We start from the raw sequence: 72089 nt of genomic DNA, 5'->3' as shown, positions 1-72089 counted from the left end.
TAGTTGGCGCCGTCTGTGGGAAAGACTTTGCTCCGCGCGCCAGTTGTGCTCATTGTCGCCGGAGACCCTATCCCAACAACCTTTTCCTCCTACCCATCAAAGTGTATGGTCACGACTAGATCCATGGCTTCTCACAATAATGTTGCCGGCCATCAGGCCGACCCCCCCAATCCAAACAACCGACCGTAGTATTTTATCGAGCTTACCAATAGCATTAACTGCATGGCTGAGCAAAACCAGGCCCTGATAAATGCTTTACTCCAAAGAAACCTTCCGATGCCTCCTCCACCACCTCCAGATATTCCACCCAACCAAGAAAGAGCCCCGAGCCATACTGTTCCGCAACCCTATTCACCCAACTTGAAAGGTTTGCAACCTCCTCCCCCACATATAAATCTACCACCTCCACCCCCACACCCGTCAGTCGTGGCACCAGCCCTTGAAGGGGAAGCCAGCAGCGTCCAACCCCCTTTGACTGACCGTGGTGACAACATTCCCCTTTGGGACGCTGAACTCCGAGCAATGAAGCTCTAACTCCAAGGGGTCATGCAGAACATTCAGCATAAACCCTCTACCACGACAAACTCACAATTTGTTACCTCCATCCGGGACAAACCTCTACCCGCCAAGTTTAAGATGCCCACCATTGATTCTTTTGACGGTACAACGGATCCAGTCGACTATTTGGAGACCTACCGTACCCTCATGATCCTCCATGGCAGCCTTACTCTCCAAAGCCCAGAAATACATGAATGCTGAAGATTCACTAGCCGCCCGGCAGGATCCAATAGCTAAAAACTCGACCCCCAGAGAAAAAAGAAAAGACTCAGAACCCAGAAACACCCAGTATAATAGCCAAACACCCCACTATATAGACCGACCCCCCCGCGCTGACCGGTCGGCACCAGCCCGACTGCCCGGTCGGTTCAAGCGGTACACCCCCCTTAATTCTCCCATGGAACAAGTCCTCAACTAGATCCAACGGGACTACCCCCCCCAAATGGCCCCTACCTTCACGGACCCCTTCCAATCGGAAAAACCAGTCCAAATATTGTCGTTTCCACCAGGACCATGGCCACAACACTGATGACTGCATCAACCTCAAGGATCAAGTCGAGACCCTAATACGTCAAGGGCGTCTCGGCCGATTCACAGACACCCGTCCACAACAGAGGCAAAAAACTGAGCCCCTCAGAAACAACCACCGGCGCACCCCACCCCAGCGACCAGCCCAACCTAACCAAGGCCATGATCGCCCCTACAACAGCCTCGGCCGCCAGGTAATCCGCCTCCGCCAGTTGGTGAAATCCGAGTCATTTCAGGTGGTCTTGCTTGTGGGGGACCATCCCGCTCGGCTTAGAGGGCAGAACTCAGAAAGATAAGGCAAGGCTCAGACAAAGCAGTTGCCACAATAGACCGACCCTCCAAACAGCCCAAGCAGTGGACAGAGCCCATCACCTTTACGGACGCCGACTGTATAGGCATCCGTTATCCTCATGATGACCCTCTCGTCATTTCTGCCCTCCTCTCTAACTATAAGGTCAGACGGGTTCTCATCGACAACAGCAGTTCTTTAGACATCATATTCCTCAACTGCTTCCACCAGCTCAAGATTGGGGAGAAAAGTCTGTCTTCCCTCCAAACCCCTTTGGTCGGCTTCACTGGCGACCGGGTGACCTCTATCGGCTCCATCGATCTCCCCCTCACCATTGGAGAATACCCACGGCAGACTACCAAGTTGCTCACTTTCCTTGTGGTCGACTGTCCCTCTGCCTACAACATCATCCTTGGTCGCACCGCCCTCAACGCTTTCCAAGCTATCACTTCAACCTACCACCTCGCCATAAAGTTCCCTACTGACCTGGGCGGTGGGACAGTAAGGGGAGAGCAGACCGTAGCCAGGTAATGTTATGTCGCCTCACTCAAGGAAGTCAAGCTGAAGGAGGCCATGATCATTGAAGGACTTGACGTTCGAGATGAGGACGAGCTGGTCAAAGGAGAACCGGTGGAGTAGCTCGTTGAGATTCCCATCGATCCCACCAACCCGATGAAAATAGCCAAGATCGGCAGCCAACTATCCCCCCAAGCTAAGGCCGACCTTACTGCCTTTCTGATCGAGCACAATGATGTATTTGCCTGGACCCATTCAAACATGTCGGGCATTGACCCCTCTTTCATAACTCACCGCCTTAACATCGAACTCCATTTCCGACCTTATCGCCAGAAGCAGCGCATCTTTCATCTAGAGCGCAATACTCTTATAGCCGCAGAGGTTGACAAGCTCCTTGAGGCCTAATTCATCAAAAACGTGGATTACCCTAAATGGTTGTTGTAGACGTCCCCGAACGCCCCGGGAGGGTGAGTCCCGTTCTGTTCGTATTGGGCTCACTACAGTTCGGACTCTCAAATTGTCACGGTTTTTAATCTAAAACCAAAGAGTCCAAATCTGGCAAATCGTTTTGAGAAAAATAGATTTTTAGAAAAGAAGTGCCAAACATGGACTGCTTTGCCAGATACAGAGTCGCCACCTAAATATTTTATTTTGGAAAATTTAAGAAACCTGACTAGGTGCCAAAGGCCACGTGTCCGTCATCACCAAAGTTGCCTCGGCTCAGGAACTTGGGTATGATTGGGGAAGGTCAGCTATGAGCGCCCCCGCTCGCCCGATCAAAGATCGGCCTCTACTAACTATGATATCCAATTTTGAAAACGTTATGTGTTCTTATTCCAGTTAATTAGCTAGAATTACTATGTGATGTGCACAACACAAAAATATAGACTAGATCGCCTAATTTGGAACGAAGCATTGCATATCCGTTTGTTTGAAAAACAGTTTGGAATTTACTACTCGCAAGTAGGCTAAAGCACGGATTTCAACGAGTTGTTCTAACTCAAACGATCCAACCTTCACCCACAGGCATTTAAGCAGTTTATATCACACAAGCATCTAGCCACATGGTAAACATGCTGTCATATTGGCATTCACACTCATGCGAGATGCTAAAGCATAAAAATAATTACAATGTACTCCGAGCCAAGACAAGAACATGTTAGCAATCAATGCATGATCCAAGTCCATGTTAAGTGGCTAATGCAATGCATACAGAATGCAATCTAGAATAGGCTCGGCTAGTCTAAGGATGACATGTGAAAATGCACAGATAGCATGTATTCAAGTTAGATTTGAAATACTTTATGCAGTTGGCATGATGCGCCGAGCCTGGTGCATGTAAGACTAATGAATGATGCACGCATGCATAGCGTAAGGTATGCTAAAGTAAACATGTCCTAATACTAACCATCAAAAGCAGGTAAGTCAAAGGGAGAAAGAAGTGGGGGTTGGAAGACATGCACACACGCACCCACACTTATTACAAATTTGCCCTCGCTCAGAGAGACCGAAAGAATAATACAAATTAATTAACCTACAAGCTAATTAAATATTATAGACCAATTAATTAATTAAACAAATTAACTAAGCTATGGAAAGCAGTAAAAGGGCCTCGGGAAGAGGGGTGCATGCATGCTCGGATTGGCTTCGCCCGGAAATCCCTTGCCATGACACATGTTTGCCTCTGTTTTCCCTGCTCTGCTCCTCTGAAAATCGCACAAGTCCCAGGGAGCACTCTACGGACACTGTGGAATACCACCGGCTAAGACAGAACACCACCGGCCATGTTCGGATGGTCATCGACCATTTGTTGAGCTCTCGGCCATCAATAATTGGTCGGTCGGAACTCCATGTAGTCGACCGGCCAAGTCTTCCTGCAAAACCTGTTTTGACAGCAGCAGAGGGAAAAACAAGGCATGGCAATGTATTTCAAGCAAATGTGTGCACCAACACATCCCTTATCATGTTTGTGACTCAAAGGGGTATGTTCCTTGATTCTCGGACCACCAATCGCGCATTTCAATGCGTGATGGCCCAAAGAACCAAGTCGTGCATTTTGATTTCAAATGAAATGCAATGCATAGAAACATACCAAGGGGCTTTCAACCTCTATCATACTTAACTCCAGAGGTGAAGCATGCATGCCAATGCAATGCATCCTAGGTATGGAGGCTAGTATGCAACATGGCAATGCAATGTGTAATGTAGGTTAGGCACACAACCTAAGTAAAGAAGCATGTGAGGCATGAAGCAATGCAACCTACAAGTATGCAAGACACAATATGGATGTTCAAACATGCAAGCAAGCATGTGACTTCATTCAATCATGCAACAACACACTGGTATGCAACAACACACAAGGTGAGCATGCAACAACATGCAAAGGGGTGGACTTAAGCTAATTTTGGCAGCCCCCAAACAAGCCTAAAACAGTGGCCATTACTATGGAAATGAGGGCCTACACACACACACATGTACATGTTGATGGGCCAACACTTAAGCATCAAACAAACAATCTTTAAGCACACTTAAAAGAGTCTAAACATGGACAATTAGCATGCAATGTAAACTCTAGAAATCATGTTAATAATGGTGCCAAACCAATTTAAACAAGATAAACATGGCATGCAATTGGTCCAAGTATTTGAGGCAAGTCAAGGAGACTTAAACCATGGCTAAGTCAACCTAGCCTCTCAAGGCCAAGAGGACTTAAAACAGGTTCAGGTCAGACCTAGACAATGCTAAGGGAACACCTAGATGGCATCTAAGTAGCTTAAACATGCCAGCATACAAAGGAGCACATTCATGGAGCAAGAGGCAACAACCTTTTAAAGCAACAAAGGAGTATCAAATGCAAGTATGCAAACATATTATAAGGACTGAAATAACATGGTAAGTGGTTCCAAACCACTGAAATAGTGCAAGTAATGCATGCTTCACAATCACACACCTAAGGCTAACAAGCCAAAATGCAAGGTGACTATACTAAGCATGCTATGGTCGACCAAAACAACCAAGAACAGAACTTAAGCATGCTAAAACAAACACAAAAGTTTCACAAAGCTCGGCCAAAATCATGCTAGAACAAGGATCAAGACCTAAAACATGTTAAGGCCAAAACATGGCATTATAAGGCATGTATGCTAAACAAGCATGGTGTACCTAAACCAACTTAACACAATGCTATATCATGGAAATATAAGCACAAAAATCAGTTAAGGCATGATCAACATGAACCTAAACTAGATGCTCCCTCAAGAGGCAAAAATGGCCCTTTTCAAGGACAATAAGGAGAGGGGGTGGCCCTCTCTTTCTTAGGACCTCAAGGCACCATCCTCACCACTAAAATCCCTCAAGATTTCAGTGGTAAGGAGGCCTAAACACAATGGTCCCGGAGCTCACCAAAGTAGCACAAAACAAAGGCCAAACAAGCCTTAAGAGGGGTCAAATAACCTCAAAGCTCAAAACACTCTTAAACAACTATTTAGAGTAGACAAAAACAAGACTTTTATATATTATATGCAAAGCCTAAAAATAGTTGCAAGATAGGTAAAAAAGCTATGGAAAAATGGGGTATTTAAAGGTAAAGTCCTTACCCTTGAAGACCTCTTTCAAGAACAGCACTCCAGCTGCTTCTTTGGCTCCAAACCAGTCTAAAAACTTCAAGAAAAGCCTCTTAGTATCTCAGTAGCTAAAGGAAGGTGTAATGGTGGGTGTTTGTGCACAAAAATAAGACAAAACACACACAAATGCAAGAGAGAGAGAGAGATATAGATATAGGATAGATACACAACTCAAACCCTAAAACCAGAGCTCTCTATCTTAATCTTGTCCAACCTAAAAGAGGGAGAAGAGGCCTTCTCTTATAGAAGGTTCAATCTTGTAAGCTTACAAGACAAGCTAGCCAAGAGGGAGATCCCTCTATACACGTGTATGGAGGGGAACAAAGTGTATGCCAGCTAGCATAAAATATCTGCAAAAGCAGATGCACAGTTGTCGGCTGGCCAAAAATACAATTTGGCCAAAAAAGATGGCCGGTCGACCATCTATAGTGCCGGCCGGCCAAGCATTTGGCTAGTGGCAACAAAACACAGTCGGTGGCCTCAAGCCATGGTCGGTGATGTGTGGGGATGGCCCACAAGCCATTCCCTGCCCTCCACAGCAAAAACACAAGTGTTTGGTGCAAAACCAAACACAAAACAGTCGAGTCGAGAGGTCCTGAGGCAAGGCGCGTAGCCGAGACCTCCGGGAACTCAAGACAAACACAAACAAGGATGATCACCGGGTGTTCAAGTGGTGACGTCCAAGTCTTGAGGACAGTCAAAAATGGGGTGTCTACAGTTGTCAAACATGGTCCTAGTCCGCAAGAACAATAGCAAATGGAGACTTTGTGTCGATTACTCTGACCTAAACCGAACTTGCCCCAAAGACAGTTATCCTCTTCCCCGCATAGATCTGCTGGTCGACGCCACGGCCGGTCATCAAATGCTCAACTTCATGGATGCTTTCTCTGGGTACAACCAAATCCTGATGCACCCGTCCGATCGGGAACATACATCCTTCATTACCGACTAAGGTACCTACCACTACCGCGTGATGCCATTCGGACTGAAGAATGCTGGGGTCACCTACCAACGGTTGGTCAATGCCGTTTTTCATCATCAGATAGGTCGGAATATGAAAGTATATGTCAACGACATGCTAGTTAAGAGCAAACTCTCTATTGATCATCTGACCGACCTGCGAGAGACCTTCGCCACCTTACGCAAGTACCAAATGAAGCTCAACCCAGAGAAGTGCGCCTTCGGCGTAGGATATGGGAAGTTTCTGGATTTTATGGTTAGACAGCGGGCCATTGAAGCTAACCCTAAAAAGATCAAGGCCTTGATTGAGATGCAGTCACCCAGAACGGTTAAGGAGGTTCAAAGGCTCGCTGGCCGAGTTGCGGCCCTCTGCCGCTTCATTTCTCGCGCAACAGATAAGTGCCTACCATTCTTCAAAGTTTTTCGGCAAACTTTTGAATGGACAACTGAATCTGAAGAGGCTTTTCAGCAGTTGAAGCAGTGCATGGCCAATTTCTTGCTCCTTTCACAAGCAATTACGGGCGAGCCCCTCTTCCTCTATTTAGCCGTCTCAAGCACCGCAGTCAGTGCAGCTCTTATTAGGGAAGACGACTCTGTCCAACGGCCGGTCTATTGCATCAGTCGGGCTCTCAGGGGAGCAGAGCAGAATTACCCGCTGTTAGAAAAATTGTCCTTGGCCTTAGTCACCGCCTCCAGACGGCTCCGTCCTTACTTCCAGGCCCATTCCATAGTGGTGCTCACCGACCAACCCTTGAAAAAGGTCATGCAACAACCAGAACTTTCCGGCAGACTCATGTAGTGGTCAATGGAACTCAGTCAGTTTGACATCTCCTACCGACCTCGAACAGCAATTAAGGGACAAGCTGTCGCGGATTTCATCCTAGAATTCACTAATCCTACCCCAACCGCTGCCCCTCCACCCTCGCCAACCCCTACCGAGCCAGAAGACCCGCATTCTTGGACTCTCAATGTCGACGGATCATCCCGCAGGGAAGGTAGTGGGGCTGGCCTCATTCTCACAGCCCCTAAGGGTGGCTATTTCAAATGTTGTCTCCGTTTCTTGTTTAATGCCAGTAACAATGAGGCCGAATATGAGGCATTGATAGTAGGACTCCGCCTCGCCAAAGACATTGGAGTCAGCCACATCCGGGTGTTCAGCAACTCCCAGCTTATTATCGGCCAGATTACGGGGGAATTCGATGCCAAGGAGGACACAATGCGGGCTTACAGGGATATGGCACTCCCCCTTGTTCGCCTCTTCAATACCTTCCACATCAAGCACATACATCGGGTGAAAAACTCCAAGGCAGATGAGATGGCTCAGTTGGCCTCTGCAGACCAGTCCGACCTCAGCCACGGTGTCCGCCTCGAATACCTAGCCCACCCGGCCATCTCACCCGACCTACAAGAAGTGCAGTTCCTCTAAAACGGACCCATCTCTTGGGCGTCCGACATCTTCCTATTTTTGACAACAGGGGAACTCTCAGATGACCAACAGCAGGCCGCCAAAGTTAGGGCCCGGTCGTCCAATTACATTCTGGTCAGTGGCGTCTTGTACAAACGTGGTTTTTCACGACCATACCTGCGATGCCTCAATTCGGCTCAAGCAACCTATGTAATGCGGGAAATCCATGAGGGAATTTGTGGTAATCATTCGGGCGACAGGTCTCTAGCCCACAAAATACTCTGTACTGGTTATTTCTGGCCAACTCTCAATCAAGATGCGACTGATTTCGTGCTCAAATGTGATAAGTGTCAACGTTTTGCTAACATCCCCCATGCTTCTCCTACAGAGTTGATCACACTTTGCAGCCCTTATCCGTTCGCCAAATGGGGGATCGACTTGGTCGGTCCACTTCCCACCGGCCGAGGCCTGACCAAGTTCGCGATTGTCGCCATTGATTACTTCACCAAGTGGGTAGAGGCAGAACCCCTTGCCACCATTACCGAGCGGAACACAACCAAGTTTATCTGGCAGTCGATCGTTTGCAGGTTTGGCATCCCTCGGGCCATCGTCTCTGACAACGGCAAACAATTTGACAACGCCAAGTACAGGAAGTTCTGCGCCGACCTCCAGATTCAACTATGTTTCTCTTCCCCCGGTCATCCCCAGGCCAACGGCCAACTTGAGGTCACCAACCGTTCTCTCCTGAAGATCATCAAAACTAAGCTAGAAGCTGCTAAGGGACTTTGGGCTGAGGAACTACCGAATGTACTCTAGGCTTACCGAACTACAACTTGAACTCCCACTGGGGAAATCCCTTTCCGCTTAACATACGGCGCTGAGGCGGTTATTCCAGTAGAAGTCGGTCTGCCTACTCCCAGGGTTTTACATCCGGATCCAGCGCTGATCGAAGAGCTCCGTCGGGCAGACCTGGACCTAATTGAAGAACTCCGCTGTCAGACTGGTCTCATACCAACAGAAAATGAGAACACACTACAACCGCAAAGTCCGACCAAGGGAGTTCGCTGTAGGGGACCTTGTCTTAAGAGAAGCAACTCTTGCCACCAAAAATCCGGCAGAGGGTAAACTGGCAGCCAAATGAGAGGGACCTTACGTTGTGAAAGCCCGACCACGTCCGGGCACCTACCGACTTCAGGACATGGAAGGTCGAGACCTTCCCCACCCCTGGAACGCTGAACACTTGAAGCGCTACTTTCAATAAATTCCTATTGTTGTATTGCTTAGTTGTTGTATTTCCTTTTTGATGCATAATGTAAACTTTGATCGACTGGACTACACTGTCCATGACAACAATTTTATATCTCAGCTATCTGTGTGTTGTCTCAATAACATTTCATTTGCAGCATTTATTAACAACCTCAGCCAGACTGAGCACTAAAAGCCTCAGACAGACTGAGCACTAAAAGCCTCAGCCAGACTGAGCACAACAAGCCTCAGCCAGACTGAGCACAACAAGCCTCAACCAGACTGAGCACAACAAGCCTCAGCCAGACTGAGCACAACAAGCCTCAGCCAGACGGAGCACCAAAAAGCCTCAGCCTGTCTGAGCACCACAAGCCTCAGCCAGATTGAGCACCAACAGCCTCGTCCAGACGAGCGCCAAAAAGTCTCAGCCCGACTGAGCATGAAGCACTCGGCCAGACCAAACCCCAGCCAACCTAAGCATAACAAGTCTCCGCCAAGACCGAACGCCACAATTTCAGGTTCAGACTGAGTTACTTACAACGTTAGTGAATCGTAGTTTAGCCCCAACTGGGCACGCATGCAGGGCTCAGTCAAGGCCACCCATGCAAACTTCATGCTTATGGAATTAGTAGACACACTTAGTCACAATTCCAGTTCCAAGTCTTTACACCACTCTTTGCTCAGCCAAATTCCAAAGACGTTCTTACACATTTTCTTTACAAGTCAGGTTATTTTCTTCTCAATCAAACTCTTACAAGTCAGCCTCTTTCCTTCTCACTCCATAAACCACTAACCTACTTGAGCAGCGTGGCAAACACCAATTTATAATTTTATTATATTTTAAATTTCACTCTGCATTGAGGAGTTCCTAACTTTACTTTGCATTGAGCTTTTATTACAAGTTCAATTTCACTCTACATTGAGGAGTTCCTATCTTTACTCTGCATTGAGTTTTTATTACAACTTCAATCCCACACTGTCTTGAGGGATTCCTAAATTCAGTTTTTATTACAAGTCTAACTCCACTCTACACTTCACAATGATTCATGCACAAGCTCCACACACAAGCAAAAGCAATCAAATGCAAAGCACAACTGAAATTTTATTTATTCACAACTTTGTACATAAGTTCATTACAGCAATTCCAAAAAAAAAAAAAAAAAAAAACAAACAAACAAAACAAAACAAAACAAAACAAAAACAACCACACAATGTTTGTGCAAGGTCTTCTTCTTCTTCTTCAATTACTCCTCTTCGCTGGACACAAGGTCTTCTTCTTCAATACCCTCATCCAGGGGGGTCTGGGCCACATTGTCGTCGTCGATTTTCACACTACTTACGTCCAAGTCTGGGAACAGCTCCTCAGCTTTACGCTTGAACATCTTCCAACCACTGTCCCAGAACTCAGCCATTTCGTGTTTATAAAAGTTTGACCGCTGGAAGCTCTCAATCACTTCCGACTCAGTCCTGCCCCCAGTGGTCGTCCTCGATGGGCCCGCCCCCCAAGACTCCTCCCTCGCCAAGCTGCTGGTGACCGCGGCATCAACTGCCATCTGAAATTCAGTAGACCCCTTGAACTGATCCACTGCTGCAACGCACAGATCGGGGTATGCCGCCCTTTCAGAGGCTGCCTTGGCCCTCTCTTTGTCCAGATCCTTCTGCAGGGTCGCCTTTTCAGAGGCCGCCTTAGCCCTCTCTTCCTCCAACTGCTTCTGCAGGGTCGTCCTTTCAGAGGCTGCCTTGGCCCTCTCTTCAGCCAACTCCCTCTGCACGCTCACCCTCTCAGTAGATGCCTTGGCCCTCTCCTCCTCCAACTCCTTTTGCAGGCCATCCCTCTCCTCCCTTGCCTTCGCGCGCTCTCCCTCCAGCTCCCTCTGCAGACTGTCAATCTTCATGTCTGCCTCATCCTTCTGTTTAACCAGCTCGTCATTACTGGTCATCGCCTCTTCATGCCGTTCAAGCGCGACCGCGCAGGCTTTTTGGGCCTCCTCCAGCTTCCTCTGCTCGCCAGCCAGCTGGAATCGAGCGACACAACCTGGCAGCGTTCTTTCTCCAGCTCCAACTTGACCACTCGTAGCTCAGCATGGGCACTCTCCCAGTTTACACTCTCCTTCTTCAACTTTACAAGTTGAGCCTTAGCCTCATCTACCTTGAGTTTTGCAGCCCCCGCCTTTCTCAGCAGAGCCCCTGCTAAGGTGGCTACCTTCATTTGAGTGGAACATAACCCCCTCAGTAGATTAGCCTCATTGAATCTGGCTGCTGAACGCAAGGCTGCCTCTTCCACAATCCCCACAAGGCGGTCTGCCCCTGCCCTGGCTGGGCCTTCTTCTCTCTCCAACCGTCCAGCCACTGCACGAGCGTGGTAGATCGCAGTAGTCAGACTGACACCCCCTCCTTGGGGTGCAGGCCCCCCCTGGGGCTATTCTCCCCTCCTTGGCTCAGGGCCAGTTGCCCCACCTTCTACTTGCACTTCGGGGGCGGCCCTCACTACCTCTGTCGCGATCCCTACCACTACTGGGACGACCTCCATCCCCTCCGACGCGATGTCCACCACTTCTGGGATGACCACTCTTCTTGGGGTCTCCTCCACTCCCCCCTCCCTCTCTGCCTCATTGGCCACACTGGTCTCTTCTGCCCTCACTTCCCTCCTTCTCTTCAAGGCAGGCTCTTTTTCACTTCTCCTCACTCTCCTCTTCTTCTTCACTACGCCCTCCACCTCCATCTCCTTCAAAGCCCTCTCCTTCAAGGGATCTGTTGGGAGCGGTCGTGGCACAAATTCACTTAAGTCTTTTTTCCCCAAGGGTTTGGGGCGAGGTTGAATCATCTCCTTCGCAATCGGCTTTGGCGGTCGGTCTGCTTGCGACTCTTTGAATTTGTGGGCTTTAGCCAAGATGGTCTGGTCCTCCGCCTCTTGAGCCTTCCTCCTTACTTCCAACTCCGTTCGGTCGAGGTCCCCACCACTCGGCTGTGGACCCAACCCTGCCTCAAACAAAGCCGACGGTTGAACGAGCTCGTCCCATCTGGTCCCTTCCTTCTCCCTCCATTCCTTTACCCTCTTCACCATCTCCTCTGCTGCTGCTCCCAGCTTTGGCTCCACAAACTTGGTGGGCACTTTCCAAATGATGCGCACTCCAATCCCTCCACTGGTAGACACGTAGAACCACCGTGGTCTCCACCCCTTGATCGACGATGGCAGCCCCGCCACCAGCCCTTTCCCTGCTGCTGCCTGCAGAGTGACCCAAGTCTCTTACTGCCCTGAGGCCCTGTAACATGCGAAGAATTCGTCTACTGTCATTGCCGCCCCTTCGTTCGCCTTCGGCCACGCACTTGCATAGGCCAGTAAGATCTTCCACGCATTGGGCATTAGTTGGCCTGGCGCTACCTCCAACCGATTCAGGACATCTATCACTACTTGCGGCAAGGGTAGCCTCAGTCCTCCCTTCAATGCTTCCTCATAAAGGGCAAACTCCCCTAGCCTAGCGTCGGATGGCCTCTTCGTCGACATCGGCAACAATAACTCTATTTCAGCAGGCACCTGGTATTTTTCGCGAATAGCCTCCAAATCCGCTGCAATAACCGTTGATCTATCTGCCTTTGTATGCTAGTGATCTAGTTGTGCCTGCCTGATTGGCTTTGGAGCTGCTATCATGGTGGAACCATGGGATCGTACCACCGACTCCCCCACCCTCTCCATCCTATATTGCTGTGCTAACTCCACTGCATCATCATCACCAAGTGGATCCACCCTGACATTCGCAGCTTTTTCTTGGGCCATTTCTATGGTATGTCTGCGAATCGCTTTAGATGCAGGTGCAAGGAAATTGAAAAAGTGTTGCAGAGGTGTATCGTGAGCAACAAAGGAATTCACACTTGGAATATTTTGATTTTTCGTAAACAAGTAGGTGAATCAAATAATGCCAAAAGCTCACGGTTTGCCGTATTCCAAGGATCCCAATTAATTTTCGCCAGTTTGAAAACTTTTCAAATCATTCGCCAAAACTGTCTTTTCAACACCCATAATGACCTATCGTTTTATTTCTGATCTAACGCCTAATCTCCCCTCCCCCCGCGGGATGTTGCCACATGTACGACCACGATCCACTATCTCCTCCCCTTACCCTGTCTTTTCCACTTCAAATCACCACATGACACGCCGCCTCTCGAGCCCCACGCCCCTCCACCTCTCCCTTCGCGGTCGACCCTCCTCGTGGTCGACCTTCCCACTTGGTCATCCTTCGCGGTCGGCCCTCGTGGTGGTCAACCCTTCCACTCGGCCAACCTCCGCGGTCAGCCCCCCTCGCGGTAGGCCCTCCTCGTGGTCGACTCTCCCACTCGGCCAACCTTTGCGGTCGGCCCTCCCCGTGGTCGGCCCTTCTACTCGGTCACCCTGCACGATCGGACCACCTCCCGGTCGGTTCACCCTCTCGGTCACCCCTGCCGGTCGACCTCCATCTTGCCAATCCCTAACACCCTCATCTTCTTCATTAGTATTCCCTTCGTTGGACTAAAGCTGCACTCCGGAATGGGGGACTATTGACGTATATAAGCCCATAAAGGCCATGAATCACTATGAACAACACAAGCCCATCACTTGGAGTCCAATACATAACCTAGCTGGTGAGGTCCAGGACAGCTGGAGTCCAACATGGCATAAAGAGCTAATGACATTCAGACACATGGCAGGTGAAGGACGAGCCACATCAGCAGGCAAAGATCTGCAAAGTTATTGCCACTGCACATCACCATTAATGCAGCCCATCACAGCATTTATTACGACAACACCTATCCGTCGGAACAGGACCCCCTTACCCTAAACAAGGTAAGCTACAGCATAGACTTTCGGCGAGGAGGGCAGGTCGGAAGGGACAGCAAAATGATTACCAAAGGATATAAGCAAACGTTGAAGACAAGAAAAAGGTTAAGCTTTTCTATCTCTAATCTCTCCCTCTGCACTCTACTTCTCTTCCTAACTTGCTCGTCGGATGGTTCACTGGGGGACTACCCAGTTCCCCGGGGGACTACCCAGTTCCCCATTGAACTTGTTTGCAGGTTATCCGGTGGGCTTGATCATTTGGACGTGGGCTTGAGGAGCTTGGACCAGTCCGATCCATTCACTGGAACAAACTATATCATCAAGACCAATTAGTTCTATTGATTTTAGAAATGTAGATTTAATATATTATTTATAAATTGGATTTACTGTTACAACTTTATTTCTATTTAATTTTTTTTTTCCTTTTGTGCTAGAAAGATAAGATACACAATCTATAGGAATCAAATTTGGGATGCATTTTTATATGGAATTTTTTTTATTTGAAATGACTTGAAATGTGAGATTTTTCAAACATTTTACTCCAATATAATACTCTAAACTTTTCCCAAGCTTAACACTCCAATATAACATTAAAAAATAAATAAAAATCCTTAGCATGACACTCTAATGTAACACACAAAAAAATTCCTTAGTGTACTTTTTAAAAATGTTGCGCTCCAATCTAACACTCCAAAAAGAAGATATCAAATTCTTCAAATCATTCTAAAACGATGTGAGATTTTTCAAATCATTCCAAAAGGCGTACAAATTTTTTTTAGCAAGTTTTGAGTAAATGTATAATTTCAAACTATGAGTGTTACGTTTGGAAAAAATACATTAAGAAATTTTTTGGTGTTTATGTGTGTTATATTGGAGTGTGTTACATTGGAGTGTAACGTTTGAAATTACATTAATTGGAGTGTTACGTTTAGAAAAAGTATACTAAAGAGTTTTTTTATGTGTTACATTGGAGTATTATGTTTGGGAAAAATACACTAAGAAGTTTTTTTTATTTTTATATTGGAGTATGTTACATTGGAGTGTTATGTTTGGGAAAAATACATAAAGAGTTTTTTTTGTGTTTTATATTGGAGTGTTATGTTATTAGAATGTTATATTGGAATGTTACGTTCTTATTCATAATGTGTGATTTGTTTCAGAATGAGGAAAAATTCAAAACATTTATAATGTGGATTGCCCAAATGTTTAATTTCATATTTGGATAAATCCACTTTTATCACTAAAAAACTAAATCCAAACATGTAAGTGACTACCCTTTTGTATAATTTCCACTTTATATGATCTTTGGGTTCAGAAAAAATAAATAAATAAATAAATAGTTTACAAGATCACATTTTGAGATTTATTGGTGCTTCATCCAAAGGAAAATTTACCTATAAATCTCATCTTGAAAAATGGTGACCCGATTAGTCCTAAGAGTTTTCTTCTAGACCAATTAGTCCCATTAATTTCAGAAAGATATATTTAATATATTATTTACAAATTATATTTATGGTTATACCTTTATTTTTATTATATTTCTTTCTTTCTTTCTTCTTCTTCTTCTTCGTCTTCGTCTTCGTCTTTTTTTTTTTTTCCGGTTGTTTTTTTCCCCTTTAGCTAGAAAAGTAAGATACACAACTTATGAGAATCAAATTTGGAATAAATTTTTATACAGGAATCCTTTTTATTTGGAATGACTTGAAAGGTAAGATATTTCAAACATTTCAAAAGAATTACAAAAAAGACTTCAAATATGGGATTTTTTAAATATTCCAAAAGGATGTGAGATTCTTCAAATATTTTCAAAGGAGTACAAAAACTCTTTGGTAAATTTTAAGCAAATGTATAATTTCAATCTATAATACTCAAACGTAACACTCCAATGTAGTACTTCAAAAAAACTCTTTACTGTACTTTTTCCAAACTTCACACTCAAAAAAAAAAAAAAAAAAAAACTCCTTAGTGTACCACTCCAAAAAAACTCTTTAGTGTAACATTCTAATGTAACACAAAAAAATTTCTTACTGTACTTTTTCTAAATATAATAATCTAATATAACACACCAAAAAAATGTTATGAGATTTTTCAAACTATTTTGAAAGAAGTATAAAAATTTCTTAATAAACTTTGGATAAATATAATTTCAAAATGTGAGTATTATATTTGGAAAAAGTACACTAAATAGTTTTTTAATGTGTTACATTGGAGTGTTACGTTTAGAATTATATTGATTGGAGTGTTCCGTTTGAGAAAAGTACACTAAGGAGTTTTTTTTTTTTTTTTGTGTGTGTTACATTAGAATGCTATATTTATAAAAAGTTTGGAGTGTTAGATTGTTACGTTTAGGAAAAGTACACTGAGGAGTTTTTTAGTGTGTTACATTGGAGTGTTATGTTATTGGAGCATTACATTAGAGTGTTACGTTCTTATTCGTAATGTGAGATTTGTTCCAGGATGAGAGAAAATCCAAAACATCTATAGTGCGCATTGCCCAAATGTGTAATTTCACATATAGAGAAACTTACCTGTATTCCTCAAAAATTAAACCTAAACGTGTAAGTAATTACCTTTTTTCTGTAATTTTCACTTTAATAAGACCTTTAGATTCATAAGAAAAAAGAGATGACTAAAAGTTTATAAGATTAAATTTTGAAATTTATTAATACTTTATCCTAAAATTTATTATATTTTTTTTTCTAACTCACAAGAAATATCAGTGTAATCTTAAAAAAAAAATACTGGTCCTGATATTGACATTGTATTAATTTAGTGGGTCTTCACTTGCTAACCTATATAAAAGGACAATTTAACAGATAAACTCTTGACATGTGAGCTATCTACAAGCACAATTATTTGAAGTTCACGGGTGCATGTATCACTTGACTTTTTTAAAATTTTATTTATTTTATATTAAATTTTATTTTTAAAATTATAACACTTTCTATTATGATTCATAATTTAAAAAAACATTATGAATGAACTTTTGTTTTATAACAATTTAAAAAATGTTATATGAAATAATTTTAATCAAATTTTCTTATCACAATAGATGCAAAAAAATTAAAATTAAAAAAATTAAAAAATGGTCCCATCTAAATTTATTAGTGTGGATTCTAACAACTTTATGTCGGATTGTAATCCTCTTTATTACATATTTGTAATAGGCAGGTTTAATTACCTCATCCAACGGTGAGTGTAATAATCTTTTCTTAATATAAATAACGATAAATTTATATTCTTACTTCGTAATCATTATATTTGTAATGGATATCCTCTATTACATATATGAAATGGAAAAAAATCTAATAAAAAATATGTTTAACATTTTTGTCATGTACCATTTTTTTAGAAAAATATTATATACTAACAAATTTCTTATTACATTTTCTTACTAGTTATATGTGTTTCATTTAAAAAAAAAAAAAAAAAAGTGCACGAAACTCCGCTTAAGTGGGGCCTGAAAAAGGGTTGATGTATGCAGTCTTAACCTCACAAGCGGAGAGCCTGTTTCCGCGACTTGAACCCATGACCTCCAGATCACCAAGGAATAACTTTACCGTTATGTCATTTCACCAAAAAAATATATTTATATTTACAGCATTACTCATTTTTTCATCCTCCCTCCTTGCAATATCAAATTATTAGTATATATAAGTCTAAGTAGCTAGCAAAGTGTAAAAAGCAAAGAATATCTCCTCTCTCTCTCTCTCTCTCTCTCTAAATCGAGACTGTAAATGGACTCAAAATACGAGAGATGGAGCTTGGTGGTGGTAGGCTTGTTGTTGATGATGATGGTTGGTTTTGCAGAGTCAGACTTGGCGAAAGATAGAGAAGAATGTGCAACCCAATTGGTGGGGTTGGCCACGTGTCTACCATACGTTGAAGGAAAAGCAACAGGTGCTCCTACCTTAGACTGTTGCACTGGCCTCAAACAAGTCCTCCAAAACAGCAAGAAATGCCTGTGCATCTTAGTCAAGGATCGAAACGATCCTTCCCTCGGCCTTAAAATTAATGCTACCCTTGCATTAGGCCTTCCCACTGCTTGTCACACTCCCGCTAATATTTCCCAATGCCCTGGTAATCTTCTTTCTAACTAACTATACTCTTATTTTTATTTTTTATTTTTTATTTATCCTATGTGTATATACATAGCATATGAATACAACTTGTATATATGTATTTCTAAACTTGATGGTGTTTTTAGAGTTACTTCACTGCTTGACTGTGGTGATCTATTGCAGCTCTCCTCAACTTGGCACCAAACTCACCAGATGCAAAGGTATTTGAGGATTTTGTTAACAGCACCAAAGGGAGCAATAGTACCCCAGCTGCAAATGGTACCATTTATATGCACCTTATTTATATTAGATGTTAGATTTGTCTATTTATATGGGTCTAGTTAACAAATGTCCCTGATGTATCAGCAAAAGACAGAAAAAATTAAAAAACATAAGAAGTTTTTTTACGAAATTTAATATACTTTTATTAAAATCAATTAGCAGTTGACCCGTGTAATGCACGTGTTATTTTTAAAAAAAATATATATTTGATGGTACAATGTGTTATATAAAAGAATAATTTTAATTTTAATTTAAAATTAAAATATGATTTTAATTATTTATTTTGATAATATTGACGTTATCGTTCTATAAAATTGTTACTTGAATACATATATATATATATATATATATATATTAATTTTAGATAAATTATTTGCTTAATTTTTTTTATTAGCAAAATAAGACACTTTATTGATGAAACAAGAATAAAATACATGAGCACTACAACATATAAGAGTTTTAGAGACAATATTTTGGTCTCTAAAAGTGAAAATTTTGTTGCAAAAAACATTTAGGAACCAATTTCTATCGTCATGAGGAGAGTCGTTAAAAAGTCGTCTTAAAAAGTAAAAAACATAGCTTTTAGCGACAATTTTGAAAATATCACTAATAAATAGACTTTTAGGGACAAAATAATTTGGTCCCAAAATGGTTTATTTTTTTAAACAAAAAATGTGATCCCAAAAAGATAATAATTCATCACTAATATCTAATTTTCGTTACTAAAAATATAATAACGATACTTTTTGCAATAAAAATTTTTGGTCCTTAAAAAATAATTTTATCCTTAAATTTTAGTCTCTAAAACTTTAATTTTTTTTTATAGTTAAGACAATACATCAATAAAAAAGGCCAAGAGCAAGACATCATAGTAACTCATCCTACTCCCAACTAGGTTGGCATCCAAAGGACCACACAATCATCTGTAAACTAAAACTCACGTTGGTACGACACCAAGAAGGAAAAAAACAAAAGAAACATAACAAACACAACAGCCCCAAAACCAAACTACATCCCCTGCCTAGCACAGAAAAACAAAGCTGCCAACAGACCTCTCAACCCCCACCAATACATACTCGAACTAGGGGTGTAATTTTGGCTCGTGACCCACGGGCGGCCCGAAGTCCACCCGCAATTCGAGGTGGACCCGGCCTGTTAAAGTCCGTTTAGGCCCGGACCCAAGCTCAGCCCGAGGCGTTGGGCTAGGGCTTGGGTAGAGCTGCAAATGAACGGAGTCGTTCGTGAACAGGCTCGAGCTCGGCTCGGTAAGAACTCATTCGAACTCAGTTCGTTAATTTTTTTTTTACGTTCGAGTTCGTTAAATTTTTAATAAACAAACCCAAACATCCTTAAGCTCGGATTGTAAGCTCGGCTTGTTTAATATTAATTATTTATATACTAAATAATATAAAAATATGTATAAAAAATAAGAGAAATATGCTATTTATATATTTAAAAAATATAAATGTAAATAATAGTTAACTATAGATAGTACATTATATAATAGTGGCAGTAGATATTATTATTTTAGTAAAATATGGACTTTTTTTTAAGTATGTTTATATATATTGTATATATAATTGTATAATCAAAGTTTTAATTGTAACTTTAGTCTCACATGCAAGTATGAATTTATAAATTTTTTAGCTCGTTAAGGTTCGTGAACAGTTTCGAGCTCAAATCGAGCCTAAGCCAACTCGACTTGAGCTCAGTTCGTTAAATTTTTATTCAGCTTGAGCTCGAGCTCGAGCTCGTTAAAATCTTAATAAATAAGTCCAAACATACTAAAGCTCGGCTCGGCTCGACTCGTTTGCAACCCTAGGCTTGGGCCATCATTTTGCAATCCGGTCCGGCCCACTGCCCAACCCATGGGCCCACTCAAGGCCCGCCCAAAAGCTCGGCCCACCCGAGGCCCAGTATTATTTTTAATGAAAAATAATAAAATTTTGGTAGAAAAAAAAAAAAAATTAAAAATTGTTTAGGCTCTCCCAAGCCTGCCCAAAACCCGAGCCCAGGCCCAAGCCTAGAGGCCTGACCCACTGGCCCACCCAAAACCCGAATACCCCTGAGATTGGACCTAGTTTTCTGGCCCGTCGCCCAGCCCGATTTTTTGACGGAAGCCCACAAGGCCTGACATGGGCCCGTCTCGGCCTGGCCCAGCCCAACCCGAGCCCGGATGGACCGGGTCGGGCCAAAATTACACCCCTAACTCAAACCTGGTTGGAATTATAAATAAAATCACTAACTGTGTACTGACACTCATTTGATGATGATAACAGCCAAATAGCCATTCTAAATTTAATTAGGTTAGAGAATTCCCAAACATTAGCTTTAGCTTCTTTGAAGACGCAATCATTTCTTAGCTTCCATATAAACCACAAGGTAACGAGAGGGACAGTCCTCCAAATCTCCTCTCTTGCTTGTTAAACTTACCACTCTCTTACCAATTCAGCACAAGCAACTGTACCAGAAATGACCCATTGCGGCCCCCACCGCTTTAAAAAGGATAACCAAACATTTCACTCAAAAGAATAATGCTCCCACCAATTCAACAGATAAGCAACTGTACTAGGAATGACCCATTGCAGCCCCACCACTTTAATAACCCATTGCAGCCCCCACCACTTTAATAAGGATACAAAACATTCCACACACAAGGATAGTGTAGCAGCACATGAAGCATTCCTCTTCTTTTTAACAAAAGTAACACAAGTTGCTTATGGCCTATTTTGGGAACAATGGTAAAAAGCCAGTTTTTTGGTTTTTTGGCTTTTTTAGTCAAAAAAGTCAGCTTTTTTACCCAAAACAACTCAGTTTTTTGCCAAAAAAGCCACCAAAAAAGCCAAAAAGCCAAAAAGTCAACTTTTTACCAACTTCCCAAAACACCCCTATATATTTTGATAATTTTAGTTCTATCATATTATAAAAGTATAATTACTATAGAATAATTTTGTATGATATATATTAAATTATAAAATAGTAAAAGAAATACTCGTTGTGATATTAAAAATAATAATAAATTAGAAGAAGAATTAGTAACATAAAATTAAAATTAATTCTAACTATTTAATTTTCTTTTATATTCATTTGGAAAATAAAAATATGTAGAAATAGAAATTATATAAAATTTATTAAAAAAATAAATATAAATTATGTTGTTGTTGGATTATTATATAATAATTTTACATGATATATATATATTAAATTATAATAATTAAATTAAAATATTAACTATATAAAAGAAATTCAACAGCGACTAACCAAAAAAGAATCACATGTCAACATCTAAATCTAAAAAGAAAAAATAATGAAAACATCTAAATGATAAGTACATCTCAGTGTGTGAAGTGGTTAATGATCTGTGATATAATGTCAAGATATAAAAGAACCTGTTGTTCAACAATTGAAAAAGTAATTCAACAGTAAACTCAAACTTTAGAGGTTCCTCGAGAATATTGTTGTCGTGCAGAGTTTTCATCTTGTGAATTATGATTATATAAAATAATGTAAGAAATGAAATATAATTTCATATATAGAATCATTATAAAATTTAAATGACAAATCCATAATATAAAATAATATAGAATTAGTATTGGGTATAAAATAATGTACAAGAAAATAAGAAAAGAAACAAAAAGGTAATTAGCATTAAAAAAAAAATCCTAATACTCTTGAAAGAATTAAGAAGAAAAACGTGAACACAAAATTAGTATTGAGTTTGTGAATTATCTCAATTAACGATGAAAAATAAATAGAAAAGAAATATTTGTCAAATAGAGTCCATATAAAATACATAAAATTAGTATAATTTAAACTAGGTTTGGATTTGGGTAAAACTTTATATATAATTAAAAAAATACATGTTGATGTGACTTTCTTAGAAAAAAAAAAAGTAAGGCCATATAATTGCTCCCTAAACATGAAAAAAACACTACTTTTAATAATATATATATATATATATATATATATATATATATATATATATATGATATACCTTTTACATTTTTACATATTTTCAAAATATTTTTTACACACTTCTCAACATTAAACAAGGCCTAGGAAGGACTTATTAGCATTTGCCTTCATATATTTCGAAATGATTTAATTATCCTTTCTAAAATAATTTGTAATCACCATATAAAATATTTATTATATTTATATTGGGATAAATTACAAATGCATCCCTTGAGATTTGTTTAAAATATGAATTGTCCTATGATTTAGAAAATTAAAAATAATGTCATGTCGGAATTTTCTATTTAACAAAATTAATTAAAAAAAACTAAAATTTCAACTTCTCTTTTATATAATAATAAAATTATTTGAATTATTAATTAAAATAAATTTTTGATATCATTAAAAACTGTTAATTTATTTAATGGTTTATTAATAAAATAGGTCATTTTATTATGAAATTAAAAATTTTAAGGGACGGAAGGTAATTTTTAAAACTACAAACAATTTATATTTTAAGCAAAACCCAAATAATATATTTGTAATTTACTTTTTATATTAAGATTAAGGGTAAATTACAAGCACACCCACGGAGATTTATTTAAATTACAAATTACCCATGTGGTTCTAGAAATTACATTATGTCCCCTGTGGTTTCTAATTTCTAATTTCATAACAAATAGGTCATTTTATTAATAAATCATCAACTTAATTAACAGTTTTAAATAATATTAAAATTTTATTTCAATTAATAATTCAGTTAATTTTATTATTATATAGGTAAACAGTTAAAAATTTCATTTTTTTAATTAATTCTATTAAATAAAAAATTATGGCAGGGAGGTATTTGTAATTTTTCAAACTATAAGAGACAATTCGTATTTTAAACAAATCTCAGATGGTGTGTTTGTAATTTACCCTAAGATTAAGGGGTTGTTTGGGATAAACTAAATAAGTGCACTTTTTGACTTTTTATATGAGTTGGGTATGGGTTGAGTTTGAAGTGATGTGATAGAGAGGTGATGTGACTTAAATAAGATGATATAACTTAAACTTTTTATGAAATATGAGTTGGGTATGGGTTGAGTTTGAAGTGATGTGATAGAGAGGTGATGTGACTTAAATAAGATGATATAACTTAAATAAGATAGTGACTTTTTGACTTTTTGACTTTTTTAAGTTATCTCAAACCAAATCTAAGTATAGGTGATGGGACCACTATTGTTATTGTATTGAATTTCTCTTAGTAATTTTTTATTTTATTTTAAAGAGCAGCATACCCTACCCACTCTTGGTGTTTTTTTTATTTTTTTTTAATGTTGCCACGTGAGTGGTTAGTTATTAAACGTCGTGTATTAAATTGTTGCAGTAGCGCTTCTGATATCATGTCATAACCGATTGACCTTGGTCATTCATCACATTGTTTGATTTATGACAACATTAAATGATAAGTTAAGATCTTCCCTCGTTTATGACTGAAATGAAAATTTGTATTTCATTACATGAGGCTATAACACATTATTAAAATTAAAAATCAATGAGATATAACTATTATATTAATTTAAATTTTAAAATTTTCCTCCACTATTTTTAAATTTGAAATAAAATTTTGTTATAATGTTTACATTCGCAATTATTGATTATCCAATATAATGTAATAGAAAGAATTCAACATTAACTATCATAAGAGTCATGTTGCGCATCATAAAACTAATTTAATGGTGATTGTATAATATACAATAAAATATTACAAACTAATCTAATGGTGAAAATTTTTTAACAAGATTTTTCATGATATCTACCATTATTACTATCATAAAATGTAACTTTTTAAAGTCGGATCACAAAAATTTCTTGTGAGATTATTGATTGTACTTTATTTCATGTATGTCTTTATTTATTACTGACTAACTAATTTTGTCTCATGAATATGTCATTATTCATGGACTAACTAATTTTGTGGTGTTGGTTAAAGGGAATTCCACCAGAAACGGATCAATTTCTGAGATTAAAAGCGAAGGCGAAAGGGCAAAGAGGTGGGTGGTAGTTGAGATGGTTGGTGTGGTCATAACTTGTATGATCGTTCACATCTTACCAAGCCTGTAATGTCTCCACACTGTGAGCTTGTTTGAGGTGTGCCATCTATACATTTTCCATCTTGTGCCATTACGTATACGTATGCTTTGATATCTACTGCTAAAAAAAAAAACAAAAACTCTGATATCTGTCTCTGTCAGTGTTGCTAATTATTTAGGTCTACATTTCATGTTCGGGTGGGAAAATTATTGAATAGTCTTAAACTTTAATGTGATTTTTTACTTATGTAGTATTTTCGATCAATGAAAGATTGTAATTTGTAATATACACCAAGTGTGGGTCATCTTTTGTTTCCTAATTGGTTTAGGAGTAGCTGTATGGATGCAAGTAGCAGTAATACGGATAATATTGTACTTTTCGAATCTTTCTTGATGCATGTCATCTTCTTGTACCTTTAATTTTATGTTTTAATGAAAAATTTTTTTTTTGCTGATCAAAAAAAATTGGCTAACAAAGTGAGTCAACATTATTGCACTCGTAAAGTTTTCCACCATACCATTAGTTGGGAGCATCACATGAACAATATCACATGATACTTCAAGTCTGTCCAATAATTACCTATTGGAGTGTACTCTTGAGAAAATTTGTATGCATGATGTAAATATTTTAATGATGTTTATACATACAACTTTTATAATCCCTAAAATCTAGAACTGTCATGAGCGTCACAAATAATCTCATGATGCAAAAAATAAATAAGCAATATATCCGAATATATTATGCGAAACCTTTGAATGATCCAAACAATTATTGAAAATAACCTTGATGTTGGTGAATTTTTTTTCTCTCTTTTGACCTTCTTTTGTGTTGGAAAAATATATAAGCAGAAGCAAATCGGATCGTGAGCATACCTTAACTCAGTAAGAATTTAAATAATGTTCTACATGTTGTTGTAACTTAAGATTTTATTTCTCAACAGTATAACCATATTACAATGATTGAAAGAGTTCTCAATTCCACAACTCAATCTGAATAGAATTGGCAGCTTATGAAGTGAAATCATTTGTTTTAAGGGTGATTTGGGTTAAACAAATTCATTTACTTGTGAAAAGATAAAAATTGTCACGAAATGGATGGAGCCAATCAATAAAGTGATCAACATGGAGTGGAAGTGGATGATTTTCCCAGTAAGGGTGTATGAAGAACAGATTGTTGTAGTCCAAACGAGTTCAGAAGCTTGTGTTTTTAAGATGCATTCACAACTGGCAGAGGATTTTAGCTCCAATGTTCAGGTTAATCAGGCCACGGAGGAGAACGTTAGGGAGCAGGAAGACGAGGATGACATGGATGCTAAGTCAGCTCATGAGTTGGAGCAATGTGATGTGTTGGCTAGAGGGGTTCCGACAAATGGGCAACTGAACAACATGGAGGTGGACAAAGAGGTGGTTAGGTTGAGTGGGACGGTAGTTGCAGAGTTAGATGGTGTAATGGCAAAGCAGCTCATGACAGAAGCATGCCAAATAATGAAGATGGTGGGAAATCCAAATTATGGTTGTGCCGACAAGTGCCTAGAGTGTGTTGATCAAGTGTGCACACCTGGGTACATGACGAGTGTAAGTGGGTCTAGCTTACTTATGCCGAGCCTAAGTTTGGAAGTGGCATTGGGCTGTAATCAGGTGTCCAATGGGTTGGTTGGGAATGGGCTCACATATCAGATTATTAGCACAACTGAATAGGCTGGGGCAGTTGGGTATGATGCTAGGGAGTCTGGTGGGTCCAAAGCCCCATTGACTAAAAGTCTGAACCTGAAAACTAATAGAAGGAATAAAGGTAAGCAAAAATGGATTAAAAAGGATAAGGGCAAGTTTCAACCCCTGAAAAAAGGATTTTTTTGATCTAGTGAAGAGATATGGAAATAAGGGAGGATCAACAAGTAAACCAGCCTCGAAACAGTTAGTTCTCAGAGGTTCGATTGCAGAAGATTCACTTTCAGCTTCCATTCAGAGTGGTAATGGTGAAGCTCTCTTGGTTCTCACTGAGGCCTAAACAACTCTACAGTTAGGAAATCTTTTGGGTCTACAGTATAATGGTAAAGAGGCTGAAGTTCTAAGCAAAATTGTGGAGCTTGAAATGAAAGATAAGGAAAGGATTGGAGGGGTGAGTGGGGCTGTTGCATAGATTGTAACACTGAAGGGGTCTGTAAGGTGTATTATTTGTTTATTTATAAAGATATTAACATGGAATGTTAGAGGTATTGGTAGGAGTGAGAAGAAAGGAAAGATAAGGAAGATGATGAATGAGAGAAATGTGGATATTTTGTTGTTACAAGAAACAAAGAAGGCAAACATCTTAGAACAAGAAGTTAGAGCAATGTGGGGAAGGGATAGTATTGAGTTCATAGCAGTGGGCTCAGAAGGATCAGCTGGAGGGCTCTTATGTATCTGGGATCCTCAAGTATTCCAATTGGTAGATTGCTGCAGCAATATGAGGTTTATTCTGTTGTCAGGTTTGTTGTTTAATTCCTTTGATTGTGTGCTTTTGAATATATATGCACCTAATGAAATGGGAGCTAAAAGGAAATTTTGGGATAGCCTATTGAAGCTCAAAGAGGATTTTCCTAAACCTTGGTGTTTGTGTGGGAACTTTAATAAAATCAAGTATGTTAGTGAAATGAAAGGTTGTTATAGGAGAGATAAAGAAATGGCTGATTTGAATGAGTTTATTGAGAGGTGTGAAGTGCATGACTTACCATTATTGGGTAGGAAGTACACATGGGGTAACTCAATGGAAGAGGAGAGATGGAGTAGAATTGATAGGGTGTTGGTGGACCCAAGATGGCTGGAGGTGTTTAAGCTTAAACTGTGGGGATTGCCTAGGTGTATCTCTGATCATAGTCCACTCCTTTTGGTAGAGGATGAGAGGGATTGGGGGCCCTAAGCCCTTTAGGTTTGTTAATGCTTGGTGTTTGCACCCTACTCTTTTTCCACCGGTAGAGAAATCTTGGAAGGATACTGTGGGAGTTGGTTGGGTCGGATTTATATTTCTTAGTAAATTGAAAGCTCTGAAGTAGGCCCTTAGAACATGGAATAAAGAGGTGTATGGAAATGTTTCAGTTAAATTGAAAGCAGTTGAGGAGGAATTGCATCTCATTGATCTTCAGGCTGAGATTAGAGAGCTTGATCCGATTGAGAAAGTTAGAAGAAGAGCAATTAGAGAAGAGGTATGGAGGCTAAACAGGATGGTTACTTGGATGTGCTTGCAAAACTCTAGGTTGAATTGGGCTCTGAAGGGTGACAAAAATACAAGGGTTTTCCATGTGGTGGCTAGGTCCAGACAAAGTAGAAGTGAGTTAGCATCCCTTATAGTAGGGGATTCAGTAATTGAAGATCCTGCTATGGTGAAGAAGGAGGTATATGATCATTTTAGGCAGCAGTTTGCGAAGGATTGGATGGTTAGGCCCAAGTTAGGTGGTCTTTTCAAATCAGTTCAAAGCAGCTCTCAGTCTGCAATGTTAGAAGCAGAGTTTTCAAAGTCTGAAATTAAGGTAGCTATAAAGGATTGTGATGGTAATAAGGCTCCAGGTCCAGATGGATTCAACCTTCTTTGTTTCCAAAAATTCTGGAAGGTTATGAAAGGTGATCTGATCAATTTTATGAAGGATTTCCATAGGAATGGCAAACTGGTGAGGGAATTGAATAGTTCCCTTATCACCGTAGTTCCTAAGAAGGAGAACCCTATGGGTCTTTTAGATTTTAGGCCTTAGATCAGTGTATAAAGTCCTAACAAAGGCACTATCAAAAGGTTAAAAGCAATGCTCCCCTCTGTGATTAGTGAAACTCAATCAGCCTTTCTTGGAGGTAGAAATATTCTTGATGGTGTTCTAATTGCTAACGAAGTGGGGGATGGGTGGAAGAAGTCTAAAAAAAAGGGTGTGATCATTAAACTTGACTTTGAGAAGGCCTATGATTCAATGAATTGGGGATATCTTCACTCAATGCTTTTGAATTTTGGATTTGGTTCACGTTGGACTGAATGGATCAGGGAGTGTGTTTCAACTGCTCAAATTTCAGTGCTTGTCAATGGTTCTCCCACTAATGAGTTTTGTCCTCAAAGGGGCCTTAGACAGGGTGATCCACTGTCCCCTTTCTTATTTAACTTGGTGGGTGAGGGGTTGAATTTGTTATTAACAAGGGCATATCATATGGAGGTTATTAAAGGGGTGAAAATAAGTGTTAGGGGAGTGGTGTTGTCTCATTTACAATTTACAGATTCTTTTGTGTGAAGTTGAAGATGAGGTGGTAAGAAACTTAAAGAGGATCGTAAGGTGTTTTGAGGTGATGTCTGGATTAAGAATTCGTTACCATAAAAGTCAGGTTTGTGGAGTGAGTGTTCCTGTTGAATCTTTGGCTAGATTTGCCTCTATTTTGAATTACAAGACGAATAAGCTGCCCTTACTGTATCTTGTGATGCCCTTAGGATCTAATCCTAGTTGTGAAGCTACTTGGAAACCAGTGTTGGACATGGTTAGAAACAGACTAGCTAGCTAGAAGAGAAAGCTTCTATCCTATGCTGGTAAGCTTACTCTCATTAAATCTGTCTTGGCATCTTTGCCTGTGTACTATCTTTCTCTGTTTAAAATGCCTGATGGGGTTGCTAAAGTGATAGAGAGGTTGCAGGCTTCTTTTCTTTGGGGAGGTTCAGAAGTTAGAAGAAAGGTTCATATAGTCAAATGGTCAAAATTGACTAAATGCTTGGAACAAGGAGGTCTGAGATTGAGAAGAGTGAAGGTGGTTAATTCTTGCTTACTAATTAAATGGTGGTGGAGATTTGGGTATGAAAAGAATGCATTGTGGAGAAATGTTATTTGTAGTAAGTATAAAGTGGATTTCCGCGATTAGATTCCTTCTCCTTCTTCCACTAATAATATGTCTAGTGTTTGGAAATGTATTATTACCATTGCAGAGTCTAATAGTACACTTTTGGAGTGTTACTTGAATAACTTCCAGATTAAGATTGGGAATGGAAATAATGTTCGTTTCTGGGTGGGCAGATGGTGGAATAGTTCTTGTCTTAAAGATGAATTTCCTGTGTTGTACTACTTGGTGGTGGATAAGGAGAAATCACTTTGATCCATGTTTGACAGAAAGGTTTCTGAAGGGAATTGAGAGTCTCTGTTCAGAAGAAGGTTGTATGATTGGGAGGTTGCTAAGGTTATCAGGCTCAGAAACTATCTTGTGGCAGCTCCAATCTGTGTAGCAGATCAGTTTGATTGCCCTGTGTGGAAAGCATCATCCTCAGGAGAGTTCTTAGTGCGCTCTATTTATCAAGGGTTGTTAGCTTCAGTTAGCCTTCAATTAAGAGTAAGTAAACTGGGGTGGCTTTCTTACATGCCCCCCTAAAGTCCAATTTTTTACTTGGATAGCTTGGAGAGGCTTAGTTAAGACATTAGTTTTCCTCTATAGAATTGAAGTCCTTCCAAGTAATGTTTTAACATTGTATGTTTTTTGCAAGTCTGAGAATGAATCAGTCAATCATGTGCTGGTTTCTTGCCCCTTTGTTTGGAGGGTGTGGTCTGTGATATTGGGTTGGTGGGATCTTGAAGGGCCTCTACCTGACTCTGTTAAAGGTATTCTCTTATGGTGGGATGGTCAATGGTTTAGGAAGGTAGAGAGGAAGATCTGGAGAGGGGTCCCTTTGGTTGTGTTGTTGTCTGTTTGGAAGCACCAGAATGATTGTGTGTTCAATGCATCTGCTTCTAATTTGGTAGAGCTGCGTGAAGTGATAAAGGTAAGGATTGCATTATGGTTGAATCCTAGTTACTCTAAGTATCTTTTTTCAGTGCAGGATTTCATGTTTACTCTTAGGCAAGTGAGATGTTGCCTTAAAGGGGGTTGTGTGTAACTTTCATAGCTGTTGTGTGTTTCTGTTCCCTGTGCTATCTGTGTTCTCTTTTTTGTGGTTGGGCTCTCTCCAACTTTGGGCGGTGCTAGCACCTTAGCACCTTTGGTCTTTGTTGATGTTTCATCTTTGTAATTGTTTTATTGGTTGTTTTACATCAATAAAGGTTTCTTGGCTGTTTCAAAAAAAAAAAAAAAATTCCACAACTCAGGAGTCTTCTACATATACTAGTTGTAGGTAGTAGAAAGAGACGGAGTAAAGAGATACAAAATATATGTTGTCATGAATTTGGTGTATTTATATACATCCAAGGGTCACCTTAGATGGGACACACAAATTTATCCAAATAAAAAGTCACCAAGTCACCAAAAAATGATTGTGTCTATTCTCGCTAAAACTAGTCAAGCCATCCATGGGCACCTAATTTGGGTCTTGACCCGACCCAAACGACTCGACCCAAATTCTTACATCTCCCACTTTGTACATGGTTGGCATTACATTTCAATAAACCTCTCATACATATATAATTGTGTAAGTTTATATACGTTAATGTATTGTGCTACCACTAAGAACACCTGAATTTAAGAGCTCTATGCTAATAACTTTTATAGAGAATGGAGACATCAATCTTGGGAAATATAGTGCCACATGTATCTCAGAACCATTTAGATACATTAGTTCAAGCATCCCTAACCCCTCCAAGAGCATGCTTAACCCTTAAAAGCTTTTATCTATATAGCCTTCATTTGGCATAAGCTAAAATGAGGTTTTTTGGCTAAAATAGTCATAAAAAGACAAAATAGGTTTTTTAGCCCAATAAGATAAAACGTTACATTCAAATCATAATCATTTCATTTTTTCTCTCACAAAAGTCAAAAAAGCCAAAAAACCTATCCCAAACAAGGCTTTTTAGGCCCATGCTTGGCCTCGTTTGAGAATATGCAATTTTAGTGACTTTTTGATTTTTTGACTAAAATATGAGGTAAAAAAAACTTGTATGTTTGAAAGGACTTTTTGATTTTTTACGAAAAGATATGCAAAAAATAAAAAGAAAATGGAATGTTTGACTTTTTAATATAGATTACAAACTTCTTAATTTTTTTAGTAACTTTTTAACTTTTAGACTAAAACTATTACTTCCCAAACGAGATCAAAACAATCAAAAAGCTAAAAAATCAAAAAATCAACCCATATTCCAAACAACCTATATTTACACTTTGTTACATTGTACGCTAAAAACAAGCTACCAAAGGTGTCGATAATGAATATAAAGTGGGATGCTTTAGATGGTCTCAAAATCAGCTTCTTTCTCATAATGGAATCAGTCATGGCTCTAGGTAACGTGCCAAAGTACCTGAGCATTGATCATTTTACTTTGTGGTAGATCACAAAGAGTACAAATATCATTTTTTGGTCAAAAAATGACTAGAAGTACTCACATGGTAAGAAAAGGGAGATCAATTTATTACACCTGCTTAATCGGTCATTGAATATTTTCTTATTTATTAAATCTTCTTTTTTTTTTGGTATAATTATTTATCTATGCTTATTATATTAAGAGCACATTTGATACAATAGAATAATTGGTACAATGGAATAAGTTGCAATGGAATGCCCATTCTCACTTTGCATTCCCTTCCCTTATTTGGTATGCCTTATCTAATGTGGGAATACTTATTATTTTCTCCAACCTAAGAAATAGCTATTTCATTATGTTATGGAATCATGGTTCTAAATTGCAGTATCAGGTAACGTAACGATATCGATATCGATTGCGAAATATTGGTATTGGTAGTATCAGCCAGTATGTTTCGAGAATCAGGTGTCGCAGTTGTAAGTTTCAAAAAAATCATTAGCAATACCTTTAAAATTCAATTTTATGCATTTTTTTTTTTTGACTCGTTTAACCTTAATTTGTCACATTTTCGTCAAAATTTTGATATGTAGAAGCACATTTATGTTTCTATTAGCCTTAATTTAATCTCATTTATTTTTCTTGTCTTTTTTTTCCCCTGCTCAACAAAGAAAACAAGCACAACATGCAAACAGTACAAATAAAAAAAATAAAAAATAAGAAAGAGCATAGCAGCACAAACAAAAAACAGAACAACTCACCAAAACAGAGCACAACACAGCACAAGTTACACCTCATTACCCAACCTATTGTTGGTATTTTTCCATAATAATACAAGAAAAATATATAAAATAAATTAAATAGAAATGAAAAAATAATTTTCTTTTTATTATTAACTAATGAAATATGTGACAACTTAATTGTTTAATTAAATAACATGTATAATTAGAATATAGTGAATGTTATGGTTGTATGTGATAAAACGAAATTAATTAGGGATTAAATATTATCAAAAAAATGGTATATAATTGGTTCAAAACTTAGGCCAAATTAGAAATAAATCAAAGTTTAACAAAATAAAATAAATAAATAAATTGGTGGAAAGTTTTAGGGTGGTGAATATGGCCTTATAGGTTGGTCTAATCATCAAAGTAGGGACCCCGGGGAGTAAGCAGTGAAAACACTTGTGGGACAGGTGGCTTAAAATTACCACACAACAAGAAATTAGCGAGGCCTCACCAACTATAAATAGGTTGCAGCATAAAGAACGAAAATATAAGGTAAGGCGTGGAAAACTAATAGTAGGGAGTGAAAGTTGGTAAGCAAATAAAGGGAAACGGAAAATGGAGAGTGAGTCAAGGCTAATTTAGAAGTAATCTTAAGGTGAGTTATATTATACCTTGAGTCACCATAATATATTTTACGTATGTTTTGAGTTATCATAATTTATTTTACGCAATTTGTTATTATAAATTATATTAATATTTCGATTACGTTGATGATTTTCTGAACTCTATTTACTTAAAATGAAACCCATTGATATGTTTGTATAATTTTTATTAATTATTTGACAATGATTTTATAAATAATTATTTTCTGTAAGTATCACCATAGGAGTCTCATGCCTTTGGGAACTTAAATAACCGTTGGCTCATGTTTAGCCAATTTGTGGTCCTCTGTTTGTCATGGATCCATTGACCCCTGTTCTGATTGTCACTCCAGTGACCCCTGTTCTGTTATGTTTTGTACCGTGGTTATGATTATTTGCTTATATGATTTCCGCATTCTACTTCTGTTAATTAAAATTAGTTATGTGTTTCAGTTACCAAACTAATTTCTGTTTAGCCTAATAATTATCCATGAATTTTGTTTGGACCCTCGTGCTCACTGTATAATATTTCTCACTCTGCCGTATGCTTATAGCTGTTATCCCTTTTCAGGTGATAAGATTTAGCGGGATCGGGATTGGGATTGGAAATGAACTGTAGTGTTTTTTTTTTTTTTTTACTATATGTAATTATGATCGGACTCTTGTAATAAAATAAAGCCCAAATGGCCATTTTCTTTTTACTAAACTTTTTGGTACTCATTTATTTTATTTTTATTTATTTAATTTATCCACTTGCGCTACTATTACTACAAAAAATTTAGAATTATTTTATTTTTATTATCTTGTTGCGACACCGAACCTTTGGGTACTAGGTTTGAGTTGTGACAAAAGTGGTATCAAAGCAATGGTTTTTGGGCACAAAAAAAAAAAAAAAAAACAAAACAAAACAAAACAAAACAAAACAAAAAACCTTAGTTTGTCTAACATGATTAAACCATTTTATAAATATGGTCTAGGCTAAGTTATCCTGTGTTGGAAGGAATGGTAAATCTAATGGAGTTATTTTGATTCGAGCCCCTAGGAGCTTATCTTATCTCGAACCTATTAAAAGGCCGGGGTGATTCGAAGAGTCTTGTCAGGCAAGCCCACCTGACACTTGACCGGCTCATGGGGAGACCCGTATATTTGCAAGCCGACCCTGATGAGGATTTCTTATTTTGGAGGCTTAGCCAAGCAACACTCGTGAGAGGTACATAGGACCGATCTACGTTGTTGGTCTTGCTCTGGACCTAGGACAACCACACTTTCTAGTGGCACCTCTACCTCTGGGCTTTGCGGAGAGGAGAGGACATGCATACCCTAGAAGCCACATTCGCACTACGACACCTCCTCCTCAGCACATTATCCATATCCCAACTGTGGATTTCACTGACAATGCATCATAATTGGAGATACCGATACGGATTACCAAATGGGAGGTTTGGGGTTATGATCACAGTGTTCCTTCCTATATAGTCCAGGTGGTATGGAGTTACTTTGGAATAGAGCACAATGGGTGAGAGTTTAAGTCCCTCATGTAGGGGGAGTTTGCGGGGGTATTTCATGCCTCAGTTTTCCAGAGTCAATACTCATGGTGGCCTAACGGTCCTTTCTAGATGTCTGACCAAGGGATTTTTTGTGACTTGACCATAATTAGTCTGATCCTTATGTTTTTGTATTATTAGGATTAGACACTAACTCTTGACTATTACCTAAGTATGTTGTATTACCATCTTTTCTTTTTGCATAAGAAAAACAAGTGTCCTGTAAGTTACATATGTACTGTTATAGGATCCTTGTGAATCATAGATATATTGCGATGATAATTGGTTCAAAAAAAAAAAAAAAAGAAAAAAAAAAAAAGGTCCACTAACTGTTTTCATCCTGCAGTAATGACTAATGATAGAAATGGAACCAGATCGTCGGTCAGCAGTACCGACCCAATGGAGCAAATCATGGAAAGAGCAACCACCAGTTTTCTGCGAGCCCTACAAACCAACATAAATAACGGAATGCCTAAACGACGGGAAGAGCTAATTACAATAAAATAGTTCCAAGACTTGAAACCTACTACATTTACCAGCAGTACAAACCCACTAGTAGCAGAAGCTTGGGTCAGAGATATGGAGAATACTTTTTATGCGCTTCATTGCACAGAAAGATAGAAGGTAACCTTCGCCACATTCACCTTCAAAGACGATACACAAGAATGCTGGCTTCTTATCTTGGAGAAAGAAGATATTGTAATTTGGGCAAGATTCTTGGAAGTATTTCATGAAAAATACTTTCCAAATTCGCTGCGGGAACAAAATATGGCAGAATTCATACATCTAAGGCAAGGAACCATGACAGTGGTCGAATACAAGAGCAAGTTCACGCAATTAGCTCGATTTGCGACATATGTCATCCCCACCGAAGCTCGAAAAGTCAGGAATTCGAAATAGGATTGGATGCTGAGATTAAGGATAGGCTGGAGGTTTTGAAACTACTAACCTATGCGGAGGTGGTGGATCGAGCATACATTGCAGAAAAAAGGGATTAAAGCCCCGCGCTCCGGGAGAACCAAGCCAAAGGAAGCGATTTTGGGAAAGAGATAACAGAAGACCCGGTGTTATGCCTCCCAAGAGGGTAAATACGGGCACAACTAGTTCAACCAGTTCAAGTAATCAAGGTCATACTAATTCCAAAGGTGGCACCATTCCAACTTGCCCTACTTATGGAAGCACTCATTGGGGACAATGCCACCGAGATACGGGAGCATGCTTTAGATGTAGTCAAGTTGGCCACTTGCTAAGAGATTGCCCAAAACTTATCAATCCTACAGCCAGCCCCTCTAGACTAGCCCCAATACCCACGGTACCTGGAGGAATGAAGAAGGACCAAAAACGCCAAAGAAGAGCTTTTGCCTTGGTACCTAGAAACTCAAACCTTACTGAGAATGTTGTGTCAGATACACTTTCTATCTGTGATCATTTAGCTCATATTCTCTTTGACTCTGGTTCCACTCATTCTTTTGTTACACTGCACTTTGCTTTCAAGTTAATATCAACACCAGAACCCTTAGGATATATATTGTCTGTGTCTTTTCCTTCTGGTAATTTTGCACGTAGTACTAATATGTACAAATCTTGTATTGTATCCTTAAAAGGTGAAACCTTACACGTAGACTTGATTCCTCTCTGCATTAGTACATTTGATGTGATCTTTGGAATGGATTAGTTGGCTGTCAACCATGTCTCTATCGATTGTGAAGCCAAAAAGGTCTCCCTCCGATAACCAAACCAACTTGAACTTATCTTTGATGGAACTGGAGTCTCTCCCCCTTCATGTGTTATATCCTTCATGACAGTCCAACGGCTTCTAAGAAAGGGTTATTGTAGTTGTATTTGTTATGTGATCGATACTCAACAAGAAGCCCCCATACTTGATGCAATCCCTATGGTTCGAGAATTCCCGGATGTATTTCCTAAAGACCTACCTGGTACCCCGGTTGACTGAGGAATCGAATTCACCATTGAAACCCAACTTGGTACACAACCCATTTCAAAAGCCTCTTACCGCATGTCCATGATAGAATTAAAAGAGCTGAAGACTCAACTCTAGGAACTATTGGACAAAGGTTTTATTCGACCTAGTACCACACCCTGGGGAGCTCCAGTACTATTCGTAAAGAAAAAAAATGGCACGATGAGGTTATGCATTAATTACCGAGAGCTGAACAAAGTCATCATAAAAAATTTGTACCCTCTGCCACAAATCGATGACTTGTTCGATCAACTGCAAGGTGCCCAAGTATTCTAAAAAATTGACTTGCATTCCGGTTACCATCAACTAAAAGTCAAAACAGAAAACGTTGAAAAGACTGCTTTCAGAACTCGTTATAGGTAATACGAGTTTCTCGTCATGCCATTTGGCGTCACAAATGCTCCAACAGCCTTCATGGACCTCATGAATTAAGTATTCAAACCCTATCTTGATGAGTTCGTCATTGGCTTCTTTGACGACATTCTTATATATTCCAAATCACCGAAAGACCATGAGCAGCACTTATGAACAGTTTTACAATCACTACGTGATCACAAACTCTATGCCAAGTTGAAGAAATGAGAATTTTGAATCACCAGTGTACGTTTTCTCAGTCACGTCATTACCAAAGACGGCATCTCAGTTGACCCCCAAAACGTGGTAGCTATTGTGTATTGGCTACGGCCTACTAACGTGTACGAGATTCGAAGCTTCTTGGGTCTAGCAAGCTATTATCGGTGCTTCGTGCGGGATTTCTCGAAGATAGCATCACCTTTGACCCAGCTTACTCAATAGAACACACCCTTTGAATGAACGGACAAGCAGGAACGTTGTTTCCAAGAAGTGAAAACAGAGTTGTGACAGCTCCTATCCTAGCACTCCCCACGGGAACAGAAGGGTTCGCAATTTATAGTGATGCCTCATACAATGGTTTGGGTTGCATTCTTACGCAAAATGGGAAGGTCATTGCTTATGCCTCACGCCAACTAAAGACTAACGAAAAAAACTACCCAACACATGATCTAGAATGGGCTGCGGTGATCTTCGCCCTTAAGATCTATCGTCATTATCTCTACTGTGCAACCTGCGAGATTTACACTGATCACAAGAGTCTTAAATATTTGTTTACATAGAATTAAATCAAAGTTTAACAAAATAAAAAAAAAAAATTAAAAATGGTGCAAAGTTTTGTCACCATCCTAGCATATAGAGTGGCGAATATGGCCTTATAGGTTGGTCTAATCATCAAAGTAGGGACACAAGGGAGTAGGCAGTGAAAATACATGTGGGACAGGTGGCTTAAAACTACCACACAACAAAAAATTAGTGAGGCCTCACCAACTATAAATAGGTTGCAGCATAAAGAACAAAAATATAAGGTAAGGCGTGGAAAATTAATAGTAGGGAGTGAAAGTTGAGAAGCAAAGAAAGGGTAATGGAAAACGGGGAGTGAGTCAAGGCTAATTTAGAAGTAATCTTAAGGTGAGTTATATTATACCTTGAGTCACCATAATATATTTTACGTATGTTTTGAGTTATCATAATTTATTTTACGCAATTATGCTTTATAAATTATATTAATATTTCGATTACGTTGATGATTTCCTGAACTCTATTTGCTTAAAATGAAACCCATGGATATGTTTGTATAAATTTTATTAATTATTTGACAATGATTTTATAAAGAATTATTTTCTGTAAGTATCACCATAAGAGTCTCATGCGTTGGGAAACTTAAATAACCGTTGGCCCATGTTTGGCCACTTTGTGGTCCTCTATTTGTCATGGATACATTGACCCATGTTCTGATTGTCACTCCAGTGACCCCTATTCTGTTATGTTCTGTACCGTGGTTATGATTATTTGCTTATATAATTTCCGCATTCTACTTCTATTAATTAAAATTAGCTATGTATTTCAGTTACCAAACTAATTTCTGCTTAGCCTAATAATTATCCATGAATTTTGTTTGGACCCTCGTGCTCACTGTATAATATTCCTCACTCTGTCATGTGCTTATAGTTGTTATCCCCTTTCAGGTGATGAGATTTAGCAGGATCGGGATTGGAAATGAACCGCAGTGTTTTTTTTTTTTTTTTTACTATCTGTACTTATAATCGGACTCTTGTAATAAAATGAAACCCAGATAACCATTTTCTTTTTACTAAACTTTTTGGTACCCATTTATTTTATTTTAATTTATCTACTACTACTACTACTACTACTACTACTACTACTACGATGCTGAACCTTTGGGTACTGAGTTTGGGTTGTGACAAAATACATAATAAACTGCACAACTAAAAATATAGAAATTAATTAGATTACATTATTAATACAACAAATTATTAACATGTATAACTAAAGATTAGAACTCGTTGAGGTAAATTAAATTCTGAAAAATTAAATAACAAATTATAAGAAAAGAAGCAAACCGAAACCAGTGTAATACCACAATTTTCTTAAAATAAATTCATCGCCTCCCGATGGGTGCTGGAGATACTCCGGGGTTTGTCTTTTAGGATACGACAGTTGAAACCAACTAATGTAGAAGCACTTTCTGAATAGCTTCGGCAAAATTGAGAATGGCAGCACTCTCTCTCTCTAACAAGAACCAAAGAAGGGGCTAACAAATAAGATAGGAAGAATTTTCTTTGGTATACTTCAACTTTATTATCTCAAAGCACCATCTCCATTTTTCATCACAAATCTCCAAAATTGTTCTATCAAGTTGGAGGGTAAAGGTCTCTATTTATACTTGTAGGAGAGAGCCTTAGCCATAAAGGCTAACATCATGAGGGTTATCAAATGCCATTAACCAAGGCCATCAACTCTAGCCATTAGGGCTAGAGTTACAAAGGTTCAACACTTGTGGCACCCTAATTGTTTAACCACATAAATGTGTAAATATAATTATGGTTGTATGTGATAATATATGAAAAATAAATAAAGAAATAAGAAAATAAAAATAAATAAATAAATAATATATAATTATTTGAAGAAGTGGTTCAAAGTAAAATAACAAAGTGCCAAAAGTTAAATAAATAAATAGAAACGTAATAATAAATAAATATAAAGGTAAAAGCATAATAATAATAATAATAATAATAGTAATAACAAGATAGTTATCCAAGCCAGATAACAAATCTGTGAATTAATTAGAATGAAAGCTGGCATTGGTGGGTTTACGCCACCTATACAAAATATATATGATTTTGATCCAGTCATCATTAGGAAGATACAGGCCTTGTATATCTAAGCAAGCCGAGGCAGCAAATTGAATATACGAAAAAAAAAGGGAAATCAGGGGAGGTACTGCATAGAAAGGAGTCTCGAAAAGATAAGAAAATAGGAAGGAAATGGTAAGACTCAATATTAAGGTGAGTTATATTATACCTTGAGTCACCATAATATATTTTACGTACGTTTTGGGTTACCAAAAATTATTTTACGCAATCTATGTTTTATAAACTATATTAATATTTTGATTACGTTAATTATTTTTTGAACTCTATTTGTTTAAATTGAAACTCATTGATATGTTTGTTTAACTTTTAGAAATTATTTGACAATGATTTTATAAACGATTATGTTTTGTAATTACCACCACGGGAGTCTCATGCCTTGGGAGACTTAAATAAACATGGCCTCTGTTTAGCCACTTTGTGGTCCTCTGTTTGTCATGGATCCATTGACCTCTTTTCTGACTGTCACACATGTGACATCTGTTCTATTCTGCTTTGTTCTGTACTGTACCGTGGTTATGGTTATTTATTTACATAATTTCTGTATTTAAGTTTCTGCCACTTAACTAATTTGTCTATTCAAGTTAAGTTATGTAAGTGTTTTGGCTTAACTAACTATCCATGGTTATTTTGTGTTCCCTATACTCTTGGCATAATATTTCTCACTCTGCTGTGTGTTTATAGTTGTTACCCTTTCAGGTGATGAGAAGTAAAGAAAACCCGTAACCTCGTGTACTGGAACCCGCACAAGAATTTGATTCTGATCTATTTTTTTGTTTTTTTTCTTCTTTCTTTTCTTCTCTTTGTTTTTTTCCTAATGGTCGATCACTGAGTAATAAAATAATAAAAGCCCTATAGATGTATTCTCTGTCATTAAAATAGTAGAATAAAGTAAATTTTTTGTTCAATTATTTTTATTTGCCTTCGTCTGCGCCATTTAATTTGCTACGATTAGAATGAATTAGTAAGTTGCGATTCTAAACCTAAGCCCCTAGGGTTGGGCCATGACAGGTGGTATCAAAGCAATGATTCTTTTTTCAAAATAAAAAAAAATAAATAAATAAACCTATTTTAATTTAATCAGAAAGTTCAAAAAGTTATAAATAAATAAAAAAATTAAACGATATGGCTAGATACAGATAATAAAATAAAATAATAAAGGGAAGAAAAGAAAAAGTTAAAAAGTTATAAATAAATAAAAAAAAATTAAACGATATAGCTAGATACAGATAATAAAATAAAATAATAAATATTTACCTGCGACGTTGGTCCTTTTATGTAAAATCTCACGCTTATTCTGGTGCTATAGGAATGTCCGAGCTTAACCTTAATAAGGCATTCTGGGAGGAGGTTGGGGCTATCAATTTGGAAGATATTTTAGCAGAGCACCCAGTCTCCGCCTCACCGGAAGGATGGGGAGACTCGAAGGATATCGTTAGGAGACTACACCCAGGCTTTGCCCAATTGATGGGTCAGCCAATATATATACAGACCGATCCTACTAATGTCCCATACTTACTATGGAGACAGAGCTGTGCTTATACGCGCGGACGCTTTCTCAGACCCACTCGTGTCTTCAGCATTGCCCCAGGATATGATCGCCCGCACTATATCATTGGCCCTTTGCCCCCAGATTTTGTTGCAAGTAGGGGAAATGCGTACCCCGAGGACTATATCTTCACCAATGTCCCTAACTCGCTGGAGATTATTAATATTCGAAATGTTGACTTTAGTAATAACTTGTCATATATCGAGACACCCAGCTGGATTGTCGATTAAGCATTTTTGGGATACTTGGCCTATTTTCACAGTCTAGGTAGCGTGGATGTGTTTTGGTGTGGTCCAATTAGGATGGGAATTTGAGCTTTTCATGCAATACTACTTTCTGTGGTTATTTGACCCGTTTGACCCACCACTCTAGATTTTAGAAGAATATTTTTGTAAACTAATCATGATCGGTTTTGATCCCTCTTTTGTTTTGTATTACAGGGATGAGACACTAACACAATTTTGGATTTTGGAACAAAGATGTAATATTATATCTACAAAAATAGTAAAGTTGGTATTTTAGATATGCAATATATATGTATGCTACGTTATGAATGTAATGCCTCATTTATTACTTTGTAAAATGGCCAATAATGGTAACGGAAGCGAGTCATCAATCAGTGGCACTAAATCGATGGAAAGAATCATGGAAAGAGCAGTTACTAGCTTTTTGCAAGCCTTGCAAACCAACATTAACAATGGGATGCTAGAACGACGAGAAGAGCCAGTTACCATTAAAAAGTTTCAGGATCTAAAATCCACCACATTTACCGATGGTCCATATCCAATGGTAGCAGACACTAAGGTTAAAGACATGGAAAAGATTTTTCACATTTTACCCTGCACCGAAAGACAGAAGGTAACTTTCGCCACTTTCACTTTCAAAGATAATGTGCAGGAATGGTGGCTTCTCACTCTAGAGAAAGAAGAAATTGTAACTTGGGTGAGATTCTTGGAAGTATTTTATGCAAAATACTTCCCAGATTCATTGTGAGAACAAAAGCGTCGGAATTCATACATCTAAAGCAACGAACGATGACAGTGGCTGAATACGAGAGCAAGTTTACACAACTCGCTCGATTTGCGACATGTGTCATCCCCACTGAAGCTCGAAAAGAAAGGAAATTCGAAGCAGGATTGGATGCTGAAATCAAAGATAGGCTTGAGGTTTTGAAACTGCCAACCTATGTGGAAGTGGTAGACCGAGTGTATATTGCAGAAAAATGGATTAAAGCCTCGTGTTCCAGGGAACCAAGCCAAAAGAAACAATTTTGAGAAAGAGACAACAGAAAATCCGGTGTTGTGCCTCCCAAGAGGGTAAATACAGGCACAACCAGTTCAGGCAATCAAGTTCCTACTAACCCCTGAGGTGGCACTATTCCAACTTGCCCTACATGTGGAAGGGCTCATTGGGGACAATGTCATCGAGACATGAGAGCATGCTTTAAATGCGGTCAAGTTGGCCACTTGTTGAGGGATTGTCCAAAGCTAACCAATCTTACAGCCAGCCTCTCTAGCCCAGTCAGAAAACCTGCAGGACCTGGAGGAGAGAGAAAGGACCAAAAAGGCCAAGGAAGGGCTTTCGCCTTGGTACCTGGAAAGAAGTTACTGAAAATGTTATGTCAGGTATACTTTCTGTCTATAGTCATTTAGCTCACGTCTTCATTGACTCTGGGTCAACTCATTCTTTTGTTGCACCACACTTTGCTGCTAAGTTGGCATCAACACCTGAACCCTTAAGATATATATTGTCTGTGTCCTTTTCTTTTGGTAAGTCTACCTGTAGTACTGAGATCATGTACTATATCCTTAAAAGAAAAAACCTTATACATAGACTTGATTCCCCTTCTACATTGAGAACTTTGACGTGATCTTAGGGATGGATTGGTTGGCTGCCAACCACTCCTCTATTGATTGTAAAGCTAAAAGGGTCTCCCTTAGGTTACCAAACCAACCCGAGCTTATCTTTGATGGGACTAGAGTTTCCAACCCTCCCTGTATTATATCCACCATGACAGCCCAACGACTTCTAAGAAAGGGTTGTTGTAGTTATATTTGTTATGTGCTCGATACACAGAAAGAGGTCTCCACCGTTGATGCAATCCCTGTGGTTCGAGAATTTTCGGATGTCTTCCCTGAAGATCTACCTGGTACACTGGTTGATCGAGAAATCGAATTCACTATTGAAACTCAACCCGGTACCCAACCAGTATCAAAAGCCCCTTACCGCATGTCAATGACGGAATTGAAAGAACTAAAGACTCAACTCCAAGAACTCCTGGACAAAGGTTTCATTCGACCTAGTACCTCACCCTGGGGAGCTCCAGTACTATTCATAAAGAAAAAAGATGGCACAATGAGGTTATGCGTTGATTATCGGGAGCTGAACAAAATCACCATCAAGAATCAGTACCCCCTGCCATGAATTGATGACTTATTCGATCAACTACAAGGCACCCAGGTATTCTAAAAAATTGATTTGCGTTCTGGCTACCATCAACTAAAAGTCAAAATGGAAAGCATCGAAAAGACTGCCTTCAGAACCCGTTACAGGCACTACAAGTTTCTCATCATGCCATTTGGCATCACAAATACCCCATTAACCTTCATGGACCTCATGAACTGAGTGTTCAAACCCTATCTTGATAAGTTCATCATCGTCTTCATTGATGACATTCTCATATACTCCAAGTCACCGGAAGACCATGAGAAGCAATTGTGAACGGTTCTACAAACACTACGTGATCACAAACTTTATGCCAAGTTGAAGAAATGCGAATTTTGGATCACTAGTGTACACTTCCTCGGTTACATCATTAACAAAGACGGCATCTCGGTTGACCCCCAAAAAACTGAAGCAATCGTAGATTGGCCACAACTTACTAATGTGTCCGAGATTCGATGTTTCTTGGGTCTAGCTGGCTATTACTGACGTTTCGTGTAAGATTTCTTGAAAATAGCACCATCTTTGACCTAACTAACTCAGAAGAACACACCCTTTGATGGATTGACAAACAGAAGCGTTGCTTCCAAGAATTAAAAAATTGACTTGTGTCAACTCCTATACTAGTACTCATTACAAGAGCAAATAGGTTCGTAATTTATAGTGATGCCTCATACAATATTTTAGGTTGTGTTTTTATGAAAAACGGAAAAGTCATTGCTTATGCTTCACGACAACTAAAGACTCACGAGAAGAACTACCCAACTCATGATCTAGAGTTGGCTGCAGTGATCTTTGCCCTCAAGATCTAGCGTCATTATGTCTACAGTGCAACCTGCGAAATTTACACTGATCACAAGAATCTTAAATATTTTTTCACACAGAAGGAACTGAATATGAGGCAATGGTGGTGGCTAGAATTTATGAAAGACTACGATGTAGAAATCTATCACCATCCAGGCAAAGCTAATGTGGTTATAGACGCACTGAGCCGAAAGACGACCAGAAGTTTGGCATATACTCTCGTTTCCTGCAAGAACAATGGACTGCTTGCCAACATAACCGCGGAACCTACATGGATTGAAGAAATTAAAGCATGCCAATGTGAAGATAAACTTTTGAAGAAAAAGTACGAGGAGCAAAAGAGTACGCCTTATCTTGATTTCACTATAAGCAATGAGATACTAAAATTTCGAAATCGAATTTGCGTACCCGACATTCTGGAACTCAAAAAGAAGATATTGGTGGAAGCTCATAGCTCGAGATTTGCAGTCCACCCTGGCAACACAAAGATGTACAAGGATCTAAAGGAACACTACTGGTGGACAGAAATGAAAAGAGACATAGCAAGCCATGTCTCCAAATGTTTACATTGTTACCGTGTTAAAGTAGAACATCAGAGCCTGCAGGAATGCTGCAACCACTCTCTATTCCTAAATGGAAATGGGAGCACATTACTATGGACTTCATGGTCAGGCTAGAATCGTCATTTTCGAAGAATGATGTAATATGGGTTATAGTAGACCGATTAACAAAGTCAGCGCATTTTCTGCCAATCAAAATCATGTACTCTCTTAATAAGTTTGCCACTTTGTACATCAAAGAAGTAATTCCCAGTTTCAATCGTGTCTAACCGAGACCCCCACTTCATGTCTCACTTCTGGAACAAATTGCAAGAAGCTTTGGGAACCACACTGAAGTTTAGCACTACTTATCACCCACAAACTGATGGGTAATTCGAAAGAACAATCCAGACATTGGAAGACATGTTATGTGTATGCGTGTTGGACATCAAAGGTAATTGGGATGAGCACCTACCTTTAGTGGAATTCGCCTCTAACAAAACTATCAGGCAAGCATTGGAATGGCACCGTATGAAGCTCTACATGGAAGGAAATGTTGATCACCTCTATGCTGGACAAAAGTCGGAGACAGGAAACTGTTAGGCCCCGAGATCGTGCAAATCACAAGTGATAAAATTCAACTTATCCAGCAGCGAATTCGCACTGCCCAGAGTCGCCAGAAAAGTTATGCAGATACACGGAGACGGGACTTGGAATTTCAAGTAAGGGATCATGTGTTCCTCAAGATCTCACAAACAATAGGATTTATCCGATTTGGAAAGCGAGGAAAGTTAAACCCACGTTACATCGGGCCATTTGAGATACTGGAAAGGATTGGTCCTATAGCATATCACCTTGCACTATCGCCTGAACTGTTCAACATTGACAACGTGTTTCAGGTTTCGATGCTCCGATGGTACCTTCGAGATCCAGAACATGTCGTCGATTATGAGAACTTGGAAGTCCAAGAGGACCTTTCTTATGAAAAGCAACCGGTGCAGATTCTCGATCACCATGATTAAGTTCTTAGAAACAAGACTATACTTCTGGTAAAAGTCTTGTGGAGAAATCATCGAATCAAAGAAGCTACATGGGAAACAAAAAGTCAAATGGGAGCCAAATACCCACATCTCTTCAAAAATTAAGGTACGTCAAATTTGGGGACAAACTTCTATTTAGGAGGGAAAAAATGTGGCACCCTAATTGTTTAACCACATAAATATGTAAATATAATTATGGTTGTATGTGATAATATATGAAAAATAAATAAAGAAATAAAATAAATAATATATAATTATATTTGAAGAAATGATTCAAAGTAAAATAACAAGGTGCCAAAAGTTAAATAAATAAATAAAAACATAATAATAAATAAATATAAAGGTAAAATCAAAATAATAATAATATGATAGTTATCCAAGCCAAATAACAAATCTATGAATTAATTAGGATGAAAGGTGGCATTGGTGGGTTTATGCCACCTATACAAAATATATATGATTTTGATCCAGTCATCATTAGGAAGATACATGCCTCATATATATAAGCAAGCCGCGGCAGCAAATTGAAGATACGAAAAAAGAAGGAAAATCAAGGGAGGTACTGCATGGAAGGGAGTCTCGAAAAGATAAAAAAAATAGGAAGGAAATAGTAAGACTCAATCTTCAGGTGAGTTATATCATACCTTGTGTCACCATAATATATACGCATGTTTTAGGTTACCATAAATTATTTTACGCAATCTATGTTTTATAAATTATATTAATATTTTGATTACGTTAATTATTTTCTGAACTCTATTTGTTTAAATTGAAACTCATGGATATATTTGCTTAACTTTTAAAAATTATTTGACAATGATTTTATAAACGATTATGTTTTTTAAGTACCACCATGGAAGTCCCATGCCTTGGGGGACTTAAATAACCATCGGCCTATGTTTGGCCATTTTATGGTTCTCTGCTTGTCATGGATCCATTGACCTTTGTTCTATTCTGTTTTGTTTTGTACCGTGGTTATGATTATTTATTTACATAATTTATGTATTTCAGTTTCTACCACTTAACTAATTTGTTTATACAAATTAAGTTTTGTAAATGTTTTGGCTTAACTAACTATCCATAGTTGTTTTGTGTCCCTTATACTCTTGGCATAATATTTCTCACTCTGATGTGTACTTATAGCTAGGTGATGAAATATAAGGAAGACCCGTAGCCTCGTGTAATGGAACCCGCATAAGAATTTGATGCTCATCCATTATTTTCTTTCTTTTCTTCCTTTTGTTTTTTCCTAATGGTCAGTCACTGAGTAATAAAATAATAAAAGCCCTATAGATGTATTCTGTCTTATTAAAATAATAGAATGAAATAAATTTTATGTTTAATTATTTTTATTCGCCTTCGCCTACGCCATTTAATTTGCTACGATTAGAATAAATTAGTAAGTTGCGATTCTAGACCTAAGCCCCTAGGGTTGAGTCGTGACAAAACTCATGGCCACTAATATGGTCATCAACTCCATCATCAAAAGATGAGAGTCACAAAAGTCTAAAATTTTCATGTGCTTAATATATACAAATAAATATATATAATGGTGTTTTAATAGTTCAAACAAATGGGTCACAAAACGAATACGGGTGTTGGATCACAACCCAATCCAAGCCCAATCTCAAACACATAGACAAGATAAACCCAACACCGTCAAACCCAACACAGCCCAACCCAGCTCAAGCTCAAGATTAAGTCTAAATCCAAGTCTAAGTCCAAGACCAAGATCAAACCCAGCACATGCACAAGCACAAGCCTAGGCCCAATCCCAACTAAGACTAAGTCCAAATCTAAGCCCAACTTTTATTAATGCCCACTTTATGAAACAATTCTCATTCACAATTTAATGGTTTTGGCTCATTATTTTTGTATTACGACCTTCTCACTAAAGAGAATACAAAACTACTTAGACCCACCTCAATTAGCGGTTGGGTCTCCCACTTTAATTTTGAATTAAAGTTGCCGAAAAATTATTATTTTCCAATACCTTCATTAAAGAAGCTTGAAGGTTTTAGTGAAGTAAATCTTGAATGTCCAAACCAGCAAGCATTAGTCTGTGTAACGGTTACATCCTGCTACATATCGAGGATGTAACGCCCCAACCTTCACATATCATCGATATTGTCCGCTTTGGGCCACGCTCGCACGAATTTGTTCTTCCCAGTGGGTCACCCATCCCTGAACTATTCCAGTCTAAACACGCCTAACTGGGGAGTTCTGCTAGGGATTTCACCACCCGCTAAAAGGCCTCGATGCTATATAAGGGTCCAGGTTTTTATTTTTATAGCCCAAGAACTCCCTCTCCATTCCTGATGTGGGACACCGGGACCTTACAATCTATCCCTCTTAGGGTTGCACGTCTCCGTACAGTAGCCTGCCAGCTCGCAAGCCCGCTCACATGTACCGAGAGGCGCCAGGGCCGCACACTCGGTACTCCATAAAGTCGGCTCTGATACCATTTGTAATGCCCCACCCCTTCATATGTAATCAATATTGTCCATTTTGGGCCACACTCGCACAGATTTGTATTTCCTAGTAGGCCACCCATCCTAGAATAACTCCAACCTAAGCATACTTAACTGGAGAGTTTTGCTAAGGATTTCACTACCCGGGAAAAGGCCTCGATGCTATATAAGGGTCCAAGTTTTTACCTTTACAACCCAAGAACTATAGTGATCCCGGTTGTCCCTTTACTGTTCTGTTGTATTCCGCACTCGGTTCCGTGGAGTTGGTAGTTGTATCTATCTTGTTGTCGTCCTTTAATTCCATCTGTTTGAGTTTTAGGATGTGTTGGGCATGTTTCGAACAGGTGGGTTGAACCTTGGTCTAAAATCTTGTTGCCAGGATTTTGGTCGTTCCGCTCGAGCGGGCCCTGTTGCGCTCGAGCAGATATTGCACACTCCTAGTATTTCGTGTCCCTGCAAAACTTCTACAGGTGTAATTTTTACGCTCGAGCGGTCGCGCTCGAGCGGGTACTCTGGCGCTCAAATGGGTAGTACTTTTTGGTGTAAGTTCTGGGAGGGAGAAATCTACGCTCGAGCGGACTGATTTTCGCGCTCGAGCGGATGTATTTTATTCTTGAGTCATGGCGCTCGGGCAGGCCTTCTTGCGCTCGAGCGTACCTAGTTTTTTTGTTCTTGACGCTCGAGCGTTGTGTTCTCCGTTCGAGCGGGAATGTCGTATATCAGTTGGCAGCTGGGCATTTTAAAATCACTTTTTACATTCTCTCTCTCTCTCTCTCTCTCTCTTACTTTCTAAAAAGATATTTTGAGAGCTCCTCTCTCTAGAAACTCCTTTCTCTCTAGGGTTTGATCTAGTTAGAGTGTCTCCCTATCCTCCAGCCTTTGTAAAAAGTGTGTGGATCGTCGATGGCTCTATTTTGATCCGTGGATCTTTGAGTTTGGAGCATTTTGGTTTTCTTCAACTTCCCCGTTTGAGCTCTAACTTCGAGGTAGGAATATCCTACTCCTTCTCATGAATTTTGTCTTTAAATTTTAGCATTTTGATTAATTGGGGGTTGTTGGGTAATTTTGAGAAAGTTTGGGCCTTTGTGTAATTTTAACAAAAAGTTGGGGGTTTTGTTTATATAAATTTATATGCATGTTTGGCATAGAGAAATGAGATTAATATTGGATTATTGGTGAAAATGGAACCTTAGGGTTGTGATGTTAATTATGGGAAATGCTCTAATTACATTGATAAATTAATTGGTATAATTAATTTGAAGAAAAGAGGAATTAAGTTGAGAATGTTAGAATTGAATGTGTATGGGATTAAGGGGTGTAGTTAGATTCGTTCATCGCTCACCTAGTTGAAATGTTGATTATATTTCCATTTGGTGCATTTATTTTCAGTATAGAAATAACTACTTTGGACTATCGGTGGAGGATAGTCTTGATTGTTGTAGACACTGCATGATGATTAGGCAAACTAAAACTAATCGATTGAGTATGCTATTGAGTATAGCGACTGGAATAATACATTAATTCTATGTATTGATTGATTGTATATGATCTATGTTTATATACATGTGTTGTGTGGGAGGAAATAGGGGATGTACTCCACGGTTTAGGGAAAGATAGGGGATGGACCTCTAAACCGGATTTTGTGTGACATTGATACAGCGCTAAAATGTGTATCAAGTGTTGATTATGGAAGTGTTTGAATTGATTTGATATAGCACTAAAATGTATATCGTTATCAATTGTGAAGTATAGAAGTGATTCTATGTTATGTTGATACATCACTGAAATGTGTATCTTTTCCCAAAGTGTGGAATGGTTTATGTGTTATTGATACAGCATTAAAATGTGTATCCCTCATGAATTTGAAAAGTGTTTTAAAGATGAGTCTAAATCTCATTAAGGTATTTGGCTAGGTGTTGAGCCCTGTTTTCAAACTCAAAGTTGGAAAAGACATAGGAAATGAAATGTAACATGGACTTAATGTCATGAGACCGAAATGTGATATTTGTGGATGTATCTATGTTGGCCATCTATCAACTGCTAATCTTTTAGTCATTGTTCATAGCTGGTTTAGTATATTTCTACTAGGCTGTGGCTCACCCTTTATAGGACATCATTTTCAGGTACAGGTAGCATGCCACCTCCAAGGACATAGCTTGGGAGGCTAGAGGCTGACAGACTGCTTTGTTATTTGCTTTCTTTTGATGTATTACATGTAAATTCAAGCCAAGGGCTTAATATGTATTGAGTTAGTACTCTTCTTTTTGTAACCAAGTGTTAACTTGGAAAGCTGTAAGCCCGTAGCGCATTTGCTTTTGTTGTTAACATGTAATACTTTTGTAAAGAACTACTCTAATGAATAGAAGAATATTTATCTTTTATACCAATGCATGTCTAACTTGACGGGTTTTAATGTTATTATTTTGAGGGCGTTACAACTTGGTATCAGAGCGTACTGGGTTCGAATACTTTGGGTACGTGGGAAGTGATTAGTATCACAATGGGTTTGTTTCGCTTGTTAGAGACTTATGTGCGACATTATGTGTTTATTTGATAACATGTTTATGTGACTACTTGGGTATGGGATTTAGTTTCTAGGATGTTGATTGGATCCTTAGGTTTCTGTGAGTCTTGTTGGAAAAGCACTTGATCAATGCTGTTTCTAACCGGAACTATAGTAACGCCTCGGGACTATCATTATCCGGAAATGAAATTCGTAAGTGCTTATGTGATTATGTGCTTATGTAGAGTGAATTACAGTTGTCCATGCATTAGGACGTGAGTGTTATAGCTTCGGCACATTTATGAATGTGGTAATGGTCTTGGTTACCTTTATTAAGATGTCAGGACGAGGACGTGGTAGACGTGGCAGACGTGGCAGGCAGGAGATGCCTTTACCGGATGATGTTCCGGCACAGCAGGAGGGGGTTGGCCAGGCCAATGTGGCCGAGCCAGCAGGTCAGGAGGCTATGGGCACTTTAGCCCGAGGGATAGCCGATGCTTTAAGGGAGTCTGTGGGTATTTTCCGAGCTGAGAATCCAGTTCAGGCTCCAGTTCAGGCCCAGGTTGTTGAGGCAGGGCCTTCATTCTTGAAAAGGGAGTTCTTCCGGTCTAACCCGGACGAGTTTATTGGGGATCCAAAAGAGCCACTGAAGGCTGACGAGTGGTTAGAGCAAATGTGTAAGACGTTCGAGATGCTTGGCATCGAGGATGGAGCATTGAAAGTCACCTTGGCATCCTTCCAGCTTAAAGGGGGTGCGGGTTAGTGGTGGAAATACATGAGGGGCCGTATTGCTGGCACGTGGGAGGCTTTTGTGGAGGCCTTTCAGGAGAAGTATTTGTCTCCAGCAGTCAGGAAAAAGCTGAGAGACCAGTTCTGCCAGCTTTTGCAGTTGAGTTCTTCAGTAGCCAAGTATGAGGCTGCTTTTACTAGCTTGTCCAGGTTCGCACCTGAACTTGTGGCGTCCGAGGAACGCCGCTGTATTGAGTTCGAGAAGAGGTTGAGGCGCGGCCTTAAGATGAGGGTTGGAGGTTCGATGATCCGAGACTATGGGAGCTTGGTTGATGCTGCAGCCCATATGGAGATCATGATACAGGAAAAGGAGGGACAGAGAGGCTCCAAGAGGAGCCAGGATGGTCAGGGTGATGGCAGGAGACAGAGGAGTGCTAACCCTCAGCAGTCTTAGGGGGGCGTTGCTAGATCGACCTTTCCGGTGCCGAGTGCAGGCTCGGGGAAAGGTAATCAGGGAGATTTCACCTGTTTTAAGTGTGGTCAATTGGGCCACAAGGCTTCAGTTTGCCCATAGAGGGGAGGAGGTCAGAGAGTTGCTTCATCTTCAGCTAGACCGCAGAGCTAGAGTCAGGGCAGGGGTCAGCCCTTGTCTTGTTATCAGTGTGGTCAGCCTGGGCACCTGAAGAGGTTTTGCTTACAGTTGAGTGCCACTTCGGGCGCGTCTGGTTCTAGGCAGACGCAGGGTTTTCAGCCAGTTCAGTCTGTGCAAGCCTCGAGGGCCAATCCGGGAGCTTCATCGTCCCAGTCAGTGTAGCAGTCGTTTGCTCTGAGGGGTGAGTAGTTAGATCAGGGGCCTACAGGGCGCGTGCATGTTGTTACTGCGCAGGACCTAGTACCGGCTCCATCAGTAGCGAAAGGTACCTTTTTGTTTTGCAACTCGGTTGCTAGTGTATTGATTGATACGGGTGCATCTCATTCTTTTGTATCTGCTGCATTTGCATCTGTTTTGGAATTGGAGTTGGCACAGTTAGCATCTCCTATATATGTAGTATCGCCTGTTGGTGGTGGGTTGATCTTGAAACAAGGTGTTAGAGGTTGTGATATAGAGATCGCCGACCATAGGCTTCCTTTTCCTTTTGTTGTCATGCCCATGAAGGGTTTTGATGTTATTTTGGGTATGGACTGGCTATCGTCATACCGGGCTGTTATTGATTGCTACCGCCAGAGGGTCACAGGTTGTACCTTGAGCGGGGAGTGTTTTCATTTCTTGGGAGATCGGGTTGGTAGTGTGTTGCCACTGATGTATGATCCGCGAGGGTGGAATAAGCTTAGTGGTCTACTTGCTAGCTTTATGAGTGGTGAGTGTGATGAGACCCAGATTGTATTGCCGAGGGTGGTTTGTGAGTATTCGGATATTTTTCCTGAGGATCTCGTTAGTTTGCTACGTCACCGAGAGATAGAGTTCTCTATTGATTTAGTGCCCGGCACAGCGCCGATTTCTATGGCACCTTATCGTTTTGCCCCAGCCGAGTTGAGTGAGTTGAAGATTCAGCTCCAGGAATTGCTAGATAAGGGTTTTGTTCGCCCTAGTGTTTCGCCGGGAAAGCACCGGCGCTCTTTGCTAAAAGGAAAGATGGTACCTTGAGATTGTGTATCGACTACCGAAAGTTAAATCGGGCTACGGTTAAGAATAAGTACCCTATGCCCCGTATAGATGATTTGTTCGACCAGTTGAAGGGTTCCCGTTGTTTCTCTAAGATAGACTTGAGATCGGGTTACCACCAGTTGAGGGTCAGGGAGGAGGATATTCTGAAGACGGCATTCCGTACGCGGTATGGCCATTATGAGTTTCTGGTGATGCCATTCGGGCTTACCAATGCACCGGCAGTCTTTATGGACTTGATGAACTGGATCTTCCGGGAATTCCTAGATCAATTTGTGGTCGTTTTCGTGGACAACATTCTTATCTATTTGCCTTCTGAGGAGGAGCACGACGAACACTTGAGAGTGGTGCTTGAATTGCATAGAGCCCATAGGCTGTATGCCAAGTTTGGGAAGTGTGAGTTCTGGCTAGGAGAGGTCAAATTCTTAGGCCATGTGGTATCCGGGGAAGGGGTGTCTGTTGATACATCCAAGGTAGAGGTAGTGCAAGATTGGGCACAGCCTAAGAGTGTGTTTGAGATCCGCAGTTTTCTGGAATTAGCTGGGTATTACCGTCGGTTTGTGAAAGATTTTTCCAGGCTAGCTTCGCCATTGACTAGATTGACGCGAAAAGGGGTCAAGTTTGTATGGAGTGAGACTTGCGAAAAGTCATTCCAAGAGTTGAAGGTTAGATTGACCACCGCTCCAGTTTTGATTATTCCGAAGAGAGGGTTGGGTTACGCGGTTTATTGTGATGCCTCACGAGAGGGTTTGGGTTGTGTGTTGATGCAAGAGGGGAAAGTGGTAGCTTATGGCTCACGTTAGTTGAAAATACACGAGAAAAATTACCCTACACACGACCTAGAGTTAGCAGCAGTGATCTTCGCCTTAAAGATTTGGAGGCACTACCGTTATGGTGAGAGGTTCGAGGTGTTCTCGGACCACAAGAGTTTGAAGTATCTGTTTACACAGAGGGACTTGAATTTGAGGCAAAAGAGATGGATGGAGTTCATTGAGGACTATGATTTTGAGTTGCACTATCACCCGGGAAAGGCCAATGTTGTGGCCGATGCCCTTAGTAGGAAATCCAATAGTGATGTAGCTTGTATAGCCATCCGGAAATGGGATATGTTGAGTGCACTTGGCGAGTTTGATTTGCTTCTGGGCGAATCTGTTGAGGCTGCGGCCTTGTTTTCTGTTGTTGCGCAGCCTACACTTGTGACCCGAGTGTTAGAGATACAGAGAGGTGACCTTGAGGTAGAATACCTCCGAGAGAAGATCTCCAATGGGAAGGTTGAGAAGGGTTTGACGGTGTATTCCGACCAGAGCGTGAGATACCGAGACCCCTTGTTTGTACCGAAGTCTTGCCGAGAGGAAGTACTCCAAGAGTTCCATCATTCACGCCTTGCGGTGCATCCAGGAGGCACTAAGATGTATCGGGATTTGGGTCGCCAGTTTTGGTGGCAGGATATGAAGAGAGATGTGGTTGTTTTCGTGTCGAAGTGCCTTACTTTCCAGCAAGTGAAGGCTGAGCATCAGAGGCCAGCGGGTTTGTTGCAACCCTTGCCTATTGCCGAGTGGAAGTGGGAGCATGTCACTATGGACTTCATTGTAGGTCTTCCGAAGACTCAGTGAGGTAGTGATACCATTTGGGTGATTGTAGACCGGTTGACTAAGTCGGCACACTTCATTCGTATGCGCGTGAGAGATTCGGTAGATCATCTCGCCGACTTGTATATTCGGGACATAGTGAGATTGCACGGGGTCCCAGTGACGATCGTCTCAGATAGAGACCCTCGTTTTACTGCTAGGTTGTGGCAGAGTTTGCAGAATGTCTTGGGCACTAAGTTGACCTTTAGTACGGCTTATCATCCTCAGACTGACGGGCAGTCCGAGCGTACAATTCAGATCCTTGAAGATATGCTTCGAGGTTGTGTCCTTGACTTTAGTGGGACGTGGGAGAGGCACTTGCCCTTGGTGGAGTTTGCCTACAACAACAGTTTTCAGTCTAGCATCGATATGGCACCGTTTGAGGCCTTGTATGGCCGACCGTGTAGGTCTCCAGTTTGTTGGGCCGAAGTGGGTGATGCACCTTTGTTGGGTCCGAAGTTGGTGAGGGAAACGACGGAGAAAGTTGAGCTTATACGTAGGAGGCTTGTTACAGCCCAGAGTCGTCAGAAATCTTATGCCGACCGTAGGAGGCGACCTTTGGTATTTGAGGTGGGTGATCATGTCTTTCTGAAGATATCACCTAGAGGTTGATGAGGGTTGAACCAACTTAGAGGTTGATGAGGATGCCTCGTATGAGGAGAGGCCGATTCGAGTCCTGGATAGGAGGGATCAAGTCTTGCGAGGTAAGACCATTCCCTTGGTAAAGGTTTTGTGGAAACATCATGGAGTGGAGGAAGCCACTTGGGAACGTGAGTTGGAAGTCTGCGAGAAATATCCGGACTTGTTTGTTGATGTGTAACCATGCATTGGTAATTTTGTAATATCGTTGAACTTTAAAAGCATTATATATGTCTTAAGTTGTAAAACATTGTGAATGTTTTGGTTAATGGAAAATTGTTATAACATTGCATATGTTCAATGTATTGTGGAAATGCAAGCATGATGTCAATGTTACATGTATTATGAAATTGTGGAAAATGAGTTGAAATTAGTAAATTTCAAAGGAATGCATGTTGATAATGCAGGTTGTTATGTATAACGTGATATGCCTCTTGAAAGAGATGGGATTGACCGGTAATGGGTCGGATTGTTTAATATTATGTTGTAATATTTTTGAGAATGAAGAAAACCTATTTTTGAAAAACATGTGTTTAATTTCGAGGACGAAATTCTTTAAGGGAGGGAGGTTATAGTGATCCCGGTTGTCCCTTTACCGTTCTGTTGTATTCCGGACTCGGTTCCATGGAGTTGGTAGTTATATCTATCTTGTTGTCGTCTTTTAATTCCATTTGTTTGAGTTTTAGGATGTGTTGGGCATGTTTCGAACAGGTGGGTTAAACCTTGGTCTAAAATCTTGTTACCAGGTTTTTAGTCGTTCCGCTCGAGCGGGCCCTGTTGCGCTCGAGCAGATATTGCACACTCCCAGTATTTCGTGTTGCAAAACTTCTGCAGGTGTGATTTTTACGCTCGAGCGGGTTTCTTTACGCTCGAGCGGGTACTCTGGCGCTCGAGCGGGTAGTACTTTTTTGTGTAAGTTCTGGGAGGGGAAAATCTACGTTCGAGCTTACTGGTTTTCGCGCTCGAGCGAATGTATTTTATTGTTGTGTCATGGCGCTCGAGCGGGCCTTCTTGCGCTCAAGCATACCTAGTTTTTTTTGTTCTTGACGCTCGACCGTTGTGTTCTCCGCTCGAACGGGAATGTCGTATATCAGTTGGCAACTGGGCATTTTAAAATCACTTTTTACATTCTCTCTCTCTCTCTTACTTTCTAAAAAGATATTTTGAGAGCTCCTCTCTCTAGAAACTCCCTTCTCTCTAGGGTTTGATCTAGTTAGAGTGTCTCCCTATTCTCCGGCCTTTGTAAAGAGTGTGTGGATCGTCGAGGGCTCCATTTTTGATCCGTGGATCTTTGAGTTTGGAGCATTTTGGTTTTCTTCAACTTCCCCGTTTGAGCTCTAACTTCGAGGTAGGAATATCCTACTCCTTCTCATGAATTTTGTCTTTAAATTTTAGCATTTTGATTAATTGGGGGTTGTTGGGTAATTTTGAGAAAGTTTGGGCCTTTGTGTAATTTTAACAAAAAGTTGGGGGTTTTGTTTATATAAATTTATATGCATGTTTGGCATAGAGAAATGAGATTAATATTGGATTATTGGTGAAAATGGAACCTTAGGGTTGTGATGTTAATTATGGAAAATGCTCTAATTACATTGATAAATTAATTGGTATAATTAATTTGAAGAAAAGAGGAATTAAGTTGAGAATGTTGGAATTGGATGTGTATGGGATTAAGGAGTGTAGTTAGATTCGTTCATCGCTCACCTAGTTGAAATGTTGATTATATTTCCATTTGGTGCATTTATTTTCGGTATAGAAATAACTGCTTTAGGCTATCGGTGGAGGATAGTCTTGATTGTTGTAGACACTGCATGATGATTAGGCAAACTAAAACTAATCGATTGAGTATGCTATTGAGTATAGCGACTGGAATAATACATTAATTCTATGTATTGATTGATTGTATATGATCTATGTTTATATACATGTGTTGTGTGGGAGGAGATAGGGGATGTACTCCACGGTTTAGGGAAAGATAGGAGATGGACCTCTAAACCGGATTTTGTGTGACATTGATACAGCGCTAAAATGTGTATCAAGTGTTGATTGTGGAAGTGTTTGAATTGATTTGATATAGCACTAAAATGTATATCGTTATCAATTGTGGAGTATAGAAGTGATTCTATGTTATGTTGATACATCACCGAAATGTGTATCTTTTCCCAAAGTGTGGAATAGTTTATATGTTATTGATACAGCATTAAAATGTGTATCCCTCATGAATTTCGAAAGTGTTTTAAAGATGAGTCTAAATCTCATTAAGGTATTTGGCTAGGTGTTGAGCCCTGTTTTCAAACTCAAAGTTGGAAAAGACATGGGAAATGAAATGTAACACGGACTTAATGTCATGAGACCAAAATGTGATATATGTGGATGTATCTGTGTTGGTCATCTATCAACTGCTAATCTTTTAGTCATTGTTCATAGCTGGTTTAGTATATTTCTACTGGGCTATGGCTCACCCTTTATAGGACATCATTTTCAGGTACAGGTAGCATGCCACCTCCAAGGACATAGCTTGGGAGGCTAGAGGCAGACAGACTGCTTTGTTATTCGCTTTCTTTTGATGTATTACATGTAAATTCAAGCCAAGGGCTTAATATGTATTGAGTTAGTACTCTTCTTTTTGTAACCAAGTGTTAACTTGGAAAGTTGTAAGCCCGTAGGGCATTTGCTTTTGTTGTTAACATGTAATACTTTTGTAAAGAACTACTCTGATGAATAGAAGAATATTTATCTTTTATATCAATGCATGTCTAAGTTGATGGGTTTTAATGTTATTATTTTGAGGGCGTTACAGAAACTCCCTCTCCATTCCCGATGTGGGATACCGGGACCTTATAGAGGAATTGGCAGGTTTGTCGACAATTTTCAATCTCAACACAATACCGATCTGTATCCGTAACATTGTCTCATTTTTTCAATATAAACCGGCTCATACTCTACTTACCGGCCATTTTTTAGAACTATGGATTGAATCACCATAAAATATTATCAATTAAGTACCAATAACATTTCCTTCTACTATCACCCCTTTCCACCACAATAACCATTACCACCACCGCTACTAGTACTACTACTATTACTACCATCTCCATCTCCAGAACCACTACCCCATTGCCACCTTCACCACTACCACTACCACTACCACTACCACTACCACCACCACTACCACTACCACCACAACCACCACTGCTACTGCTGCCACAATTACATCCACCACCACTACCACATTTATCAGCACAGCCGCTGTCACCACCACCATCGTCACTACTTCTATAACCACCACAATGCTATTATCATCACTACTACCACCACCATCATCATCATCACAACTACCACCACTGTCACAACTACAACCACCACTGCCACCATCGCTAGAATCACTACTCTACTACCATTCTCTCACCACTATAACTGGTTTTTCCGCCACAACCACTATCTTATCACCACTACCACCGTTTTCTTAAAAACCACACCACCACCGCTACTATTGCAAGAACTGCTGTTACCCGTCACCACTACCATTGTTGTCGCCATAACCACCATAACACCAGTATACTACCACCACCACACCATCGTACTACCACTACCAACGTCACAACGACCTACTAGCACTACCATCATACTACCACTACTATCACCACCACTACAACCACCACCACCACCCACTCACACCATCACTTCCACAATCAATAATACTATTACCATCTATATGAAGTTTTTACTTGTTTGTTATTAGTTTATAAACAAAAAAAAAAATTAATAATAATACTAATAACAAAAAAAAATTTATTATATTTCATTAATTTAATAGACATAACCAAACACGAGAATGAGAATTATATTCTTATGGCATTCAACATTGGCAACCAAATAATAGAATGGGAGTGGACATTCTATTTCATTCCATTCAACCTTGTATTTTATTCCTTCATACCAAACATGCCAAGTGAAGATTCAACTTAGTGTCAAAGCCTTTGTTTGCTTCTCTTATGCCACGTGTCCCTCATTTCTCTCACAAGACACGAAACTTTAACCTTGAATTTATGGGGGGAAAAACTCTTACCACTTAAACAACACACATAGTGTGATATTAATTTCTTTATAATTTATTTTTATTTTTACTTACTTGAATTGTGCAAGCTAGTTTATATAATTTAGAACAAAGATTTTAGAAAAAATTACAAAAAAAAAAGAAGAAGAAGAAGTAAGGTTTGAGCCTTGTAGAAAAATAAATTTTTGATTTTATTAATTTAAACTCTAATTTGTTTGATTTAATTTCAAAATAAACCGTTTTCTTATTTTTGTTAACTAAAATTGAGAAAATGAGTGTTTTAGTTATTATATTCAATGTAGGTGTATGAAAAATGTTTAAAATACCTTTTTGATTGAGTTTAATGATTAAAATATTATCTTTTCATTCATTTTATTTAATAAAAATAAGAAAAATAATTTAAATTTAAAATAAATTAAATAGAAAATTTACCCAAAAGTCCCTTCTCAAAATCTTGCATACTCAAAAGTCTTCTTTTTTTTTTTTTCTTCTTATGATTACATAAGTCCTATTATTTTCAAAAATTATTCCATGAGATCCTTTTAGATTTATTTTATATCAAGATTTCTTTTACCCTTTCCAAAATATAACACTATAATTTGGCGGGTATGATGTGACATTGTAAAAAAAAATTCTTTTGTATCTTTTTTCCAAATGTAACAGTCTAATGTAACACTCCAAAAAAATTTATTAGTATATTTTTCCCAAATGTAACACTCCAAAAAAATTTCAACACTACAATGTAATACTCTAATGTGGCGAGTATGATGTGACATTGGATACATCTAGAAAGTTTATACTTTTTTCAAATGTAACACTTCAACGTAACATGAAAAATGCTAGAGATATTAAAAGTTCTACCAAAATTTCTACCAAATGTCTCACATGGATGTGCCGCACCCATGTGAGACATTTGGTAGAAATTTTGATGGAACTTTTAGGGTCTCTAGCATTATTCATATAACACTCCAACAAACAAAAACTCTTTAATGTACTTTTTTTTAAATGTAACACTCCAATATAACATTCCAATGTAACATTCCAACAAATATCAACAATTAACGAGATTATAATGACAAACTAGTCATTACACATCCAAAAGGAGTAAATAAATCATAAAAAAACATATGTACTATATGGATCACAAATTTAAGATAAGAGATTTATTGGTCAATTTTCTTTAAAAAATTATAATTTGAATTAAAATTTTATTTTGTTAGAAAATTTGTAATTTTCCCCAAGACACAACGGTCTCATTTGGGAAGTTAGCTACTTTAGTTTGATTTTTAATTATTTTAGCTTGACAAAAAAAATTGTGTTTGGAAAGATAGTTGAATTTTTTTTAATTGATTATGAGAGAAAAAATAAAATGATTATGAATGAAATGTAATATTTTATCTTATTAATTATTTTAACCTATTTTATCTCTATTAACCCAAACATGAACTACGTAAAACTTTGAAGACATTTGATAATATAGTGGAAACATTTGAAAACATCAAATTCAACTTCTACTCTTTGAACTCGTTTGTTTGGCTCCATAGAATGAAAGAGATGGGGAGTACGGTGTGATAAAATGGGGAGATTATTAGTGTAGTAGTATTATGTTAGATATGTAGGATAAAGAGTATTTATTTGTATATCACCAAATTAATAATACTATAGATACTATTAATATATAAAAATTATTATTATTTTTACACTTTTCCGTCCACTTAATCTAGAGACGCTTAAGACAATATAAATTTTGCATTAAAATCATTTAAAAATTCACTAAACATAAAACAAACAAAAAAAAACATATTTTTTTAGTATTTATTAAAAAATTTAAATATTTCTTTCACAAATAAATTATTTGAAAAATAATAATATTAAATTTTATTTAATATTTTAATCCATTAATCCTATCACTAGATTTCTAATCTCATATATTTTCCTTCCCTGTTAGTCCAACCAAGAAGGAGGATTGCTTCACACCTTTCACAACCAAACACTATCTATATGTTTGTCCCTCACTCATGGAGCGAAACAAATATGAGTAAAGGGATTTACTATCCGGTTAGACTAGTAATCCCCTACATGGTAGAATTAACAAAGTCATGAGGGTTAGAGTGAGGGGATTAATGAAATTTTAAATGATTTTTAAGCAAAAGTTATATTAAAAAATATTAAAACTTAAAAATATTAATTTTATATATTTAATATTATGTATTACTAATCTGATGGTCCTTCATCTCGAACCTAAGAGCATCCTTAGCAGTCTCTCCAAATTGTTCTCTTACCTATTTTAAGGGATTGGAACTCCTTTATACCTCCTCATCAGCTCCTCTATAAGCTACCGTAAACTAATATTTGCTACAGTGACTCCCTACAAATAGGGAGTCACTATAACTCTTTTATATCTAACAAAATTGCTACATTGGTCGTCCACCCGGATGTTTGGCCGATCGATTCCCCGGATGTCCAGCCGGTCAACCCCCTTAGTTACTACTCTTAGAAGAAGACACCAAAAGCACTTGCATGCGTATATAAAGATTCATCATCATCACAATCTCTCTCTCTCTCTCTCTCCACACCCAATTTGGTATGAATCTCTCACAAACCCATCTTTTATCTCCACTTTCTAACTCTTTTACGGTCTTTACTCAGTCCATCTTTCGATTTTCTAGTTAAAGCCCATTACTTTCTGAGCTGGGTTGCTGAGTTCAAATTTATCTAGGAAGTGTACATCAATTTCTCTAGACATTTTTTGTGTAGAAATAGAATTGGATATTTTCAATATTCATATCTTTAATTTCAATCCAAGAAGAAGATAAAAAAGTGAAAGAATAGGAAAAGAATATTTTAATAATATTATAAGAAAAGAATAGCAAATTTATTAAGAAAAGTAAATGAAAAAATAATTTTTAAAATAAAATATAAATTTTTTAATAATATTTTAAGATAAAATTTAGGGAGACTTATTTATAAGCAGGGCCGACCCTGAGTTCGTCGGGGCCTAAGGCGAATTTTAGAAATGGGGGCCTTTTATATTGAAAAAAAAAATCATGAATAAAACGATAAGTTACAATTTTTTTATTTGTTTGTAACCATAAAAAAATTTACTTACACATATAATCATTAAAATTATAAATAAAACAATTTAATAAAACAAAATTAGAACAAAAAAATTAGAAAAAAATTATTCAATTAAAATTGATAAAGACCTAGGTAAAAAAATTTGAGCAAAATTATTTATTCCACTAAAATCTAATAGATAAAGAAGGTAAAAATAAAAAATAAAAAAAATACGGCCCATATATTGTATGTATTATTTTTCTTGAGCCCAAACACTTTTTTTTTAATATATATTTTTATTTTAATAAATATGGACCAAACTACACTTATAAATAAATATGGAGTAAATCATACATGGACCCAAAAAAAATATTTTGGGGCCCTTTAAATTGATCCTAAAACCAAAAAAAAAAAAATATTGAGCCTATAATATTTTACCAAATTTAGGGGCCCTATGTTATATATGTTTATATGTTTTACCAAATTTAGAGGCCCTATTGCTTTTTATTTATTTATTTATATATTTTCATTTTAATACATATGGGCCAAACACATTTATAAATAAATATGGGCTAAATTATACATTGGCCCAATAAAACATTTGGGGCCCTTTAAATTGATCTTAAAACCAAAAAAAAAAAAAAAAAATTGAACCTATAACAATTTTTAAATTTGGAGGCCCTATTTTTGGGCCAAAATATGGGGCCTAAGGCACAAGCCTTACCTGCCTTAGGGCAGGGCCGGCCCTGTTTATAAGTCTTATTTCGAACACTTATGCTATGTTAAGTCCTGTATAATTTCTTATAGAGTTTCAAGTCCTATTTAGATAAGAATGTATTCCACAAGATCGTATGAGTTGTAAATAAATGGTATTAATATACTATTATACATTATAATAGCAAAGTCACATATAGGAAATTGAATGTTACCATAGATCATATCTACATGAATGTGAATTTCAAAATACACGAACAAGTAACATTTTCACATTCAATTTGAAAAATCAAAGACCTAGTAAGTTTGCGAAACGTAACGTGGCACGTTACGTTTATGTAGGTGTCACGTCACGTTACGTTACATTTATATAGGTGTCACGTTACATTTCGCAAACTTAATCTATGGTAACATTCAATTTCCTATAGATCATATCTATATGAATGTGAATTTCAAAATACACAAACAAGTAACATTTTCACATTCAATTTAAAAAATCAAAAACCTAATAAGTTTGCGAAACGTAACATGACACGTTACGTTACGTTTATGTAGATGTCACGACACGTTACGTTTATGTAATGTCCCATCTGATATGGTCACGTTACGTTACGTTTATGTAGGTGTCACGTTACGTTTCGCAAACTTAATCTATGGTAACATTTAATTTTCTATATATGATTTTATCATTATTTATAATATTAACAACTAATATTAAAAATAAATATATCAACAAACTTCACACAAGACTTATAAAAACATAACTTTTTTAATAAGACTATATATAGTATAATTGTAAATAATTTTTCCTAAAATTTAAGTAAAGTGCTGCGGATGTCTAATATAACCACCTTAATAATCTCCTCCGCAAAGCCACCAAGTAGTTGACTCATACCTGGCGCGCTGTCTCTCTCTCTCTCTCTCTCTCTCTGTGCATCACGTCGATGGCTTGTCTTCAGAACCGACTCATCATCGTCCCTTCATCAATCTCTCTCTACCTCTTCTCTCTCCTCCTTTTCTCCCAAACCCATATCTGTATGTCCTCCAGAACCAGAACCAAAAGACCCACCTTGAATCTGAATCTGAATCTGAACCTTCCAATCGCAGACATCCACGACATCCTCCCTGAGTACGGGTTCCCGAAGGGCATAATCCCGAACGCAGTGAAGTCGTACAGTCTGTCGTCAGTGGACGGGTCTTTCGAGATCGAACTGGAACAACCCTGTTACGTCCAGTTCGATAAGGATGAGCTTATCTACTACGACAAGAACATTAAAGGGGTGCTGAGGTATGGTTCTGTTTCCCATGTTTCGGGTATTCAAGCCAAGCAGCTCTTCTTATGGGTTTCTGTCACTGGCATGGATGTCGATTTCAATAAGGGTATGATTCAAGTTCATGTCGGACCTCTCTCTAAGAATTTGCCAGCCAACCAATTTCAGGATATTCCCAATTGTATCAACAAGGCTTCCCCACATTCTTCTACCACTCATTCAATCTGAGGTAACCCTTTTTTTTTTTTTTCCTTTTTTCTTTTTCTTTTTTCTGCATATATATATCTACAAAACATAAGAAAATTACAAAATTTTAGACATTTTATTACGTCAATTTGTGACAAGGTTACGCATTTTGTATTGATATTGCAAAATTTTGCAGGAAATTATCATTTTTTATGGTAGTGAACACTGTAGGATTTCTCAGCTTTTGGGAGAACATTTGTTTTACAAAGCTTTACCGCCATAATAATAATAATAATAATAATAATGAGCAATGGATATCAATAGTTATTTATTTCAATTACTTCATACAGTTTTTGAGCTATATAATTAGGATTTTATCTTAAGATTTTCATTGTAATGCATTTTATTGGTTGATATAATTTATATACATAGAAATTTACCAATGTGATTTTTATATTTGGAAAAACAACAATTGATATTTACATATGGTAGAAAATCAAATCAATAGAATCGATGCTATTATGTGTATTGTGGAATAATTGGGAGTAATCCCATATACATTGGAAGGATACTCATGAAATACAGTGATACCCTCAAGATAGTGAAGCTGCGCAGAGTGGCTCCTACATTGGGATTGCATCAAATTCAATTTTTTTCTTCTCCAAACTTCATAGATTGTGATTTTTTTATTCTGTTCACTTCAAATCTTTAAAGCTTAGTTCTTGGGCTTGAATCTAAAGTCCTCCAAGTGTTTAGTTAAGCTTGCAAAACCTTCCCAATTATGCCATTTCAGTGCAGGGAATCAATCTTCTTGCAAACACATGAAACAACACGAAAACATTGAGTTATGGACTATAAAGTGTAGTTTGGAGGGCTTAAATTTGTAACGTTTTGGCGCTTATCAAGGACTAATATCCTAATCTAATTAGGAAACTTTCCTAATGCTATTTGGGAAACAAAATCATAATAATACAAAGTTAACTAAATACTGATAATAATATTCTACCAATTACATTTATGAGACCGGAACACCTTCAGACCCACGGGCTTCACCATAGGCTTCCAAATCTGATAATGGGCTTCTAATAACTAATCAAGGGTTGTGCCATCAATTCTCCTCTGCTGGAATGAACTCAAGTCCGGCGAGTTAGGAGCATGACCAAGAATCCCATTTGAAGGAGGAACACACTGAATCAATGAAGAGTTCTTCAATTTGACGGTATGCGAATAGGTGGGATAAATGAGAGTTTACTTTGTCTTACTGTCAATGAAAGATTATGTGTTGGCATGTCCAGTATAAATGGCATTGTGATCCCCAGATCCATGTACAACCTAGTAGAATATGACAAAGCTTTAGAGAAAGAACATCAGACATTACCATCTCTTTGAGGTTGCCAATGTTGAATGTCATGGGACACCATTTATCAACCTTTAGCTTGGTGCCAATGGGATGTGTCTCATTCTTCAAACCTAACTTTTTCACATCTTCGAACACAACATTAGTGCAACTTCCTATATTAATGACTACAGAGCACACTTGATCATGACACTTCACCCTTGTGTGAAGAATTTGTCGGCACTGTAGCTTTTCATGCTCCTTCATGTTTTCCTTACTAGTTGCAACTGGCAAGTAATGGCTGAATGATCCCAATCAGCCCATCTTGAAATTCTTCATCATCAAAGTCGGGATCAAGGGGATCAATAACCTGTACATCAAGCTTTGCTTCCTCAAACTCTTTTGCTTCCATAATCTCTTCATTTTCAATCACAGCAACAGACTTAATAGGCATATTAATCTTGGGTGAAGGTTAATCTCGAGCTTGATGTCCAAAACCTTGGCAATTAAAACATGGTAAAGCTTGGCACTTCAGATGGGATCTACAAAAGTCGTCTCACTCCTTGTAAGAGTGTCTACTGGTGGCCACACAGGAGTGTTCTTCTTCTCTTTTTCCATCTGAAGTGCTCCTTGGACAGCATTGACCGTATGGTAAAGCTTGCTTGCAGCTAATCCACGAGAGATTTGCAGATTTAGTCCATGACGGTACATAGAAATCATGACATCTTCATTCCATGGAAAATCGATCTTGTAGCTGAACTGTAGAATAATTGAGTGTATTCATCCACTGACTTGCTTCTTTAATTGAGTGAATTGCAACTGAGCTTGTTACTTGTAACTCGGTGGAACAAAGTAACGGTTCATTGCAATTTTCACGTCTTCTCAGTTACATATAGTGTATAATGTTCTTGCTGATATTTTGACCACCCAATTCTAGTTGTTCCCTTCAATTTTCTTTCGGTAAAAAATCTCTCTCCCCTCTGTCATATGGTACCATCGAAAGAAACTCTCTAAGCTATGTAACCAATCAAAGAATACCTCTGGATCTTGGTTCCCATTAAAATCTGGAATGTCTAGTTTGGCACCCTATCTACTTCATTCAGGTGAGGTTCGGGTGAGGATCCATTGGTGCTTGTTGGTGTCCATATCCACAAGTAGGGGGTTGCGGTGGAGCCTGTTAAGAGTCATCATTGACTTTTCTAGAATTATCTAGGCTATTAAGTGCATATGTTGAATAATTTAGAAGACTCTGGGAAGATCTAGAAGACTCTAGAAAAATCTAAAGAAATCTAGAAGATTCTAGAACGTTAGAGAAACTTGTAGAAATCTAGAGAAATCTAGAAGGTTCCGGAAGGTTCTAGAATATTTTAGAAGTATAGAAAGTACTATTATATATTAGAATAGTTTAGAGAGTTCTAAAATATTGGAAAGTGTGAGTATATGCTAGAATATTCTAGAGGGTTAATAATAGCCCTTAGATCAAAATGATCCTAGCTATCCATTGAAGAGGTGGATGACTATATAAAGGGAAGTGACCTCATTTGAAATGGATAAGACACAACAATCAAGAGTGGAGGCAAGTGCTTGAGTGTGAGTGATTCTAAGAGTGAGGTGTCCTTGAGAGTCTTCTTGTATACTTGAGTGTATCTTTGCATCTAAATAAAGATTCACTTTTGTATAGCCGTTGTGTTCTAACTCAACAATTTGGTATCAGAGCAAGGCGGTCAAGGACCATTTTCTTGAGTTGATTGTGCACAACTTAAGACTATGAAGCTTGTGGATTAGAGACCACACTTAATTGGTGAAAGTGCAGGAGGATCACACCAAGTCACGATGGTAAATCTTGTGAACACAACAAGTGTAGTCACAAGACTCAACAACAACTACCAGAGTTGGCAAAGTCGCATCAAGTTCTACCTTGAAGGGCAGGATTTGTGGGAGATTGTTAATGGAAATGAGACTGCACCACTTTCCACAAAAAATGCCAAGGCACTCCGCAAATGGAAGATCAAGGCTGGAAAGGCAATGTATGTGCTCAAGACAACCATAGAGGATGAGTCGCTCGGGCGCATCAGGAATGATGACACGCCCAAGGCAGCATGGGACACCTTTGCATCACTGTTTTCAAAAACAAATGATGCTCGTCTCCAATTTCTAGAAAATGAGTTGATATCTACCACTCAAGGAAGTAAGTCCATAAGTGAATATTTCACAAAAATTAAGGATCTATGTCATGAAATTTCAGATCTAGATCCCAAAGCAAATATTTATAAGGAAAGAATGAGGAGGATCATTATACATGGGTTAAGGCCCGTGTATAATGCATTCATCACAGCTATAAGGGGTTGGCCAATTCAACCATCTTTTATAGAGTTAGAGAATTTATTGGCCAATAAAGAAAGTCTATGCAAGCAAGTGGCTGGGGTCTCATTGGAGGCTGAAGAGGAGGCACTCTTCAGTGATAATAATAGAAGGGGTGGACCAAGACGGGGTGGACCAAGACGGCCTAACTCTATAAGGCCAAAGAAAAATGAAGAACATGCCAAATCACAGCAACAGGATGGGAGCTCTCAGACAGGGGGAGTTCAATATGGCAACAACAACCATGATCGACGATCCTCAGCACCTTGGCGGCGTAACATAAAGTGCTACAAATGTGGAAAGAAAGGTCACTACACAAAAGATTGTCGTTCTGCAAAAGATTGTCATTCAAAGAGAAGGCAAGAAGAAGGTAACTTGGTGACATCCAAAAGTCACCAAGACAACAGTGAGGAAGAATGGGACTTTCAAGCATCCTTTGCAGTGTTCGATCCTAATGAAACTTATTGCTTTGAAGAAACAGACTTTGATGTACAGGTAGTGCAAGAGCAACATAGTCTAACCGCTAGTGAATTGGTTGTATGTGTGGTTGTGTCTAAGCCTAATGAGTCGGCTCTTGTGGCGGAGTCTAAAATTGGAGCAATCAACTACAACAATGATTGGATTGTTGATTCAGGATGCTCTAACCACATGACTGGTGACGAGAAGAAGCTATCCAGCATGTCCAAGTACAAAGGAGGCCGGGTAGTAGTGACCGCTGATAATACAAGGTTGCCGATCACCCATGTTGGTAAGACAATCATCACTCCTCGCTTCAACTCTAACCAAATACATCTGCAGGACATCTATCATGTGCCAGGGATGAAGAAGAATCTGTTTATCAGTCTCACAACTCACACCCTCAGGCAACTATGTGTTATTCGGCCCAGAAAATGTGAAGGTTTACTAGAAGGTTAAGTTATCTGGTACTCCCATCATGGAGAGAAAACGATTGGAGTCTATCTACGTAATGTCAGCATAATCAGCCTACGTAGATAAGACTCGAAAGAATGAGACTGCAGACCTTTGGCATGCACGCTTGGGTCACGTGAGCTATCACAAGCTAAAAATAATGATGAAAAAGTCTATGCTCAAAGGCCTTCCTCAACTAGATATTCGAGAAGATACAACTTGTGCTGGATGTCAGTATGGTAAGGCACATCAGTTACCATATGAAGATTCAAAGTATAGAGCTAAGGAACCCTCAGAGCTTATCCACTCAGATGTCTTCGGATCGGTAAAGTAAGCATCAATCAGCGGAATGCGCTACATGGTGACCTTCATTGACGACTTCTCAAGGTACGTGTGGGTGTATTTTATGAAAGAGAAGTTTGAAGTTTTTGCCAAGTTCAAAGAATTTCGTAAGAAGGTTGAAAGCGAGCTTGGAAAGAAAATTCGATGCTTGCAAACAGATAATGGAGGAGAATATTCATCAAATGAGTTCTCTAACTATCTTAGAGAATGCCAAATTCGACATCAGTTTACCTGCTCAAGTACTCCACAACAGAATGGAGTGGCTGAAAGAAATAATAGACATCTTGCAGAGACTTGTCGGAGCATGCTACATGCTAAGAACGTGCCTAGCAAATTTTGGGCTGAATGTATGAAGACAAAAGCCCATGTGATCAACAGGCTACCACAGGCAGGTTTGGGGTTGGTCTCTCCCTTCTAGAAGTTATGGCACACAAAGCCCACAGTAAGTCACTTTCGAGTATTCGGATGTGTTTGCTACGTATTTGTGCCAAATCATCTACGTAGCAAGTTCGATAAGAAGGCAATTCATTGCATCTTCGTGGGTTACGACAGTCAAAGGAAAGGGTGGCAATAATGTAATCCCACGACTGGCCGCTGCTATACTTCGAAGAATGTTGTATTTGACAAAACCTCATCTTGGTGGTCTTCACAAGATGTACCATTGTTAGACTCCAGAAATTTAGTAGATCAATTACTAGAAAAGTTGGGGGAGCAAAGACGAGGAAGAGGCACCTCCTACTTTAGAAATCATCAAGGAGCCAGTATCAACACAAAGTGATGATGAGTTAGAGCCTGACTTGTCAAAGACACCAATAAGATCTTCAAGTTCGTGGAAAACAGGTGTCCATCACAAGAGTCCAAAAAAGGTTCGCCTGAGCCAACAAGAAGAGGTTGAAGAGATTGGACCAAAACTTAAAAGGTCGGAAAGACAATTTAAGCCTGATCCGAAGTATGTAAATGCTGCTCTAACTAAAGAAGATAGCATTACAGAGCCAACGACCTTTGAAAAGGCATCCCAAAGCAAAGCATGGCAGAAGGCAACGGAGGAAGAGATTCAAGCCCTCAAACAGAATCAAACATGGGAGCTAGTTCCTAAGCCCAAGGACACCGATATCATGCAAGTGGGTGTACAAAGTAAAAACTCATCCTGATGGATCGATAAAAAGGTGCAAAGCACATCTAGTGGCTCGAGGCTTCTCACAGCAATATGGATTGGACTAAGATGAAACATTTAGTCCAGTAGCAAAGATCACAACGGTGCGAGTACTAATAGCACTTGCAGCCAGCAAGTCTTGGAAGTTGTGGCAAATGGACATAAAGAATGCTTTTCTGCACGGTGAGATAGATCGAGATATATATATGGAGCAACCGAAGGGGTTTGAAAGCAAAGGCCATCCAACTTATGTTTGCAAATTAAAGAAAGCCTTGTATGGCTTAAAGCAAGCGCCGAGGGCATGGTATGGCAAAATAGCAGAATTTCTAGTACAAAGCGGGTACTCGGTGGCACCAGCGGACTCGAGCCTGTTTGTCAAGTCTCAAGGTGAGCAACTAGCTATAGTGCTAGTATACGTGGATGATTTAATCATCACAGGAGATGATAAAGAAGAGATCCAAAGGGCAAGAGAGAACTTGTCAGTATGATTTCAAATGAAGGAGCTTGGCGAACTCAAGCATTTTCTCGGGCTTGAAGTAGAACAAAGTAGCAAAGGCTTATTCCTCTACCAGCAAAAATATGTTAAAAATTTGCTGCAGAAGTATGAGATGCTTGAGTGCGAGCCAGTTTCTACACCAATGGAGATGAATGCCAAGTTATGCTCAGAGGAAAGTAAAGACTTAGAGGATGTAACTATGTATCGGCAACTAGTAGGTAATTTGATCTACCTCACCCTCACTCGGCCAGACATTACATATGCAGTTGGTGTAGTAAGCCGGTATATGCAAAAGCCAAAGAAACCTCATCTAGAAGTAGTTCATCGAATACTCCGATATGTGAAGGGTACAATTGACTTCGGTCTTTTGTACAAGAAAGGCGAAGCATGCAAGGTAATTGGCTATTGTGATGCTAATTATGCGGGAGATCATGACACACGGAGGTCGACTACTGGGTACGTGTTCAGCCTTGGTTCAGAAGCAATCTCTTGGTGCAGTAAGAGACAACCTACTGTATCATTATCTACCACAGAGGTT

The 72089-nt window shown here is 38.8% G+C and overlaps 2 protein-coding genes across 2 annotated transcripts in view; both read left to right on the top strand.

Moving 5' to 3' along the window:
- The first annotated feature begins 17495 nt into the window (after positions 1-17495).
- On the top strand, positions 17496-24596 carry LOC145806652 (non-specific lipid transfer protein GPI-anchored 14-like). The gene is made up of 3 exons (XM_082904063.1): positions 17496-18017; positions 18182-18277; positions 24210-24596. The coding sequence occupies exons 1-3, from the start codon at positions 17675-17677 to the stop codon at positions 24338-24340; spliced, it is 570 nt and encodes a 189-aa protein (XP_082760189.1). The 5' UTR covers positions 17496-17674; the 3' UTR covers positions 24341-24596.
- A 39656-nt stretch (positions 24597-64252) lies between these two features.
- The window catches only part of LOC145807724 (uncharacterized), a 10906-nt gene continuing 3069 nt past the window's right edge, over positions 64253-72089 (top strand). The window contains exons 1-2 of the mRNA XM_082906436.1: positions 64253-64785; positions 64937-64997. Of these exons, the coding sequence (XP_082762562.1) occupies positions 64442-64785; positions 64937-64997 (405 nt within the window). The 5' untranslated portion in view covers positions 64253-64441. The remainder of the gene's footprint in view (positions 64786-64936; positions 64998-72089) is intronic.

Source organism: Camellia sinensis, chromosome 14 (assembly GCF_055761805.1).
Source record: "Camellia sinensis isolate YWXY chromosome 14, ASM5576180v1, whole genome shotgun sequence".
NCBI classification, from domain to species: Eukaryota; Viridiplantae; Streptophyta; class Magnoliopsida; order Ericales; family Theaceae; genus Camellia; species Camellia sinensis.
This window is presented reverse-complemented; position numbering and strand designations above follow the sequence as displayed.

Excerpts from the sequence above, each read along its gene's own strand:
- LOC145806652 (XM_082904063.1), top strand. The coding sequence starts at position 17,675 with ATGGACTCAAAATACGAGAGATGGAGCTTGGTGGTGGTAGGCTTGTTG. Across the intron at positions 18,018-18,181 it reads TAATATTTCCCAATGCCCTG|CTCTCCTCAACTTGGCACCA; the intron begins GTAATCTTCTTT and ends GATCTATTGCAG. Across the intron at positions 18,278-24,209 it reads TAGTACCCCAGCTGCAAATG|GGAATTCCACCAGAAACGGA; the intron begins GTACCATTTATA and ends TGTTGGTTAAAG.